A 54,457-nucleotide genomic window follows, 5' to 3' on the forward strand; every position below is an offset into this window, starting at 1 on the left:
TTAATTTGCTCTTTGAAACAACTTTTGTTCGGCCAACACCTTGATGGTGTGTTGTAATATTGCAGTCAAGTATACCATAACAAAAACAGACCCAGAGCAAGCATTGATTTTTATTGTTTTTCAGATGTACTATAAACCTATATCATATTGAAGATACAGAAATCTGAAAGTGTACTATTATACCCTTTGGGCAGTTAGCAGTCTACTTTCACCTAATAATGTCTGCTTTTGAAACTCGGTCCAAAGCAAAAAAGAAATTGGGTGATGTTGTTTACACTGATAGTTCAGGCCCTTAGGGGAATCTTTAGGCTAAACGTGTTACACGTTGTTTTTTTGCATATTTTTGCAGTTGATCAACCCAACTTTAATTTTAGTGGGTGCCGCAACTTTTTGGGTCACGTGATCACCCCCAAATCGGGGATTTCCCCAGAAATCACGTTTCAGCTCTTTTTACGTCATTTTTGTGCAATTACATATTTGATTTTTGTATATTTTAACTTAAAAAGCACATACAAATAAGTGAGACAAAATAAACACAAAATAATTTTACTGATGACGTCATTGTGACGTCATCACATATATTTTTTTGCTTTTTTAACCTATTTTGGTCGTTTGCTGTTGGTTTTAGTTGGAGTACCGGTTACTAAAACCATTTCACAATTCCTAAAAGTAGTTTCGTCATGATTACATCTTTTATGACGTCATCATTACATTATTAAAACTAGACAACTTCAAATTCAGGAACCAATGGTAAGTTTATTCCGAAAAAGGCGATCAAATACTCTCATTATTAGTTTTGCAAATGCTTAAAATTTTACAATTGCAAGCAATAACAATAATTCCAGTACAGTATGACGCAATAACGACGTCATCAAGGGAATAACCAGAAGAGCAGCTACCAGGGGTGAATTTCCCTTTTGGTCATGCCACTTTAAAATTTAAAATAATATGTAGGCCTAATTATGATCTACAAATCAAATTAATACACGACCCCAGATGATGCAATGTCAGAGTCTTAACACTGTTAATTCAAGATGAAAAAACTAGCGGTTTTCAATGTTAAATTTCTACCATACGTAATTTGATGTTAAAAAAATTCGTGTACGACAAGTTTTTTCAAGTTACAAGATAGAGTTTAGAAAGTCAAAAGCATTTCTTGAATAATCAGTGTGGATTGGAGATGAAACGTCGATGTGGATTGAAGATGAAACATCAGAGAGGATTGGATATTTTGTGGTCGAATTGCATGTTTCGTACTCGCATGAACAAAGACTTGTGCATTTTATGGATTTTTTCTTACAGGAACATCGAGAGCCACAAGTAGACTGACAAAACGGAACAAGCTGATTTGCATCATTATGCTTCCAACCCCAAGCTAAAGGAGAAGGTAGTTGCTGAACATTTACGAGGCTTGATTTCCGTATTTCAGCTTGATGTATCGCTCTGCGTGTATGTTGCATCAGAGCAGCTGACGTTGGTTGCAGCTTTTCAATAGTGCAACCATTGGTAAACATCATATAACGGCATTCGTCTACATTCGTGACAGTAGGACTATTGCCTAAAGAGCTATGACATACTTAGCTCTTTGTATGTCATTTATAGAACTAGGTGAGCTTGAGAAATTCAGAGAGTTAAATAAGCCACACATTGCGGTAAGATTAAGCTTCCAACAATCCCAAGCCTTTTTTTCCAAAGACGAAACAGTATCACAGATTGTGATAGTATAAAACAAAGGTAAAGAAGCGCAAATCATCGGAGATTGAGGTGAAGATGAAACAATATGATATCATGGATTGGAATGAAGCGAGTTTTTTCTCCAACTCCAAATTCAACCCATAGTTTACAGATTTCTAACTTGTCAAAACACGAAATTGCAATATTTGTTCACCCTGTACTTTTGCCACCTACATCATCCTTTACCAAATTCCACTGCCTCAGAGTTTACTACCAGATTATGGTCAGGATGGGTAGGTTACTGAAGATGGTATGGATGCTCTAGACTGGGGATGGAAAGTAGACAATAATCAGATGGTTCCAATCATGACGGACATGAAAGCTGCCCCGGACAACCTACTGAAAATGATCACTGCATTTGCGAATCGTGTTCACCTCACTGTAGTTGCCGGAGATATGTGCTACCATACCATGCTGGATGTGGACCATGCCAAACTGGTTCATGTGTCCATACAGCAATCACATAATTACAGACGATGACATCGAGAGTGACAGCGATGAGCATTAGTAATACTTGATCCATTTGCTTTCTTTACGCTGATTATGTCAAGAGTCTACATGACCACATCGTATGAGCTCTTTATGCCTGCTCAGTTAACACAAATAGGCTATACAGGGTCATCAGTATTTATCGTTACAACTTAAATTGGTTATATTTATGAAATGAAAGAAAATTTAGAATTTTGGCAAATGTATTATTGTTAGAAACGATTCCCCGCCCATTTAATATTATTGTTGTATCTCTGCTCCATTCTATTTTCATGCTTGAGCGACCCGGCCATGCATTAACAATTTTTGCTAGTTGATCTTTCTTTTTACGTTTTGGCATGGACTGGAGTGGTCATTGTTTTATAAATCTGGAGAACTGGAGATTTGGAGTGACTAGGGAATATGTAAGAATTCGGTAAGCAACTGTTTGTTTCGTTTTATTATTGTCGTTTTCAATACACCATTTCTTCTAATAAGTAAGGCCTGCACTTTATCCAGTCTAGGCAAAAAAACGTTTTAGACATCATTTATAAAACATACCTTTGCTTGGTGCAAGGTTATGCCTGTCTAGTTAACTCTAGCTAGTTGTGTAATTTGTTTGTTATCCTAGGGTAGTCTTTTCAGGTCTGCCAAGGATTCATTTATGGTATGTGCCTTTGTCTAGCTCACTTTAGCTAGTTGTGTAATTTGTTTTGTTATCCTAGGGTAGTCTTGTCAGGTCTGCCAAGGATTCACTATTGGTTTGTGCCTTTGAGCCTGCCATGCTGTAAAGTTTGTTTGAATTTTGTAATTTGTTTGTTATCCTAGGGTAGTCTTTTCAGGTCTGCCTAGGATTCATTTTGTTGGTGTGTGCCTTTGAGCCTGCCATGCTGTAAAGTTTCTTTGAACTTTGTAACTAGTTGTTTGTTATCCTAGGGTAGTCTTTTCAGGTCTGCCAAGGATTCATTTTTTGGTTTGTGCCTTTGAGCCCGCCACGTTGTAAACTTTGTTTAAATTTTGTAAATAGATCTTCACTTTGGGCAGTCTTGTCAGGTCTGCCAAAGATTGAAGCTTCTAAGCCTGTACTCTGTCAGGCCATTGTTCTAGTCAGGTAGAACTGGTTACCGTTAAACCCTGTAATTTTAGTAGGTTGCTTACTGACATTCTCCGTAATATCGTGAAGGTCAATTGTCACCTCACCTAAGGTAAGTACCGTACAGATTTTGTTTTTTGTAGCTTGTATATTGCTGTGTGTTAATTATGGCTCGTAAAAAGCCCAAGCAAACCCCAAGACGGGGTAAGCCAAATGGTTATGCTAGTGGCTCAACAGAGCAGCATGAGGCCGCCTCTAATATTAGTGGTCAACATGACAGTAGCGAAGAGCTGCCAGGTCTCGTTGTGTTAGAACAAGAGCTGGTTGAAATCGAGCTTGGCATAACTTCCATCGACATGGAGCTATGCTCAAGTGATGATTTCCTGAGTTCTTCTGAAGTTTTGGAGGTAAAGAAAAGATGCCTTGAACTTCAAAGGAAGCTCTCCCTTAAACGTTTAGATTTACTCAAATGCAAACCACAGCAATCAGGCTCAATAGAATCTAGGATGAACCGTATGGGGGAAAGCATTTATGGTTTGCTTGAAGCATGCTCTACCCTCATTCGAAGCTGTCGAGAGCAATCCAAGCAAGTGTCACATCAAACATCATCGGTAGTTATGGATGCAGGCAGTGACACAGGCAAAGCTGCTGAGTCTAGCAGTCACGTGACACCCCGTGAGAGTGGTGTAAAGATACCACCTGTAAAAGCAGAACAGGGTATCCTTCAGGGCAGCAGTAGTGCTAGTAATATTCTTAATCCTTACACATCTCCCTTTCGCACTGAAGCTAATAATAGTAGTGAATTTCCCATCGTCGTGCCTCAACCCCAGCTCAGTGCAGGGTTTCAAAATGTTCATGGTCCTCGGTTATCGCTTGAGAAGTTTGACGGCAATGTGTTAAAGTTCTTTAACTTTAAAAGGCGTTTTGAGCGATACATTGAGTCAAATTATCTAAGTTTTGAAGATCGCATCGCCTTTTTGGAGGACAATTGTGTAGGCCAGGCCTTGGAAGTAATATCTGGCCTGAGTTGCTTGCAAAATAGTGAAAGAGCATATGGAATGGCATGGGATAGATTGAGAAAAAGGTTTGGCAACCCTGGAAAACTCATGGCCAAAGTGAAGGAAGATTTGCTGCAAGGACCCCCTATTTCAGAGTGGGATGCGCCAGGCCTCACAAAGCTCTGCGACAAGATGTATAAGTGTGAAGTCAGTTTCGATGGCTGGGGTAAGTCTCACCTTTTAAACAGTGACGAGGTGCTTCAACGGCTGTTCCTGCGACTTCCTTATAAGTTAAAGGAGCAGTTTGTTCATGTTAATCACTTAGGATCGGACTGTGCCACGTTTGGTGATTTAAGAGTCTTGGTCGAGGATGCAGCCTCTCGAGCCGACAGCCAATATGGCCATCTTATGCAACCAGGCAAAGATGTTAAGAGAGCTCCACAACCATCGCTGGCTCGATCTAATCCGCAAGGTGGCTACAAGCGTGCTTCGGTTTGCACAACCCAAGAGCAGATTTCCCAATCTGCTAACCATAAGCAAGAGTCCTGTTGTTTGTGTGCAGAGTCGCATGCCCTATGGAAGTGTGAGATGTTTAAACAAAAGCCTGTTGCAGAAAGAAGAACCCTGGTGCAAAAGCATAGACTGTGTTTTTGTTGCTTGAGAGCAGGCCACAGAGTGGTTGATTGCAGATTTAAGAAATCTTGTGCAACGTGTGGATCGAGGCATAATTCACTTCTGCATGTAAACCGTGTGGAAGAGGAAAGCCCCTCTGCTCTGAAGAAGGGCATCTCAGCAACAACGTCCGCAACTGTGCCAGCAACATCTGGGACAACAATTTTTAAGGTTTTGCCAGTTAAGGTATGGGCTGGGGACCCCTCCAACTATACCTATACTTATGCTTTTATCGATGAAGGTTCTAGCGTCAGTCTATGCTCCTCAAGCCTCGTATCTCGCTTAGGGGTTGCTGCGACAAAAAGCAATGTGGAGTTGCTGACCACCAATGCTGTCTCCTTTCATGACAAGAAAATTGATTTTTTGGCTGTGCAGGGAATGGAAGAGCAGGCTGTGTTTTCCGTTGCAGATGCTCTGGTGATGGACCAGATTGTGGATGTCAGCCACAGTATTCCCACCGAAGCACTTAGTAGTGCATATAGTCATTTGGAGGACTTAAAGTTCCCTGAACTAAAAGATAGGAAGGTTGAGTTGTTATTGGGCAGCGATCTTCACCAGGCTTATCTTTTGCAGGAAGTTCGTACTGGCGCACCAGGAGAACCATGTGGACTGCACACTCTTCTGGGTTGGACCATTTATGGGAAAGATGGTGGCGATAGGCAACTCAACTCACCAGTAATGGTAAACTTTCTTAGCGTAAAGGAGTCTTGCGATAGAATGTTAAATGTATTGTTGCAGGATTTTAATGACATCGATGAGCCACAGGCCCCCTGTCCTTCAATTGAGGATAAACGTGCGCTGCAGATCATGCAGGACACGGTGAAGAAGGTGGATGGACACTATTCTGTAGGGCTGTTGTGGAAGGATGAAGACCCGGACTTGTGCAATAATCGCTCTATGGCACTCAAGCGCCTAGAGGGAATGAAGCGCCGATTTATTACTGACCCGGTGTTATTCAATAAGTATCGTGATAAAATGCAGGAATATGTTAAATGTGGCTATGCTGTGCCACTTGAAACTGGTGTGGTAGACACACCAGGGAAGACGTGCTATGTGCCCCATCACTGCACGACCAATGCGGCCAAGTTTAGAGTCGTTTTCGACTGCAGCGCGAAGTTTAAAGGCGTGTCATTAAATGACAAGCTGCTTCATGGCCCAGATCTCACCAATAACCTTGTAGGAACATTGTTTCGCTTCAGGCAACATCCGATCGCTGTTGTGGGCGATATTAAGGCCATGTTTTCCCAAGTACGTGTAGACGAAGGAGACAGGGATGCCTTTCGATTCTTATGGTATCCGGACGATGATCTCAAGCGGGAACCTGTCGACTACCGTATGCAAACTCATGTGTTTGGAGCAAAGTCGTCGCCATGCTGTGCTGCCTTCGCACTTCGGATGACTGCCAAAGACAATGAAACAGGTGCCGATCAAAACACTGTTAACTCAGTTTTAAAAAATGTTTATGTTGACGATATTTGTCATTCATGTGAATCGCCGGACCAGGCTATCGAACTAATACAACAACTGCGTGAACTATTACAAAGTGGCGGCTTCCATTTAACTAAATTCCTGTCTAACAGTGCAGAGGTCTTGAGTTCTGTGTTGCAGGAAGACTTGGCGTCGAAGGTCGATTTGCCTCAGTGCCAGCTTCCAACGCAGAAAACCCTTGGTGTTGTGTGGAATGCTGCGAGCGATTGCATGGAGGTGAGGGTGAGTATCCAACAAAAGCCTAACACCCGGAGAGGCGTTCTCTCCATGATTTCGCAAACATACGACCCACTAGGTCTAATACAACCCTTCATTTTACCTGCTAGGCAACTCCTGCAGCAGGCATGTGACGCTCAACTTGATTGGGATGAACCCCTTAATGGCCTTGGGCCAGTAAACATTAATTGGGAAGCTTGGTTAAAGGCCCTTCCAGAGCTTGAATGTGTTTCCATCGCTAGAAGCCTGACTCTTTTTGGTAAATGTGCTATCCGCTTTGAATTGCATGGTTTTTGTGATGCCAGTACCAGTGGCTATGGGGTCGTGTTTTATGTTAAAGTGTTTTATGATGATTCTGTAGTAATTTGTAATTTTCTATTTGGCAAGGCTCGAGTGGCTCCATTAAAGCCTGTTAGCGTACCTCGCCTGGAGCTCACTGCTGCTGTGCTCGCTGCCAAAGTCTGCAATTTTATCCTGACGGAGTGTGATTTTAAATTCAATTGTGTTGTCTTATGGACAGACTCAACTGTTGTGCTGCGTTACATTAATAATACTTCGACTCGTTTCCACACCTTTGTGGCTAATAGGCTGAGCACTATTCACATGCTTACCAGTGTCAATCAATGGCATTATGTACCGACTACCTTAAACCCCGCTGACCTCGCGTCTCGGGGAGTTTGGCCTGATAAAGTTAATACCGCTAAGCTTTGGTTTAATGGTCCTAAGTTTTTGCATGATGTCACGAGCAATTGGCCAAACCAGCCCGACTTTGTTGGCGGAATTTCGTCAGACGATCCAGAGGTTAAAAACATTGAACGTTGCTCAGCTCAGCAACACACGATTACGGACTCAGACTCTCTATGTCGGTTGTTTACCCGCTACTCGCATTTCCACGATCTGCAAAGAACGGTTGCATGGTTGCTTCGCTTCAAATTGTACCTGAAAAGGAAATGCCGAGATGACTCCTTGACTGTTAAGACAGATTCGCTCAGTGTCGAGGAGATGGACGAAGCTGAACTTGCCATTGTCACAGCCGCCCAGCATCAAGCATACCCGACGGTGTTCGCAGTTCTCCATAACCACCCAGGATTTGACGCCCCGGTGGAACTCGTGTCCGACCTGCAGTTGAAGAAGCATGTGGCTTTGAAGGAGCTACAGTCCCTAAACCCCTATGTTGTTAACGAAACGTTAAGAGTTGGTGGGCGATTGCAACAATCTTCTCTGTCAAGCGGAAGAAGGCATCCGATCATTCTCCCATATCAGCACCCAATCACCGATCTAGTGATCATGAGGTATCACGAACGAGAAGGACACATGGGATGCTCACAAGTCCTTACCGCCATTGCTTCCCGTTATTGGATTGTCAAAGGGCGATCAGCTGTCAAAAGGGTCTTGCATTCCTGTATGAACTGTCGTTTTTGGAAAGCTACCGCCGGAAAACAGCAGATGGGCAACTTACCTGCTCCACGCGTAAACAAATCCATTCCTTTTCAAGCTGCTGGCACTGACCTTCTTGGTCCATTGATGGTAAAGAGCGGCCGCAGCAGTGTTAAGCGATATGTTTGTATTTTTAATTGTTTGGCGACCCGTGCTGTGCACTTTGAGGTCGTGCAATCCCTGGAGGCAAGTGCATTCATTCAAGCCTACCGAAGATTCTGCAGCCGTAGAAACGTTTGTCCTACTGATCTGTACAGTGACAACGGAGGAAACTTTGTTGCTGCAGACCGCGAACTTCGGCAAGGACTCAAGAACCTCCATCAAAAGAAAGTCACCGATGCCTTACTTCGGCATGAAACGAACTGGCACTTCAACCCTCCGCGTGCTTCACATCAAGGCGGCTTCTACGAAATATTTTTTCGTTTATTAAGAAAATTGATGCGGTCGCTGGTAGGAAACGCTACGTTGGATGAGTTCGACCTTCTAACGCTGGTAGCAGAGATTGAAAGAATTTTAAACGATCGTCCCATCACTTCGCTCCCATCGTCACCAGATGATCTGCAAGCCCTGACTCCAAGTATGATACTCACCGGATCAGCTTGTGACACCCTACCGCCAGATGTTTTTATGAAGGCTGACGGTTATCGACGCTCTTGGAGAAAGACCCAATACCTCACAAACAAGTTTTGGGAACAATGGCTGTTGCAATATCTCCCTCTGTTGCAGCCCCGACAAAAGTGGTTTGGCACATCTCCAAGCTTGAAACCAGGCGATTTGGTACTGGTAGCGGACGAGGCAACTAAACGTGGGCACTGGCCCAAGGCTATTGTAAAGGAAGTTATGCCGGACACTAACAAACTTGTCAGACGCGTGCGAGTAAAGGTTGCTGACGGTACAGAGTTTGTTCGCGACATCAGAAAGATCTGCCTGCTAGAGGGCAGTATGGACTTTTGAAATGACAATTTTGTTTTCTAGGCTGGCTGGTTGGCACGATTGCACAACTGACATTGCTCATGCTGCTTAGGTTTCATATTTGAATTGTATTGCGTGTTTGTGTTTATTTTACTATTATTATTCTTGTGCTCCTCACTACCGCAGCTAGCGCGGTGTCGTCGATGCATTTGCATCCAGCAGTTTTGCCATAACTGTGTTACGGTCTTACGGACTCCCATTAATTGTGTTGTTTCTATTTGCATCCTGCAGTTATTTCACACTGTAGTAGTCTAGCTCTGTTTTTGGTCTGACTATTTCACACACCTGTCTCACTACTAAAGCTTTTGCTATGTGCGATATTACTATTATTTTATTTTTTGTGTTTAGTCAATTCATTGCTCAACTATCACGACTCGACTTAACAGTCGCGTGTTATTTCTGGTACTTTTGCTCTGACCTTAATGTCACTTGCGTTAGTCATAGCATTGCGCAGTATTAGGTTGTATGTGTGCTTTTGTTTATGCCATATCCCCACTTCTGCCACTGGTACCATGTATGCTATCATTTGTTTTTCGTGTATCCGTTTATGCTGACTTCCAGTTGTCGGTAGACTTATGTTTTTGTGCTTAATTTTAGCAATCGCTAAGCATGTTGGTCAAAAGGGTTTTTTAACTCCTCTTGGGCGTGTCTTCGATGTCCTTCTGTAGGCTACTGTTATGCATGTTCTATTAAGTTTGTGTGTAATGCAAGCCAGCCTTTGTGTTGCAATTGTGATCCTTGCTAACCGCGAATATTTTTGATTCTGGTCGATATTTGCATAATTCATGTCAATTGTCGTTTATGTGGCCACCTTGTGGCAATTAATTGGTTTGTGTTTTGCTTCGTTGTAATCGTTTTACAGTGGTAAAACCCTCATTTGTTAAACTCTGGTTTTGGGGGTGGGTATGTTAGAAACGATTCCCCGCCCATTTAATATTATTGTTGTATCTCTGCTCCATTCTATTTTCATGCTTGAGCGACCCGGCCATGCATTAACAATTTTTGCTAGTTGATCTTTCTTTTTACGTTTTGGCATGGACTGGAGTGGTCATTGTTTTATAAATCTGGAGAACTGGAGATTTGGAGTGACTAGGGAATATGTAAGAATTCGGTAAGCAACTGTTTGTTTCGTTTTATTATTGTCGTTTTCAATACACCATTTCTTCTAATAAGTAAGGCCTGCACTTTATCCAGTCTAGGCAAAAAAACGTTTTAGACAATTATTGTGGAAAAAGCAATAGAGAATTAATACACAAAATATTATTCAATATGTCCTCCATCTGCGTCAATAACTAGTTGAAGACGTTTAGGAAAAGCCTTGCATGTGTCACGAATTACTTTCTAAGGGACTTTGGCCCACTCCTTCTGCAGTTTCACCTTCAGAGCTTCCAAACTTTGATGGTGAGTGGCCGAGACCTTGCTCTCAAGGTATGACCAGATCCCAAAATCAAGGGGATTCAGATCGGGAGAAGATGGGGGCCATTCCTCTTTGAGAATGAAGTGCGGGACATTCTCGGAAAGCCACTCCTGAGTATTTTTAGCCCCATGTGATGGTGTAGAGTCCTGCTGAAAAGACCAGGGACGTTTTTTGAAGTGCTTGTGGGCCCAGGGCAACAATGCGCTAACGAGGATGTCATCTCGATAGTTTTGCTGGTTCAATTTCACCCCCTGGTCAACGAAAAAGAGGGGTCTTTTACCGGACTCTGTCACGGCTGCCCAGACCATCACTGAGGTGGCACATTGTTTCCTTGTTACCACTCGAGATGCTTCATCTCATCCCTCGACCAAACCCGATCGTTTTGGGTGTTAAAGTGATGTTCAACATCAAATTTCTTCTCATCACTGAAAACGAGATTTGGTAGCATGCCATCCTGAATGCAGGAAAGACGAATCTGGGATCTTTGGAGTTGTTTATCAACAACTTGAGCAGAAAGTTGTTGTTTCTTGACATGCTTGAATGGAGACATCTTCAGGTCCTTTCGGAGTAAAGTTGACATGGTCCCATACGACACTCTCGACTCTTTAGCCAGAACCTCGATGGATGAAATAGATTGTAACGCTAAATATTGATGACCCTGTATATAGAAATCCCTGTGATAGAAATTTACTGGGTTGTTTAATAAACAATACATTGTTATTGTACATTTTTAATTGTTTTGGCAGCCATCTTGGATTGCCATATTGAATTTATAGGCTATCAGATAATTTAACAATTCTGAGAATGGTCTCATTGACTTCACAAGGTATAAAAACCTAGATATAGACACCAAAACTACACGTTTTGGTCATATGATAACCTAGTTATGGTCAATTTACTGTTATTTTAATGGTTTGGCGGCCATCTTGGTTTGCCATATTGAATTTATAGGCTATCAGATAATTCAACAATTCTGAGAATGGTCTCATTGACTTCACAAGGTATAAAAACCTAGATATAGACACCAAAACTACACGTTTTGGTCATATGATAATCTAGTTATGGTCAATTTACTGTTATTTTAATGGTTTGGCGGCCATCTTGGTTTGCCATATTGAATTTATAGGCTATCAGATAATTCAACAATTCTGAGAATAGTCTCATTGACTTCACAGGGTATAAAAACCTAGATATAGACACCAAAACTACATGTTTTGGTCATATGATGACCTAGTTATGGTCAATTTACTATGTTATTTTAATGGTTTAGCGGCCATCTTGGATTGCCATATTGAATTTATAGGCTATCCGATAATTTAACAATTCTGAGAATGGTCTCATTGACTTCATAGGGTATAAAAACCTAGATATAGACACCAAAACTACACGTTTGGTCATATGATAACCTAGTTTTGGTCAATTTACTGTTATTTTAATGGTTTGGCGGCCATCTTGGTTTGCCATATTGAATTTATAGGCTATCAGATAATTCAAAAATTCTGAGAATAGTCTCATTGACTTCACAGGGTATAAAAACCTAGATATAGACACCAAAACTACATGTTTTGGTCATATGATGACTGAGTTATGGTCAATTTACTGTTTTGTTCAATGGTTTGGCGGCCATCTTGGAAGCTATCTTGAAAATAACCACTTTCCGGAAGTTGGATTCCTTAACATTTTGAATATGTTAGTACTGACACTCAATACTAATCAAATCAGTTGAAAAACCATTGGTAACTTATTGTAACCAAAAAAGTAACACCAACAACAAACAAGCGACTACAATAAGAAAAAAACAAGCAAAAAATTAATACATGACGTCATTAATAACATAATTTTGTGTGATTTTTATCTCGTGCATTTTGTAGTGGCAGTCAGTCCAAATGTAAAAAAATAACGTATCTAATTGCATAAAAATGCCGTGAAAAGAGCTCAAAATTGACTTGGGGGGAACCCCCGATTTGGGGGTGATCACGTGACCCAAAAAGTTGCGGCACCCACTAAAATTGAAGTTAGATTCATCAACTACAAAAAAATGCAAAAAAACAACGTGTAACACGTTTAGCCTAAAGATGCTCATTTTTGCCCCTAAGGGCCTGCACTATGAAGCAGCTGGCTTTCTAGCAGGAACCTTTCCTGTAGAAAAGGCAGTCCTTGAAAATATGTTGTACTTGTTACAGCCTAAGAGAGCAGGTGCAAATGAGAGAAGTAAATTGGATGCTGCTGGTATGATAGCAATGATGTTGCAAGAACATTGGTTGTTCTGCAATTTGTATACAGTTTCCACTATTGCTATTAAAAATCGTGTTGTTAAGATTTATGATGAATTTATGTATCTTTTGAGAATAAGAAAATCTCGTCAAAACAATCGGCATCAGAAACGAGTGAATGACTTCAATGACAGGTCCAGTGGTGTTTTTGATATATTTTGTGAAAATAACGTACAAAGAAAAAAACTTGAAGCTCTCCATGGAGTAACGATGACCAGTATGGAATGGGACATTCTGAAAGATCAACGCTCAGAGCGAAAAATGTATTGTGAGGATTACATTGACAAACAGTGGTGTAAAACAATGGAAAGGCGAAAGCAAGATCTTCATGCTCTTGAACGATTGAGGTGCTCCGAAAAAAGAATCACGGAAGAATATAATGAAGGTTTAACTGAATTAAATGAGATGCTTTCAGACTCTGAACAATCTAGTGCTGTTGAGGTCACTTCAGACGACACTCCAACTGATGATGAAGAGCCTAAGCCAAAGAGGAGGAAAGTAGCTATTAATCATGTGGTTGATGACACTATGGCAAAGCAATACCAGCATGTTCGACTTACTTTGCGAAATGTTTGCAGTGAATTTTATGAAACCTTGGACAAACTAAAAAGTGTTTATCATATGTCTCAGCTCCAAGCAGAGGCAGCTATCGTGGAAACAGCAAACAAGATGTTTGGAAGAATTTGGAAGTTTCATGGTAGTGACCCGGATCAACTCGATTTGGACACTTTGCCGGACAGACATATTATAAGGAAAACCGGCAAAAGCATCGAAACAATGGCTCTTGATTCCATTGTTCAAGAAATTATGTCTTCTGAGAATAATGCAGCCATTACATATGCTAATGACGGATCAAAAAAACAAGGAGCTGGTTCTTTCATTGTACATGGAATAATAATAAATGGAAAATATAGAGCACTGCCTACCTTGTCCATTGTTTCAGAAAGCAGAGCTAATTTGGCAAACTTGAAAATGAATACACTACGGATCCTCTCTGTGGCTAGTGATGTAGAGGCTAAAGATATATATGAAAAGATTGACTTTGTGTTGACTGATCAAACTTCACATAATTTTCAAGTGGACCACACAGTGGCTGAAAAGTTTCAAACAAAAAAACTACCAGATCATGTCTTCTGCAATGTTCATCCAAGCTTGATGTTCAATCGTGAAATAAGTAAGCACTGGGCAAGTTTGGAAAACGCAATTGGAAGAGACAAAATTTATGCAAACTTTCTTGTTAATGCAACCTCATCAGCAAGAAGTGTCACTGAACAAGCTCTTAATTGCATAACAAGGCTAATTAATCATGATTTTGATCACAAACCATGGAATAAAGCCAGAGACATTGACCTTCACATTGCCCCAAGAAAAAATCTATCAGTATTAGCCTCAAAGATGAAAGATTTAATCGTTTGACTTTGTCCTGCGCTATTGTATTGTATCATATGGAAGACGTAGCTGATTTTTTGCGTAAATTTTGTCATGTTTCAAATCAGCTAGCATGCATTGTTACTTGTTAGGTCTTTCCTTGACATCGAATTTTTAGAGGTTATGTTTTGTATTGGAGCTCTTCTGGGTTTACATCTGGTTGAACCTTTTTTGTCACTCACTCTGTTCCAAACTACCACATACTCTAAACTAACACCTTCATTCCATCAACTTTATGAGGATCTGAACAACACAAATCCTGAAAAGCTATTCGATCTTGATAACCCTGCATTCCAATTCGTGTCATCCGATCGTTTTCATGCCACAAAGTACAGCCCAGAAATATGTGCAAGCATTGCACAAGTGACATCCACATACAAAGCACAACTTAAAAGCATGTTACAAGTTCTTCTTCCAGCTATCGCTGAAGCATTCCAGAGACAAAAAGGAAACATTTTTGGATTCGGAGATCATAACCCAAAGGCAAATATATCCTTAGCCCACATGGATGAGGAAAAACTGGAAAAAGTGCCTATCCACAACATTGACTCTGAGAGAAGTGTTGGCTTCATTAACTATGAACTATCTCGCAGAGGGGCCAGAGAACTACCAGCAGCCTCTTCATCACAAGTAAAAAATAAATCCCAAGATCTAATTGAAAGTATGCCTTCTGGATCTTTCAAAAGTTATACCAAAAAAACCATCCTTATTCTCGAATTGCAGCTAGAGTGGAGAAAACTTGAAGATAACTTGCAGAAAACGATATCAGAAACAAAATGTCCGCTAATATTGCACTAGACCAAAGACGCCACAAAGATCTTGCAGCTCTCAAATCCTTAGGTGGACCGTTTACTTCACCAATGGAACTCGACAATTACGCAAATTCAATTCAAGCAGAAAGAACCAAGACAGACAGATTGTACAGGGAAATACGTTACGCCAGGGACACATCGTTATCCATTCCCAAAACTAGCGATATTTTTAAGCTGAAAAAAGGACACAAGAAGCTTCCACTTCACACATACATAACAAACTTGAAACTATACCTTGAAAATATTGTATCAAAGACTGATGGGACAATGGAAGACTTCAGTGAAGCAATCACAACAATTGTGACTGAATCAAAAAAGTAGTGTTTACGTACCACAAACAGTAAAAATTTTCAAAAATTCCAAAACTTTCAACCCCTATGTTCAAGAGGGTAAACGTTATTTTTAAGCGTTAAAAGTAAGATGGTTGGTGTTTTTACATGTTTCTCCATATTTTCAGGGGGTTAGAGCAGAACTTTTGGTCTAAGTCCCCCCCCTATTTAAAGCTAACTAGCGGTGCACATACAAATACCACATTGTGTTTGCAGCTTATCAAATGTAATTGCAATTGTGCCTAATTTATTCAAATTACAAACATAATTATATACATACGGTACACTACAAAAATTCTCACATTTATTGATAAAAGTACAAAAAAGTATTGCATTTAATTGCAAACTTACTCTGGTGTGGCAGCGGGGGATGGCGCAGCGGATAAGGCGCTCGCTTTCCAATCATACAATCCTGGTTCGACTCCCGGCTTAAGCTGGTTGTTGACAAACACCGCTCACCTCTACCCAGGGTGTAATAAATTGGGTGAGTGTAGTCACTGAAGTAAAGGCGGCCGAGAGAAAGGAACTGGCCACCCTACTCCCTACTCTCGTTAGTGCCGAAGGCTTAGTATACTGAAAACCTTATCTTCTCATCCCCCGATGCTTGGATCAAGTATGGGACTCACCTTTTACTCTGGTGTGGATATTTCATGAGATAATTTGAAGAACAACACAACAAAACTCCTCAATTATATATTATATATACAATTATTAATACAATTACATAGTAATGTATGATTGATTGCATTTAATTACAATCCAGCTCTGGTGTGAATGTTTCATGAGATAATTTGAAGGTAAAATTTGCATTTTCCATCGCAAAGAAGGATCTTTGCCTGAAAGACTGGCCGAAGCAGGCTATCTTTAGGTCACAAGGTATATATATAACTTTGATGAAATATTCATGTAGATTGGGTAGTCCTCATTTTGTTTACATTGCAATAGTAATTGTTGTAAGAATAAGGCTTACATCATGATACGTTTATTTGAAAATGCCAAGCATGTTGAAGCATATGCCCATGTGAGGCCATCTATTCCTCAAAGAATTGTGGATATTACAATGGAATTTCTAAAAAGTCGCAACCCTCTTGATCAGTCAAACTTGTACAACTGCATGGTTGATGTTGGATGTGGTAGTGGTCAGTCAACCCTTGCCTTTTCTCCTCATTTTAAAAAGATTGTTGGTATTGATCCAAGTGAAAAACAAATTGAACTGGCTAAGAAAAATAATACGTACTCAAACATTTCATACCAAACTGGAACGGGGGAAGATATGAGCTTTGTTAACAATGTTGATTTAGTCACAAGTTCTCAAGCTGTGCATTGGATGGATATTGGAAAGTTTTTTTCAGAATGTCACAAAGTTTTGCAACCAAATGGTTGCATATTGGTTCATGGTTATGATGTGCCAAAAATATACCCCCGTAATGTGCCAGATCATATTTCAGACAATAAAATGGCTTCTGCTGATAGACTGATAAAGAAATTTTATAAACAATGTCTCTTCCATCCCAGAAGGTTTCATATTGACGATCATTATCAAACCATATTTGGTTCACTAAAAAGCAACTTCAAGATCAAGCATGATTCTATCTTGAATGAAAAATCTTATACTTTGGAGGAATTCATTGCTTATTTGAACACTTGGTCAGGATATCGAGCAGTTATAGAGAAGGAAAAAGAAAAATCAGAAGAGAACTGTTGTGATATTTTGGAGGAATTGGTTGAAAGCTTAAGAAAAGAATGGGACTTAAAAGAAACTAATCTTGGCAAAGTACCTATTTTTGTAGCATGGGAAATATTTGCATTTTTATCAGAAAGGCCATTCGCAGAGCAGGATGAAGTTAAGCTTTAAAGTTTAATTTTATCTTTTAATTAATGATAAATTTCATCAAATTATTATTTTTTTTCCATTGTGCAAGTAAGATGGGACCAATAAGCGCAAATTTATGTATAAATTAAGCTGTGTGCATTGATTAAAACAAAACTGCTTTGCATTGGGTGGGAAGGTCAGTGGGTTTTACACTTGAAATAAAAGGATCCACCTTCACATCTTTTAGGTGTAGACAGTTCGGCGTCGGTCAAATAGGCCCGCACATTGTGGCGTCAGGATATTTAGGTGCGGAGCATTGTGGCGCCTGGTCATTTAGGTACTATTCTTAGTAAAGTCTGCAGATTATATCAGCTTGGCAAGTAGGGCAATGCTTTTCACACAAAATGTTATATTGAACAGAAAAATAATGTTAAGGAATAAAAATATATTTTTAGGTACGGTAGCAGTGGCGTGGGAGCTATTTTTCTCTAGGGGGGGCTGAAGCTGCCGTAGTGTTGTCAGCTTCTGGGGGGCTTCGCCCCCCAGACCCCTTTATGTGGGTGAACGTTTAAAAACTGCTGGTGGGCATTCGGTCACCTCCTGTGTAAAAAAGACGGAGCTGAAAACGCACACATTGTAAATTGTAACAAATGAAGAGTGAAAACGAACAAATTAAAAAGTGAAAGTGACATGAAAACGAAAGTTTGTGGAAATGAACTCCCACACGCTTCCGAAGATTGATTTTCACTGAAGGTGTTTTCTCTATGAACCGTGCCATGAGTTCTTTGACATCGACAGTGTCCAAAATGTTTTGGTGGACATGCATCAACGCAAGATGAGTACCGTAAGTCTTTTTTGTATCACTGAGCTTCTCAACCACGTTTTCAGGCGTCTTAGAGCAGAAAAAGAACGTTGTAATGATGCAGCTGAAACCGAGAGGCAAAGGCAGAGCTCCACAAATTTTCGCGTTTCTTGGAAAAGATCTATAGTGTTTGAGGGTTTAGTTGCGATAGTATTTCAGCAACCTTTTGAATGGAGTTTGCGGTTTTCCACTTACATCATTGCTGAGAAAAGTAAGTTCCATTTTTAGGCCATCTTTTCTGATGGCATTGGGTAAGCTGATCTCAGTATCATCACCGTTTGCACAGCTCAAAAGGGCCTTCTCTCTGTTGGCTGCTGTAAGCAGATCCGCCTGGTCGAATCTTCGATCAAGCTCAGCTTGAACCAAATCAAGGGCTTCGATGTAGCCTATTTCCGTTTCCACTCTCCTTCTCCCGCAGACAACAAAGCGTCCGATTCTTCTGTGTTTCGAAATCTTGCTGGGGTTTCGGTCACTCGGGGATCCTTTGGCGTCTTTAGGTTATTGACAGACGCAAAGACGTTCGCTACTTCTATAAGCTTGCAAACGGATTCATCTTTTGAGATTTTTGATCCGTTCGCGGAGAATGGTGATTGATTCCAAAGCTGAAGAAGCAAAGATCTTGTTTTGGAACTGTCTTGCGACGGCTTCTGCAGGCTGGAAAACTTCAACGCTGCAGGTAATCGCAAAATAACGCCGCATCCTGCGTGCTTGTTTTACTAAGCCGAATATGTTTGCACGTGCGTCTCCTCTCATTGCACTATCTTCTGTCATGTTGGTCAGACATGACAAAGCAATAGGCTATCATGTATTATAGTAGTGTTCAGACGTATGCAATATGCATGAAATGTAAATATTGCAGAATGATGTCTAATAAACGATGGACCGCTGAGTTAGTAGTGAGGATGGCTAGTAGGCTACCGCTACTGCGAGGTATAGCTCCCTGTGATTGACGACTCTTTATTACAAATGATGAGCGCGACCACACCTAACAGGAACTCGATTCATTGTAGCAATAATTGTTCAAAAACATTTCTAAAAATTTGTTATGTTGCCTACTAGGCCTACCTTAAATTGTCAGAATTTTCTGGGGGGGGGGGGGCTAAAGCAATTATTGAAAATTTCAGGGGGGCTGAATTTGCTCTAGGGGGGGGCTGCAGCCCCTTGAGCACCACTATTTCCCGCGCCCCTGTACGGTAGGTTACAGTATTTTATTATTTTGCAGTGTTTAATTGTGAATATTCCGTATTCATTAATTGTTTAATAAAAATCTTCATCCTTACACCTTTTCAAACAAAAAGCTTGCTAAGTGGGTTCTTTGCTGCTGTACTTGCATAGTCAGGCACTACACGCCAAAATTTTTACCGCCCGCTTGAATATAGGCTACTGTTTGTTTTTTACTGATGTTAAGTGTAGTTATTATTTGACTTCACTAAAAGTGAATTCAGTAATGAACCATAGGCATACGGTACCCGGTCATTTGGTCGACAGAACGATTTATTTTAGGGTTAGGGTTAGTTAACTAACCATAACCCTAATCTAACCCTGACTCTAACCCTAACCCAAAAATGAATCGTTCTGTCGACCAAACGTCTTGTCGACCAAACGTCCTGTCGACCAAACGACCGTGCACCAGGCATACGAAGCCGAGCAACGTGATCAAGTTTAACATCTTCAAGTTTATTACATTTACATAAACATAAAACTACGCAACAAATTAAATATCGAACGTTTTCGACATCACAAGATGTCCTCTTCAGGAATAATATACATACAAATTAACTACACCTGAAAAAAATACAATGGTTAACTAAATCTATAAACAGAAAAAGACAAAAACTGCACAGTACTTCTGACTAGCTCAAACTCAACGATATAGGCTCCACGAGAATCAAAGGTAACTGCATCAAAAGGTGTTAAACAGATCACATGATATGGTAGAAAGGCAAGGTGCGAAAAAACTAATTTTAAAATACAGAGAGCAAGAAAGACGAGCCGCAAGCATACAATTGTCTGTTCAAAAGTGGATTGTGACGTTTTATGTACAAGGCTTCCAAGATCTTAGTTTGATACTCAGACCTGCCTCTAGACATGATCTCAAACTGCTTGATAGAAACGTTATTTTGGCATTCTGTACATGAAAAAATGTGATCTTTAATTGCGCTTTTCTGTATAGAATTCAAATTCAGGTGTTCCCCAGCTCTAGTCGATAAATGTCTTGTTGACATACCGATGTATGTCAGGCTTGCATCACGCAAACAGTTGCGTAGTTTTATGTTTATGTAAATGTAATAAACTTGAAGATGTCAAACTTGATCACGTTGCTCGGCTTCGTATGCCTATGGTTCAACAAGACAAACTCTCTACCGAAGCTCTAGAATTCAGTAATGTTTGGAAACCTAAATAATTTATTGATAAAGCTTTTGCTGACGCAAACCTGGACTAACAACAGTTAAATGCCGAACACGCTCATTAAATTAACAATATATTTTCTGTTCAATATAACATTTGTGTGAAAAGCAATGCCGGTTTAAGCAACTTCAGTTAAGGAAGCCATAACATATTTTTTGTTTAATAGGCTATATAACATTTTGTGTGAAAAGCATTGCTGGATAAAGCAGCTGCTTCACTCACTGAAGCCATGACTAACAACAAATGAATGCACGCGCATTAACAAAATAATATATTTTACTGTTTAATATAACTTTTTGTGTGAAAAGCATTGCCCTACCTGCCAAGCTGATATAATCTGCAGGCTTTACTAGGAATAGCACCTGAATGACGGGCGCCACAGTGCTTCGCACCTAAGTATCCTGACGCCACAGTGTGCGCGCCTATTTGACCGGCGCCGAACTGTCTGCACCTAAAAGACGTGCTCCGGAAATAACTAAGTCTCACCTTTAATTAGTTAAGTGCAAAAGAGTTTTGATGTTTTGTGTAAAGAATGAATATTGAAATTGCTACCATGACATATGAAATTACTATCGTATTCAAAAAAGTAATTAATTTTCACAAGAAAAAGCCAAATATCTCCTCATTTATGTAATGTCGCATTTGGGTCTTACGTTATTCATGCCTTGCGGCTTAGGGATGGCTGGCAGCATTCGTGTTTGCGTCATTCGGATAAAGTTGTGTGTCCAAATTAAATGTTGTATAAACCATATTTAAAAAAGTGCAAACCTTCATTGTACTTTGTCCTCTCAGTAACAACTTATCACACAAAAGTGTAGAAAACTACACAAAAAGATTTTTAGTGTAATTTTTGAAGCTGTTTGTATAGAACCGACTTGTCAGAAGAAAAAAGAATAGTAGGCTAGCTTACAAAAATTCCCAGCTGTCGCAAAGCCCAAGATGAATGTACTGTAACAATGTTGAAACATACAGCTACCGCAAATTGACTTCGGACCTTTTTGCGCACAGCAAAATTTACGCCAGGTTTGTAGTTGTGCATTTCACATCAGATCATACGACTAACAATAACCATTATGGCTAATACCGTAATGCAAAGGTTGTGAAAAATGTGTAGAAGATTCTAATAATGAAAAAATATTAAGAAAGGTCGATTGTTTTTATTAAAAGGTTTCATTGTATACAAAATGATTGTTTTTCTTGAAAATTTAGAAAGGTCCGAAGTCATTTTGCGGTAGCTGTAGCCTGTATGTCATATGGTGCAACAATTTAGAGTTAGCCTAAGGGAGATTCATGGGGGATTGCTTTTCGCCCCAATTAATCCGTTGTTTTCTACCCTATCTTGCTATATGCTTGCTTTACTGTATTTTTTGCTTTGTCACATTACATGTTTCAATATTTGAATGTTGGGTCTAATAGTGCACAACAGCACGTATGTATCTTTATGAATAAATTAGGGTGTGTTAGAAACAACTGTATGCTCAGTTAATTAGTTTTCAATACAAAAATTGGCAATACAATTTCAAATTCAATACAATTCATCTGTAAGGCACCAATCACAATAACTAACTCTTTACAAACACCTGAACCAGATATAAGCATTAGGTTGTAACATGACAAAATACTAGTGATTCTGTCAGTTTCATATGTATTTTTGCTATGGTGTATTTTACGCAAAGCCTTTTGAAAGTTTATTAAAAAGTTTTGTTGTTGGGTGGTAAGGAGATTACTACCCTTCAGGCTTTTAATAGTAGCCTACTATTAACACTTATTAAGTCAATTTTGATTTCTGACGCTAACAAAGTTTTATATATATAACTTAGGCAGTGTTAAAGGGGAAGCAGAAATTAAAAGAATGCAATATTTTTTAAAACTTTGCAAACATACAGGCCCAGGGTGATCACACCAAGTGTAGACAAATATTTATTGAAATAACAGTACATCCAAACAGAAAATAATTTACACATATAATAAATATAAAGAAAAATACAAAAAAAGTATAAATAAACAAAATGCAGAGTACTAAGGCGTTTGGTGAAAGCAAAAAGAGGATATATTGAAAAATAAGAATACGTTTTGTTTATTTATACTTTTTTGGGTATTTTTCATTGTGTGTGTAAGTTTTTTCCTGTTTGGATGTACTGTTATTTCAACAAATACTTGTTTACACTTGGTTTGATCACTTCTGTAGTTCAATGCATTGCGTATCAAAGTTTTCTATTATAATTTTCATTCTTTAACGAAATATGGAGTAGCCTATGTCAAAAATTGCAGCTTTGTATGTGCGATTTCACCATTGACAGTTTGTTATTTTCATCCTCTAAGATAAATAAACTTTTCATAAAGATCAGGTAATTTCTACTGACAGAAGTGTTTTTAGCAATTTTTCTGCAATTGCAATCTATACTACTGTATGTTTTATTATTACTGGTTTGAGTGTAAACAGATTTGGCTTATGTTAATAATAAGGGACTGTTACTGGTAAAAATTAATTGTAATCTTTGGCTGCTTTCGTTATAATTCATCAGTAGTGGACATCAACGTCTCTCAAATTTTCTGCATTTGTGTATATTGATGTCTTGTAATTGTGCTTTCATGTGCAAAAGTCATTTCTTTCCCTATCGCTTGCTCTTCGAGTTATCCTTAATTGAAATTTTATGTTTTTATTGCTTTTTGTCTATAGGCTATAGACTGTAGAGCAATGAAACTAAGCTATGCAATTGTTTGACAACTATTTTTTACAAGTAAGTTTAGCGGATTTTTTATCATATGCTTATAACCTGTACTGTATTTCTGCGCCTTATTGTTTTGACGATTAATTCAAAATTGTTGTTGGTGCAATTAGTTTTTAGATTTTGAGATAGCTTTTATAGTGTTTGCTGACTCCTACTGAATACCTTCTATCTGGTGGTGCTAAAAAATGATAACACTTTCAACTTAGAATTTTCAAAAAGTATAAAAGCGATGGTTCTAAAAGTTAGCTTCATCATGACTACAATATTTTAAAACTTTCCAATAAAGTTTAACTTAACGTTTTAGGTGGAAATAACAAATAAACGCCATCGTTTTAAAAGTTAGCATCCAAAAATGCAGCTGCGGGCGTGATTTGTAACTATATACAATAACTAGTTTAGCTGAAATGGTGATCGACGTTATAGCCGAATTCACTGCACAAAGTGCACATCACTGGTAAATGTTGTCGTTTTTCTCGATCGTCTTTTGAACTTTATCCCAGGATATTTTTCTCCAATTTTGTGCGATTGTGTTATATAAACTTTCTTCAACTAGCCTACATTTGGTCAACAGTTAAATTAAGCTGCTCTTTTCCAGATGGGGAAAAGAGGTAAAAGGTGTTTTGTAGGTTATTAACCATCCTTAACATTTCGTTGATTGGTGTATGTCGTTGTAGCAAGTAAAAACGTCACTGTAAAAATTACTTTGCACGCAATAGAAAATCAGAAGGTATTTATCTGGTGTTGGCTTTAAGCTCTGTTATTTTTTATTCAAGTAGTGGAAAAAAGCGTTGGCTTGCTAGCAGTGCAAACCTAGTTCGATAACCGGCTTAAGCTGATTGTTATAAACAATAAACATTGCTTACCTCTTCCTGGAGTGTAATAAATTAGGTAGGCACAATTGCCGAAGGAAAGGCGGACAAAAAAGAACTGTCCACCCTACCCTCTTTAGTGCCGAATTCTTAGTACAATGAGAATCTTATTATCTCATCCCCGATACTTGGAATCAAGTATAAGACTACCTCTATCTCTGTAGCTCACAAATAAGCCAATGTTTTCCAGTCAAGTCTTGACCAAACTTTGTAAAATGTGTTACTTAATGAACCCTACTCATTAAGAAAGTAGTTTTGCATCACGTAGCCTACTTTGAAAAATCCTCGTGAAAATGTATTTGAAAATTGCTAGTTTACACCCGAAAAGTCCCCGGTTTACCAAAAACGATGTTGTCATCAGATATTTACTTTAACATTGCTCTTTTTCTTGCGTATGAAGTGGTAGCGTCACGTTATTTTATCCAGACACTGCTTCCATTGGACTGTGTTGCTAGCCAATCTTACAGTGCTTGACAGCAACACAGTCCAATGGCAGCAGTGCCTGGATGAAATAACGTGACCATGTCTCTTCTAAAACGTACGGTAATGAAACTTTGATGGACAAGCCGCACGGCCAGCAAATATTGTTTCAAAATAGCCTTTTCTTGCTGTTACTTACCGTTAGCTTAGCTCAAAGTTAAAATTTAGGTCTGCGGAAACGTACTTGGTAGGCAGGGATTCCGAAACAAACCGGGATGCGAAACTAACGGATTATCCGCTTAGGATCGTAACAACAGTAGTGCTATCATCAATCTTCATGTCGCGGAGTGCGCGCGTGGCGGTGACATGTGATTTTGCCAATAGTAAGCAGATGCTAGACAGCAGTTCACGTTTCGTTGTTCTTATTCACTGCTGTACTGGAAGATTACAAAAATAAATAAAAAGCCATAGCAGATTAGGTAGAACAAGCTAGTTAGTACTTGACCAGCACAAAATCAATACCCTAGCAGGTAGGAGGCCTACTCTGTACAGATAAGACTACTCATTGCAATTTTAGGAACTGTAACTTGGCCAATTTCAGCAGCTTGAGACAAAAGTTGACTTTAAAGTTGACGAAAGTTTCAGCTTCGGTACGTTTTACCGGAAAAATTCACCTCAGATCCCATAGAAGGACGTTTTGGATGGTACCGCCAAGCCAATGGAGGTAACGTTTTTATGTCAATAAAGCAGCTTGTCGAAGCGGAGAAGAAAATTCGGACATTGAGTGTTTTGCAACAGCACGGTTTGCCGGCAGCTTCAAGGCTGAATAATGAGGAAGCCTTCACGGCATGCTAATGGTGGTAGAGAGAGAAGTGCAGACGACCCAGGAGTAAAGTGGTTGACCGAACATTTGCTGATAGTTGCTGTGCATGGACTGGAAGATTTGTCCCAAAATGATGCTAACGTAGCTTTTTATGTTAATGGCTGCATTGCACGCAGCATTACACGCCGACGAAAATGTGAATGCTGCAGAGATCTTCTCATCAAGAGCGAGGATGTCGATGTCCCTCCATTTCCTGATTGTGATTCAGAAGACCACTCCAAATTATTTGAAATGGCAGACCGAGGGGGGTTGTCAGTGCCCTCTGAATTCTGTTTTGCAGTAATCACGCTAGCTGTACAATGTTATACTGCTATCATATCGGATGAAGGTACCAAATCTAAAATGATGTCAGTTTCTAATCAGCGCTCTGCATGTGTAGCAGCAGTGAAAAATGTTGCACACGAGTCTGTCCATTATTGTGCTATGCTGCGCCAGAACTGCGTAGGAGGACATTGTAATTTTGAACTAATTTTGGAAATAGTTTTTAACTGTTTTGCCAAAAACGAACTCAAACGGCTCAACGCACCAAAACATGAAACACCAGCAATGATGGCTAGAAAGCTTCAAAAAGTTACGAGTGCCAGCTCCAACAAAACTGCTGCTTAAACCTCTAGGTTTTTGTATTCGATTTATTATGTGTTTTTAATATTCTAAGAAGTGGTTTTTCACCCTTATTTGACTTTTGAATTATTGTTTTTGTAATAGTTTTTTGGTGTAAAAAAATTGTAGAATTGTAGTTTTTTGGTGTAAAAAAATTGTAATCAACCAATATTGCTTCCAGTCTATGTAATACCAATACTAGTGTTTCTAGAATGTTTGAAACAGAAACTGGAGTAAGTTCTGTATCAGATATATGCTCAAAAACAGCTGCAGCGCTGTTTCGCGTTACCCCTACTGTTGTTAAGCGGACAAACGGAGTTTCGCATCCCGATTTGTTTAGGAATCCCTGTTGGTAGGCCGGCGTGTTTATAATCTGCGGGTTATTGCAGCAACTACGTGATATTGTGTGCGTCTAATTCTCCAAATTTTCTGATATGAAGTAAATTAAACGAGCGGTTCGGTGGATCCTAATTGGCATAGTGGTTTGGGGATAATCGTTTTGATGACGTGAATTCGATTCCTACCGCTGCCATTATTTTTTGCTCTTTAATTACCCTAAGTTACCAAAGTTCAAAACAAAAATCAATTCTCTGTCTGAGTGCTAAAAGGGTGACAACGACTGCAGTCAGTTAATCCAGGGGTTCCCAACCGGGGGTACGAGATTAACCATCAAGGGGTACGAAGATCCTTGTGCCACAGAGCAGCTTTTCAAACAGATTTTACAGTACAGTTTTATTTTGAAATTGTAGATGATATTATGCCATTACCGCCTTTGCTTTTAAAAGAAAAAACAATTATCTACAAATAATTGTTGTAATTTAGTAGGCTAAGAAGCCTCATAGTCTCATAACATTGTGTTTTTTTACTTGCTGCTGAAAATGAAAACCTTGCTCATTTTCCTTGTCTTGATCAAATTGCAAATACTGTAACTCTTTGCTGCAAAATGTCAAAAATGAAATTACTTCCCACTTAAAGATACTGGTTTATTCTTTCGATGATTACTTTTTTGCTGGTGAATTGAATTATTTCCAGCATTGGATTATAAATCCATTTCTTTTTGATTTAACAAAAATGTCGAATGAGGATAATTTGAAGGAGAACATCATCGAAATGAAAGGCTGCAATAAATATTGAAATTGCTATTTGAAAACTCAAAGTTACATTTTTGGTGTTTTGCTATGAATCTTTCCCAAATCTTGCTATGGAAGCCATTACAGTGTTAATTCTCTTCTCAACAACTTATTACTGTGAAAGTGGTTTTTCGACCATGATGTATATCAAGAATAGGTACAGTAATTTTCTGCAACTGATGATTTACGTGTTGCCTTTAAGTAAAATCGAACCGTCGTTTGAGCGAATTTTATGAATGAAGCAGCAACAAATATTTCACTGAGAGGTGACAAACAAAATCACTGACATTTAATTTCTTTTGGTAATTTTTGTGTGAAATATCGGTTTAATGTTTAATTGAGCTATAAAAGCAATTTAATTTAGCAATAGGCCTATATGCCTGAAAAATTCAATCAGAATTTTTTTGGGGGTACGAAGAATGCTCTGACCTGACAAAGGGGTACGAGCAGACCCGGATTAAGGTCAAATGGGGCCCCTGTGCTAATAATTTTATGGGGGCCCTTACCAGCTTACGTGGAACGTAATGGAAGTGAACTGGTTTTGCTTGCAGAGGAAACCGAGCGTTGCTTAGGTAAGTTAAATAACTTTGAAATAGCACGTGATCGATGATTAAATAAGCATGTGCAAATTAAGTCAACAATGTTTACGTTATAATGGATGCAAATTGCAAAATCACACACATTAAATCAACAAAACGGTACAAGGGAAAACATTGTAGCAAGGGACCACTGTTAGTACTGCATACTACACTGCAAATTGCAATGAAAGGTTATTCTGAATTTCTATTCTAAACTGCTCTTTCATTCACTACTAATTACCAATACGATTTAGAAAACTAACATGAAATTCAGTCGAACGACTTTTTTCTGGCTTTGTTTGCTGCAAAGTCTTTGTTGCCAAAGAAAAAATACAAGAATTATATTTTTATTTCACGTGAAGGGGGAGATATATTGATAAATGGGTTACTTTTTTTAGACAGAGGGGCCCCACTTTTCTTAATTTTTTTTCAGGAAAAATATTTTATTTATCTCATTTTTAGGAAAAGTGGGGCCCTTTGTCTGCGGGGCCCCTGTGCTTTAGCACACCCTAGCACAATGGTTAATCCAGGCCTGGGTACGAGCAGCAAAAAAGGTTGGGAACCCCTGAGTTAATTCATAGGGAAAGTTGTATCTTTGAGGTGTCTTCCGGTCAAAATATTCCATCTGCTGCAGCGACCTGCAGATTATAAATTGGCTACCGCAGAGGTTACTTTAAAAGCAGCACATTCCGGCTACTTTGAAAATCTCAAAAAATAAATTTTTTTGTTTCTACTTTAAATTGGAAGGTAGCGGAAGTTCGATTGAAACAAATGTCTCGCTTCTTTACTACCTGGGAAAAAAGGAACGCCGCTACTATAACAAAAATTTGGCGCCGCTATTCCTATCAAAAAAAGTAGCGCGCCACCATGCCCATCTCTAGCTACCGGTAGTTGTTGTAGCTTACCTGCATAGAAACCCCATGTCTGCAAAATGAAGGTTAACGAGTAACGACCAAATTGATTGTTAAAGAAAGACCAACTGCTATCCCAATAAAATCTTTCATAAATTAATTTGTATCAAATATTTTTGTTCAAATTTTAGTGCTGACAGGTTGCCCATGGCCCAATGACCCCTCCATGTATGTCATTGTGTCGACCATTGCTTATAGGCCTAATGTCCGACAATATATCACCTAACTGTAGTCTACTTCTTCCACGGACTAATTGAATAGAAAATATACTTTATCTAGGCCATTTTATCTACATCTGAACAAAATACAGGGTTTAACCTAAATATTGAATTTATCAACATGAAAACAACAAAAACTGCACAGTGCTTCTGACTAGCTCCACACTCAACAATATACTCTCGAATCCAAAGGTAAATTGCTCTCTTATTCTTGTGTTATATCTGGGAGGACATCATGTGATATCGAAAACGTTCGACGTGTAATTTGTGTCAATACTAGTTTTTGTTTTCTGTAAATGTTAAAATAAACGTGAACATGTTGAATCTGATTAGGCGTTACTCGGCTTCGTATGTCTACAGCAGCGGTTCTTAATCTTTTGCCTTGCCGGTAGCCTACCACCTTGAAACTACCAACCAGCTCTCGTGCCCCCTCCTAGGATTGGCTGAAAAGTCATAGTCGCCTACAGTTCGAAATTTTTGTTGAAACCTGGTAAGGGAGCGTTCAAATATTACGTAACGCCTTCGCGGGGGAGGGGGGTTTATGCAAAGCGTTAGCCTACGTTAGCGTCACATCGGGGGGGGGGGGGGGGGGTTCAAGCAAAACGTTACGTAACGTTTTCGAGTACGGAATGGTAGTTTTTTGTGCTGAATTCGTAGTAAAAAAGCGTTACATGGGGGAGAGGGAAATTGAAAAAAGCGTTACGTAATATTTGAACGTTCCCTAAAACAACTTTGCTTATTACGTCATATTATAACAAACCTTGATAATTCAGTATCCCTGCACCGCCTAGGCACAGGTCTCGCACCCCTTAATGGTGCGTGCAGTCGTGCACCCCTTAATGGTGCGTGCAGTCGTGCACCCCTGGTCTACAGTTAAAATAGCGTCGTTGACAGCATGCTGCCAAAGATAGGTGATGAACATCCGATTTTGCTTCTGTTTGCATGCCTACCTGGTTAGTTGTTCGCTTTGTCTTGATTACCCGTATTCTGATATTTTGTGACGTTGCATAGACGCAAAAGTCATTCATTAGTTATCAGCGTTTGATCTTAAATTTAATTTGTGAAAAGATTGTTGTTTTAAGTTTGTTGAAACGGTTGTGTTCTTACTGCCTTTGTCAAAAGTTGTTGCGTTTTTAAGGATCTCTTGAGCAGAGGGCTCTTGAAGCTTGTCATTGTTTCGTCAATATTTATTGTTCTTTTACAAACTTTTACTATGGCAACAGCTTTTGTGCTGTGGTCTCTCCACTTTTAAGTATGTAAACGGTTTCAGTCTCCCGCGCTAGGCAACTGTTGAATTATTCATTTCGTACAATCGATTCTAGAAAATATTTATTTAAAATGCATCGAACTTCTAGTAGCCTAAGCATTGCATATAGAGATGGTAGTTTCTTAACAGTGAGATGCCCTGGAGCGATGTGTGTAATTTACCAGTCTTTACTAATGGTACGGTATAACATAACCGTTTGTTAACTGGATCGGATCTTTCAGACAGAGGGTACTTTTTGTGAGGTTTTTGTAATTTTGCATTGGAGATCGTGAAACAGAGTGAAGAAAGCTATGATTGTTGGACGTTGCCATTTTGAGTTTGTAGACGCTCCTAGGCTAATTGTTTCGCCTAACAATCCTCATTTTGATTTTCATCGTTGATGGAAAGCAGTCGATGTGCTTGCATGGCGTTGGTGGCGTTACAATTAGTCAATTAGCACAATTAATATCAACAATAACCTAGCCCTTTTTGCCCAACAGGCCGACCGTCAGTAGGCTATAGCGTTGACAGGAAAGTCGAAGGAGTAGGCTACTTTTCGACCCAGATGCGGAATGTTTCCATGAAAACTTAGAGAACATATCTGCTTAAGCCTACTGGGCCTATCTTATTCTCACAACGTCCTTGCCTATTGCCAGAGGTGGAGGATGTGGCCTCTCACTGAAGGGCTCCTGGAAAAAAAACGGGCTCCAAATCTGATTAGGGGAAGGTTTGGTTAGTTGAGCCTGGTAACGGTTCATCCATCCGGTTTTATCGCAACGTCGTGTATGATTAGGGAACGTTCAAATATTACGTAACGCCTTCGAGGGGGAGGGGGGGGTTTATGCAAAGCGTTACGTTAGCGTCACATCGGGGGGGAGGGGTTCAAGCAAAACGTTACATAACGCTTTCGAGTACGGAATGGTAGTTTTTTGTGCTGAATTCGTAGTGAAAAAGCGTTACATGGGAGAGGGGGGGGGGGGTTGAAAAAAGCGTTACGTTGGCGTTACATGGGGGAGGGGGGGGTCAAAAATTCGGAAAAAACGCGTTACGTAATATTTGAACGTTCCCTTAGTCAACCGTTTCATAACAAAAATATGGAAAAAACTTCCATCAAGTCCATCAGCACATGTAGTTTTAGGGATTTTTTACAAGCAGAAAAATTGTGAAGCAGTTGAATGTAAAATGGTAGGTAAAAGTAGTTTTGAGAGAAATAAGAAATGTGTTATTTTTTCCTACGATGTTTCATCGTTGTCTTAATCGAAATTCTGCAATAGGTAAGGGTAACTTACTCTTTGTTTTAGTAGTTCTCGTTGCTTGATTAGCGCGTTGGGCTCGCAGTCGAGAGCCTGCATGTTCGACTCCAGCCACCCGCACTTGCTGTTGTTTCTCTGGGCAAGAAACTTAACGATAATTGCCTCTACCTAGTGATCGATTTCGAGTAATGGGTAGTACCAAATTTAAGTCATAAGTAAAGTAGACAACCGGAAACAGACATTGCCGTCGGCTGCAGCGTGGGTCAGGTGTATGTCGGAAGGCGTACACCGATGCATAGCGCTCAAGTCCGCTTTCCCGCAATGCAGGATAAAGATAAACAAACAGTTGGTTATTGGCAAATTTTCATGAATTTTGAAAATGGCTGCGATGTTTACAGTTGAGCCACTTGCAATGTTCACGGTTGAGCCATCTCTTTGTCATAAGGAATGTAGTTTATGAACCGAAGGTCCTCACGTACTGCCCTAGTTTTGTTGTACCGTACTGTAATTGATGCGTAGAACTGGACTGGTGGCGTAGCCGGGGGGCGGTCCACGGCCCCCCTTAAACTTCCATAAAAGTAATTCTTTCTGTAATGCGCCAGTTTGAGGGTAATTTTTTAGCACTCCCCCCTTATATTTTTCGATAGAAACGCCACTGGTTGCAAATGTTCGTTTTCTTCACAAACCTTGCGAAATCCTTTCAGAAAGGTAAAAGCACCTTCGTGCAAAGTTTCCTATTCAATGATTCTCACTGTTTTCAGTAGTATAAATTTCTGTTCGTTCAGTTTTCACTGTTATTTCATTTTAAGACACTAGACACAATACACAGTTTAAACATTTTTTGATTGTTTATTTGCAAGATGTTCAAGAGAAGAGTTTACTGTGTTTGATGGAGATTGAGCTCTCTTTTGGGATATCTTTTGGAAGTGAAATAATAGTGGATCAACCGTGAAAAATGGGTGGCTCAACCGTGAAATTTAGGGTAGGCTATCATTTGAGCCGGCTGAGTGTCAATTTTAAAATGCCGATAAATGATATGAATCGGGGTCAGTCGCAAACACAAACATGCTCACAAGAACCGCAAAACACTGAAATTTATCATGATGGATTCGCATTTTTGGTATAGTTTGTCGTTAAATTTTTATCGCAGAAACATCGATTTCTGGCTCAACAACTGTGTAAATCAGTTACCGGATTTACCTATGGCGCTGCGGCGCCCCCTAAAATTCCAATTTATTTTTTCATGTCTGCATGCAAATTTCCTTTTTATGCTATACTTTAAATTGTAAATTTCCATTTTACTAACGTAAAACAATGCGTGATGTTTAGTCTCGGCAAGTAGACCTACTAACCGCTGATAACGGTACAAGAGACTATGGACATTATATAAAATACTAATAACTAATAAAGAAACTTTTTTTAACTCAAGTTTAAATAATATAATGCATGGTAGTGTACCGACTGCTGTCTTATATTCCTCACTAGCCAATATTCAGCAGTCCAGCGTTCTCATAATTCAACTGTTTCAAGTTTTAACTCAATAGCTTTGCGCCTGGCAACACCCGGCGGAGGAATATTTCGTATATAAATAAGGAGACAGCGCATGTACATTTCTTTTCAATCAACACACTTCTGATGGAATGACGTGACGTTTCTGAATTCGCCTTGATCGCTTCAACACGTGGCGTAATACAAGATGTACTTCCTGATCTCAACAATCTAGTGTCGTTGTCATTTGTCAGCCACCCTTAGTCAAAAGCATTCAACTGGCAATCCCAGGAATGTTACAGTAGCAATCCAGATTTTATGGCAGTTTAGGCAGAGAGATAGGATGGAATGCCATACATCTACCTTTTGGACAGTAAAGCTGGATCTGGTCTTGAACACATCCCTGCTAAATTTATTACGTATTTTATTCAAAACATATTTGTGATCGAATTACTTGTTTGAGGAAATCTAATGTCATTTTTATACGTTGTTACAAATTACAATACGTATTGAGACGGTTTTGCAACATTATCAGCATGAGTAGTTTAATCGTATTGTTCTTTTGCTCAATTGCATCATTGTCAGTTCACAATATTTTGTTTTGCTGATAGGGCAAAGGCCCGATTTCGCTTATTGTACAAAATAGAAATAGTAGACTCTTATTGCTGCAAGCGCTTTGTTCATACCGGTAGTTGAATTATTTTTTATTTGCAATATCTTAACTGAGTACCACTCACTTGTACTAAGTACACCTAGGCCTCACCGTTTGAATGTTTTTTATAATGCATTTTTTTGGGCTATATACCAGTGAGCTTCAGGCACTCTAGGTTGGTGATTTATTGAAATGGATTTGGGTACGGTACTTAAGCTACCCCTTTTCATTCACTTGGAGCAATCACAGTTGTATAGCCTAAAGTTTTAGTGGAAAATAGCCTACCTAAATTTCATTTTACGTTCGTTATTGCTTTTAAATGCCACGAGCGGCATTATGGCATTGCCTCAACTTTAGGCTACAACTGATTGTCACTTATTGTGTTGTTGATTTGTGATGTGGGAATGACTGGTAGCCTACCTGACTTGCATAGGCAATTTTATTGATAAAAACGCAAAGAAATTTCCCAAGGCTTTTGCGGCGAGGTTGTTCCATACTTTTTTGGCGCCTCCTAAAATTTTGTCCTAAATCCACCACTGACCTTTCCCTATAGGGCCTAGGTGATTGAAATTATATCCTCGAACTGAGAAAGCTTTTTTGTGAGCTTAATCCTGCGGCTTCGTATGTATACTTGTAGAGGCTTTGAACTACTGATGCAGCCCCGGTCACTGAGTTGTTGTTAGTGAACTATTCAATCCATTGGGTTCCGCTGAACTGCGAGCAGTTCGGAAATATGTTGCTTAAGCGCACACCCCTATAGAGCCGTCTCCAGTGCAGATTGATTTTTGAATCGGACTCTTAACCACTGATCGATTGATTGAGTCTTTATCCTCGGACTGGGAAAGCTTCTTTGAGAGCTTAATCTAGTTTCCCATAGCCTGCTTGCAGAGGTGGGCAAAGTTACTTTCAAAAGTAACTGAGTTACAGTTACAGTTACTTGGCCAAAATAGTAACTGAGTTACCAGTACAGTTACCGATTTCAAAAATGTAACTAGTTACAGTTACTAGTTACTTTCAGTTACTCATAAATCTCAACATAAACGCTGTAATCCAAATTTAAACAAACAATTATTTGCGGGAGGCGCATCCATTCTCCTCAACATTTATTAGATGTATCACGCACCCTGTGGTGCAAATTCTTTTTTATAGTTACGCAGTTGCCTTTTCCTAATGTAATTTGTTTTCCGTCTGTCTGTTTTCCACACTATTGCTTATAATCGTTGCGTGTTTCTTGATGCTTAGGGGAAGGTGGGGTAAGTTGAGCAGGTTTTTATTAGGGATGGTAGATCATAGGGATGCGAAACTTCATCCGCTTTTGGCTTATCCGCAACACTAGAAGGGTTACGTTTTTTTGTAATTTACAAAACAATTTACTTTTTATGGGTTATATAAGAAGAGTGAAGTTGGTTTTAAAGTAATTTAAGGTTTTCAGTTGAAAGCAAGCCAGCAGTAAAGCGTAAAAAGAATGTCAAATTGGCAATTGACCCTTCTAATGTTGAAGGAACAACGGAGTTGCGCGTCCCGTAATGTACCGTCCCTAGTTTTTATAAAAGCGCGTTTCTTGAAAATGTGTCAGGCTTCAGAGAATATTTTTGTCATGGATGTTAAAGGTACGCTCATTGGCCCTGCTTCAAAGCAAAAATATTTTTCTTGTCTCTTATATTTCATCTGATCTGAGTAGTTTTGTAAAAGTTGCTCAACTTACCCCACCCTTTTTAATGGGGTAAGTTGAGCAACAGCATGGGGTAAGTTGAGCAATAGTGGGGTAAGTTGAGCAACAATGAATTAAGGCGTTGATTGCTTACATTAATAAGAAATCAAGACAACTTCAATTTCTTAAGTTGCAGAGTTAGTATTAATACATGTTTTTATTTCAACTGAGCCATTGATTTACCACTCACAATACGTTTTTGGTTTTCGTATCTAGGGAAGTGGTGGTTGCCCCAGTTTTCAATATATCACCATATAAACTATTTAAATGTTAGGCGATAGTGAGAGAAAAATCTCTTGCAGACCGATGACGTAATGTGAGAGAAGAAAAAGGGTTGCTCCTGATGTTAAAGCGGCCGGAGCCTGGCCATCTAAATGGTTACTTTTTACTTGCTCAGTTTCCTATGTGAATTACTTATTTCTTCTTTCTGGCATTTAATTAACGTTGTTTGACGCGTTACTACGTCGTGGGAACGTATACAGTCGCTACAATACTCTCCGGCCATTACAACTTTGTTTTAGCAGTAACGTTTAATGAAAACAGAATCCATATGACAAGAACATGTCAATAACAGTCATTAGCTTCACTTCACAAATACAATGGTTATTCAACATTCCAGTTGTCAAGTCCAGATGAAAAAAATACTTTTTCTTTACGTTCTGTGCCACCAACCGTTGACGGTGTGGGTAGTTTTGTCACAACATCTTTTGTGCACACGGACACTCATCCACAGCTTTGTTACTGTATGTAAAATATTCGTTATCATCCCGTGAACTTCCGCCACATTTTCTCAGGAATTTTGCATCTATGTCCCCATCATCATTAAAACCCTCAATTTGCCTCACATAGTAATGGATTTTGGACTTGCCCTCAAATTTTACAATAACAAAATCTCCAAGTGCCAAATTTAGATCAGGAGATTTATTACTTCTATTCTAGGAGATTTATTTATTACTTAGATTATATCGCTTGAGGCTATGGAACTCAAGCCTGAGAGGTTGACTGAGTCTTCAGAATCTGCTACAAAAAAGTATCTTCTTCATTACTGCTGGATTGCATTAATGCAATCATCTTTTTTTACCTTTTGGTTTTAACTGTTGTATGGCCTTGAGCTTTTTATTTTCAAGTTTTTCTTCTTTGCGTTTGTTTTACAATGCATTTTGCTTTGCCGTTCATGCCAGCGAGCTTTTGTGGCATTTTTTTCTGGAGTGTCTGTTAAAATGGCAGTTTTATCCCTACGTCGCTTCCTTTTGCTCTTTCGTGCTGCTGCCTTAGGGAAGGGAACTATATCTGATGGTGATGTATACACTGTTGTCCCAGTAGGCCTATCAGCAACTCCTGGACTGGTGAAAGGAACCCGATGAGTGGATTCACTTTCATCAAGATGTGCTGCTACATCACCAGTTACATCATTGTTATCGGCTGATTCAGGCTCAACTGAGCAACTGTCAGCAGTAACAAGCCCATTTTCCTCATTGCCAAGTAACATGGCATTAGACTGGCCATCATCAATAGGCATAGGTCGATCAGTGACCATGCACGAAACAAAATCTGCATCAGGAAGCCAGATGTAAACGAAAGCCAGATGTAATGTTACTAGGAGTCATTGCCAATAAGTAAGCAGATTTTGCAATTCCGGGAACATTATAAATTGTTTTGGTTTTGCCTGGATTGTTGCGAATCCAATTATCCATAAACCTGCTGTGGTACGACTTAAACGGTCCGTAGCCTACACAGCCTTGTCTAGAGGCTGTAGTTGATGCGATGTGTGGGGTGGTATGGTTAACAAAACCATACCGCTAGCTCTGCATAGCTCAACTGACTAAAGTCACATTATCGGCAGTGAAAGCATTCTTCCCTCAATTCATGTAAGGAGTCAGCGTCATCCGTTTAATACCATGATCAATAGAAGCAGCATTTACGGATTTTCCATTTATAACATCATCTGCTGCACTCCTCAGCACAGCATCTTGAATGTTTCCCCTATTTGTTTTTCATTAATATATTTATATACGTGGCATTGTATTTAACTGACCAAGCAATATGTTTAAAAAGGTAACCTGTACATCAATTGTAGCTTTAACATGAAAAAGAAAGAAAAAAACAAGATAATTAGCTGGCTTGACCTGATCAGCTGTCTTAAGTTATTTACTGGGGTAAGTTGAGCAACTGCTACTGCTCAACTTACCCCAAGAGCAATTGCTCAACTTACCCCATCTCCATCATTTTTAAGAAAAGTTAATTTTTTCAAAAACTGCTAGAAAACTAGATTGAATTATTGGCTACAAGCCGAGACAGATGCAACGGTCACCTCTATTGCAAAACGAATTTCATCTATCTCTACTAATAATTCAATAAACAGAAATTTCCACCGCTGCCGAATATTTACTCCTAAGCACCTAAACTCAAAAAAGTGCAACCATCCCTAAACAAAGCTTCCAGTTGTTTAGATCGATACAGTGGCTTAAAAGGCATTATGGGTAAAATAACTTGGTGACGGAAAAATTCGTTTTAGCTTTTCCGTTTTCCCGGAACTAGGGGTTGCTCAACTTACCCCATTGCTCAACTCACCCCACCTTCCCCTACAGTCAGTTAATTATAGTTACTTTCAAAAAGTTTAAATTTATTGCAATTTATACATATTTTCAGATTCCTGATGAGGGCTTAAGTTAAGCCGAAAACGTTTGACTGTTAAACTACTTGTAAATATGTAAAATATATCGTTGTAATGCTCAATCCTGTGGTATTGTTGTGTTTTGCCTGTCTTTGGTACAAAAAAGCAAACTCTCTCCCGAAATTATATTCTCTTTAAATGCTCGAAACAAAGGAAATAATGACTAGGGAACTGTGTTCCGAAAGCTTGCGCAACTTACTATTGCCACAGCAAACTCGCAGCATCATGCTAAGACAGATCGTTTAAATCTACCTTGAGAAGTAAGCTACGATCAAGCTGCTAAAAGCGAAACTCAATCAAAGGAAATAATATTTGTTTTCTCTGCTATGACTCGAAGTTACTTAGACATCGACTTTTGATTTTGAATCGAGAAAACAATGATGTAATAAGGTTGCGAACAGTGAACGGAACACCGAGACTCCGTGTCTTAAATACTCCAAAACTACCGCACCTCTGGCAGCTACACGACAGGTAGACACTTTTACGTATTGCACTGCCCGAAAAGGTAACCGCAATCATGCGTGACATACGACATCGCTGACGTTGGTAACGCTATCATGCGTGACATGACTCAACACGTGATTAACTGGTCGTCTTTATCGAAAGATTTTGATACAAAGAAATTTAACTGCATGCATCGCCACAACCAACGTTGCCTAATGGTTAGGGCAGAGGAGTAATAATTTCGATTGCATGGGTTCGATTCCCACCCTCTGCTAATACTATTTTTTCTTCTTCAACTGAACTGAGTGCAAGAAGAATCGTAGTGACTGCAAACAATGGAGTTTATGAGAAAAGTTGTGACTTTAAACACCAGTAATGTCATATACGATACGCATGGTTGCGGTTGCCTCTTCGGGCAGTGCAATACGTAAAAGTGCCTACCTACACGACAAGCATGAACTGAGCTATCAAGTGTTGCCAAACACTTTTGCTAAACATTGCATAGAAAGTCACATATTGATCAATCACCAAAAGCAATTAATTTAGCCAAATCAGTTCTAAAAAAACGCCAAAAAAGAGCTAAATCGCCAAACCATAAATATTAAGCCAAACGTCTTAAAAAATCGCCAGATTTCTGGCTTTTGTCGATGAATTCGCCAATATGGCAATCCTGCTCCATAAGATCACAAAACAAGAGCGCCGCGCATGGGCAGTGCTGCTCCGATACAGCTGCGAGAAGAATGCATCATAGCGCCACGCGCAGCAAACACGTTTAAAGCATGACACAAACATGTGCAGAGAAATAAACGGCAATTAGAAACACAAATTTTAATACAAATGTAACTTGTAACTGTTGAAAAAGTGCTAAAATAGGAACTAGTTACAGCGTTTCGTTACTTTTGGAAAATAGTAACGAAGTTACGGTTACTCAAAAAGTAACTAGTTACTGCCCACCTCTGCCTACTTGTAGAGGCTTTGAATCACTGACGCAGGCCTGGTCACCGAGATTAACAGAGTGAAGTTTCCGATTGTTGAAGTCTTGTTGCTTAGGAAATATTCCATCCATTAAATGCCGCTGAATGGAGAGCAGTCCTTAACGTGCGTTGCTCAAGCGCACACCCCGAGAGTCGAACCAGTGCCCCTTGATATTAAAACTTATTTGTTCCAGAAGTAACGCGCTAACTGCTGAGATAAGGTGGTAAAACCTCAGCAAATAGTGGTTATTACTCTGCTATAATTTCTGATGAGTGTTGTGATCATACAATGCTGTCAAACGTAAGAAAAGATGAAATTGTTTTAATTAATTTTAGTCTAGCCTACATCACAACATCTGAGTTCATTTCTCGAATAAAATTTGCTATTGATTATTAGGATGGAAATAATAACCTTGCGGTTAAGATGGAATGATAGGGCTGTTAGATGGGAAAATATCTCGAAGCGCATTTTTTTTCGTTTCAAAGCAAAAATATTTTTTTGTTTTGAAAAATCATTGTTGGTAAGATGACATATTATACTGTATTTGGCTACTTGCATGCATGAAGCAAATCTTTTAATAAATAAGTTGTATTTCTGATTGGCAACTCTATTTTGACAATTTTTATTCTTTATCTTCAATCAGTCAGTTTGCAAATCAGCTTTAGGTTATTTTACGTTTTTGCTTTTATTTATCCTTTGAAAATTAACATGCAATGCAGAAAAAAATAAAATTGAACAGGTATTGGCTCTGTGTTTCGAAAATGTTGCAGAAGGCAACTAACATTTTACCACAGCAGTTGAGGCACAGGTCATTTCAAAGCTACATCTGCTACAAGTATTGGTCATGTGATATAGATAACTCCAACCATCAATAGTGCTAAATTCTTAATTAAATCAACCATGTAGACATTGCCTTGAAATAGAAGTTGTCAAGACCAACTTTCAGATTAGGTTCGGAGTCTAGAGTGTATTTCTGGTTAAAATGATTGAATTCGGAATCAAAAATATCTCCCTAATTGTTCTTGGTTTGTTGATATTAATTTGCATTGCTGGTTTGTTTTTGCTGTGTGTGAAGTTTATTGCTACTGGTACAGTACTAGTATTGTTTTTATTAGTATATCAAAAATGGAAAAAACTAAAGTTCTGGAAAAAATGATCTGGTACTATGACACTTATTTTTATCTAATTATAATGTAATTTTTTGTTCATTTTGGTCCAATTGTGCTGACATCTATTTATATTGCAGGCCAATTTTTGTTTCGATTCAGTTGTGTTGACGAGTTCTAATGAATAACCTTTTCTTTGTAATTTGTCTAAAAATGTTAGTTAGAAGTGAATAGAACATTTCAGTATGGCAGGTTGTGGTCATTTGTAATGAAGGGGCTACAATCTTAATTTGATAACTCTAACCTGAAAGTGAGGTTCAGTTAATCATTTGAAATAATCCTAACCCTAAATTCGATGTAACAACTATATATTATTTCAAAATACTTAGTGTGGTTAACTGTTACAGCAACTCTGGCAATGGCAGCCACTTTAACAAGCAGATTTCTAATAAACCATGAACCATTAACCAATCAAAAGCTACGCTGTTCATGACGTCATTAAGGTTGCGTTTAGGAAGAACAAAGGAAAAACGCAAATTCTAGCTAAATTAAATCATCGCTTTGCCATCGTTGACTTGGCGCAGAGGGTTAGGGTGGTGGTAGTCATTTTATTGACGTGGGTTTGACTCCCACCCCTGCTATAACTCTTTCTTCTGTAATTACCAAACAAGTTCAAAGTAATAATCAGTTCTCTGGCTGAATGGTCACAATTGGACAGACAACGTAGCATCTGATTGGTTGGTGTTTGGATTGGATATCTGCATGTTAAAGTGCCTACCGCTCCAGTCACAACTTTGATGCTTCTGTGTTTTTTCTCTCGATCTTTTCAAAGGAAAAATTTTGAAATGTTTGCTCCAACTCCGATCAGCGACTTCGGCTCTGTTGTATTTGTTCTCGACCTTCTTAAGGGACGAAATAAGTTGTACCCATTTAAACTGCATTTTCAAATTTAATGATTTCTTAATGTTAAGTACATATTATGCAAAGGCATGACACAAAATAACTGCATTTTGGAAAATAGTATTCACTGCTCAGTAAGCAAAAGAACTGTTTCAAGCAATCAGTTTATTGATTTTGTGTGTATATGTAATCGTTCTTTTTACATAACGTTTCATAATTGCATTTGATCTCAATCTTAGCTGCAATCTCAATTCTTTGAATTCAACGGTTTTGATCTGTCAAGGTTGCACTTTTCCAGTTGTTGTTTATGATGTCGACCACCCGCTTACATCAGGAATTAGTTTTAGTCATAGCATTTATGACTAGGGTGAAGACTGAAGACTTGTACACCAGCTCCCTAGTTCGCAAGTAGCTCGCTACTGCTACAATCTGTCAAAAGAACGGCGTTACTTGATACCAGTTGATGAACAGTAGCATGCTACCACTACTCGGACCAAAAGTAGCAAATGTTATTGCTATCACTATATTGTCTTAAACTGACACTGGAAAGCTCTATTCAAGTACCATTGTGAAGTCAAAATGAACTTGAAAACAAATGACATTACTTTTCAGTACGGTACCACATTCGTTTGCACTGCCATTTCAATGTTTTTATGGAAAACAAGTTCTAGTTGAAATTTTATGTTATCAAAAATCTCTAAAAACATTAATTTTATTTTACTTTAATTAATTTGAAAAGTAGCGGAAGTACTACTAAAGCAAATGTAGTGTATCTCCGGTACATTTGGAAAAAAATAGCATTGCTACTGCACTGCAGCCGCTACTCCAGCAAAAATGTAGCGCCACTGTTACTACCAAAAATGTAGCATGCTACTGCCTTTAGCACATGTCACTTTGTTATATATATTTGGCAAACATACTTTTTGTATGAAAAAGTTTAATAGAGTAGTACATACAGAGTGTGATAGGATATGAAACAATAGAAATTCAGATAATAAAAATTGGAAGTTTATTTTGTATTGAGAAATTTTTGCATGGATTTGATTGAATTTTATTAATAAATTTAAATCAAATAACCCCGAGTCTCCTGGTTTGAATTACCATAAAGTATTGATCAATAAAGTTGATGTTTTTACTCTGCTCATGATTTTTTTGTCCTATTTTCCTGGAAAAAGACTAACATATCTTTCGGCATAGTTTTGTTGGTGTTGTGTAATGTGCAGAGACCAGCCAAGTCTTTTTCAAAGATGGCCCAGCCAGTCAGCCACTAACCTTCCAATGTAAAACAGTTTTGTTTTAATTTACACAGCATATGTTATGCACAGCACAGCACAGCATATGTTATTACTGTAGTGACATAATAATGCTCGTGCTTTTTGACTTTTTTGCCCTGTTTTGAAATACTACATGCCATTATTAAACATAAAAAGCAATGGATCGAGTTACACTTACAGTTGTATGAAATGGTTTATGTGATTAGGCTAACCGGTGTGCATAGATTCACATTTGTTTGCACTTGTAACTCATACTAAATCCCCATTAGCCTATTGACTTAATCGTTTACAAGCTGTAAAGGCCTATGTCAGTGGTTTTCTTATGGGCTGTCCATCGGCTGTCTTAGTGGGCACTAAAAGTGAAAAGAAGAGGTGGTGGGCTGGTGGCCCCCAATCGTTTTATCATAACAAGAATTATTATTGTTATTATCTGGTTCATTTTAAACTAGGGCAGTCCATATGACACCAAAAAACAGTATCGGTTCAGTCAAAATACTATACCAATCCTTTACACCAATCTCACCACAGTCCAGTTCTAATGATAGTGGAGACCAAATGAGACAGAGTAGCATTGTTTAGCAAGAGTTACATCATAAACACATCCGGTTAAGTTTGTTTGCTGAACGTCCCTCCGATTTCCTCACAATGACATAGTTCAGTCTGAAGATTCTCTGATTCTGACTGTGTTGTAAAATGTGTTCTAAGCAAGTTGCACATTGCTTAGTTACATTCTGTCCAGCTTTGTTGCTCATTGAAAAGAACGCCATGGCCCTCTGTTTGAAATCCATTGGCCTATGCTATGTCTTGTCCTTGGCTGTAACATGTGTTGTTAAGTTTGTTTCAGCTTCTCAGTTAATCACTACTTCTGTTTTGTTAGCGTCATTTTTTTACTATGCAACTTTCTGGTTTGGCTAGTTGCATAGTGATAAAAGTGATCGTTTTCAAACATGACCAATCATCAAGACTATAAGTCTGGTTGAAGAATGACAAACTAGGTGGATGTCTATTTTTACTGCTTAACGTATATACAGACACAGTGTCATCAATAATTAATTAACGTTACAAGAGATCCTATACAAAAACTGGCAAAGGAAGCGAACGTGGCATATGGAACCATGTTCACAGTTCTCAAGAAGGATTTGAAGATGAGCCCATTCAAACACATGATTGAAGAAACATTTGCTAAATCATGCTAATACCATGAGAAACGTCTCTCCAGAGCCAGAATTCTTTCACGCATTGAAGGAGGAGGCACGCTGCCAAACTTTGTGTTCAATAATTAGAAGAAATTTGATGTCCAGGCTAGTCCAGCATCATTCTAACAGTCAGAATGATCATGTTTGATCAAGAGTTTGTGACATGGAACCCCGGGTAGTCACTCGGAGACAAGGGGCTGCATCAGTGACGGTGTGGGCCGCAATCAACGAATTAGGAAGGAGTCCATTAATTTTTGTATAAAGGAGTGAAATTGAACCAAGAAAACTACCAAAACGACATTCTTGAGGGTTCAATGTTGCCTTGGGCAAAGAAACACTTTAAAAAACGTAATAGGCCATTCCAACAAGATTCTGCCCCTCATACGCGCCGACTTCCAGGGGGGCCGGGGGGCGGCGCCCCCCGTAAATTTATGGTTGAGGGGCAACAAAAATGGTTATTACAAGTGGTGTTTCAAAGATAAAACACTTCGCGAAAGAGATTTAGATAATTTAAACGGACTTAAAGAATGCCGAAAGCGAAATACAGTATAGCCTACGTTGCTCTTGCCCGCAAAACAGCAGCTGATCGCATGGCTTTCTCATACGGTATGGAAATTTCAAAGTAGAAGGTAGAGTAACTTACGCTGCTGGAATAGTCACGTAACTATTCACTGCAATATTAAGTAAACCAGCTAAATTAGACGCGCAATTTTCAATGAGGTCTTCCCGCTGTGAGATCAATTATGATTCAACAGAACGCATTGTTTTTTTCAAGATGTGTGATAATTAAATCGAAAACCGATAAAAGAAAAGGTGTTTAACTTGGTCGCAGATATTGCTTGCATTAACAACGTCTCTTACCGCTATTATCACCTAACTAACCTGACCTCATTGTTTTATGCAGCCGCTAAGGTTTGACATCGACTTCCACGATCATGGAATGTTACGTAATTAGAACAATTATATCCTACACGCAAAAATAAAAAAATCGATTTCTTAAAGCAGCTCTTTCTGTTTTGTCTTGTGAGCTTTGCATATTGCTCAACAAGTGCATAAAGTTTAAAATTGATAGAAATCATTAGATTTAAAAATTAAGTTTGAGTCACTGCAAATAATCGTATTCAAAACTTTTAATTCCACCGACGCCATTGCACACTCCGTAATCTACGTTGGCAATGATTTTGCCGCAGCAAAAATGTGTTCATTTTGAAAACTGCCGAGCTTGTCCCGTGTATAAGTTGAACCTGTCTTTTTAAGATGAAAATCACTTGTGAACATCTCGACCTATACTCGAGTATATACGGTATTCGATAACAGACTATAAAGATTTAAGTTATTTTGGCAGCCGATTGTAGCATCGAATAGACAGCGATAGACACGTGTTTCGCCCATGAGGTTGGGCTCATCAGTATCGCACCGTATTCTTGCCACTTGAGTAATCGACCGCCGCTTTACCAGTCAGTTTAACTCTTATCTTTGTGGAAAGAAAGAGCCAACAAAACCAGTAGGTGCCAGGGGTAGGTCAATGTGAAGGCGTGGAAGCTACACCGTTCTGGTTAGCGAAGCGTCACTGCAGCTCGCTGTGCTAGTGAGTAATCAGCCTTGTGCTGATAGCCGGGAAGAACGCCTTTCTTCACATAGACTATAAAGACTTTAGATAAAAAACATACGGTAAGAGAAAACACTTCGCCGTTGTTAACGCTTTGAAGGTAAGTAATTAGCAAAACGAAGCTAATAAAACTCATAGCGGGTTTCCACTCTGCTTGAGATCATGATTTTTTTGCGTTTTATTTCGTAATATATAACTTCACTGTCTTGATCGTTGTTATTCACTCCCACGAAAAGGAAATGAATCGGCTTGTTTTCCAACTGTTCCAATTATGAGCTAACATAATCAAAATTTTTACTAGACGTAGGCTACTGCATGCGTAAAACTAATCGTTTCAAGCAGCAGTTCTAATAAATTCGGCTTGCGACCTAGGTGTCAATATAAACAAGACAGTAAGCTTAATCAAAGACTATTTTAATTGAGCAAAATAGCGTTATGGTTATGACGTCATCACCTTTCTCGCCTCCCAAGGTTTTTTGAAAAGTCGGCGCCTATGCTGCCCCTTCACATGAAGCTAAGAGAACGCAAAACTGGCTTTCAGGTAATGTGTCGTTATTCATTTTCAAGGAAGAATGGTCTCCTTCATCCCAAACCTGAACCCCCTAGACTTTGGCATCTGGTCTATAGGCGTAGCCAGGGGGGGGCGAAAGGGGCCATGACCCCCCCCAAATTTTCCAAGTTTGGATTCTAAACTTGAGCCCTTTGTTGAAAATGTAATAAAATTTGTAACGTTTTCCAAGACATCTGGCTATTAACACCTCCAATGACTTGTTTTAGACACACGGAAAGAGACCAATAAATTTTGCAAATCGTAAATCGCGCAAAATTTACACGATTTACGTTTCTTTGAATTAATTTGTGAAAGCAATTTCAGAAAGGCTTACTCTGTTGGGTTTTTGTGTAGTTAATGAGTTTTTGGTGTTCTCTAATTTTAGCCGCAGTTTTTGCCCGTTCGTGTGTAAGAGCTACCTTTAATAAGTTAATAGCTGTTTATCTGCTAATAAATTTCATACAAATATTACCCTAAAAGTGTTTCTAGAAAGCGCTATAATCCATTATTTGAGTGTAATTTTTCAAAATTTTCCGGGGGAGCATGCCCCCGGACCCCCCTTCGGCACGCTCTAACCCCCCACCACTTTCCCTTGCTCACCCCACCAGGATACGCCACTGCACATCAAGTGGCGATGGCTTAAATCAAACACTTTGTCGTTCTCTTCAGATCATCAAATATTTGGCCCCCCCCAAATTTTTTTCCTGGCTACGCCACTGATCTGGTCTTTCCTGGAGAACAAGTGCAAGATCTCCTTGAAGCAAAGAAAACATGTCGACGAAATTTGGCGGGTGTTCCCGACAATTTTCACCAAATCAAACGTTATATAAAAACCGTTATGGTCTACTTAACCTAGCTGGCATCTTACGTCATGGAAATTGCTAGAAAATGTCCAAATATTGCACCATCGGTCGTAAGACCTTCGATGAAATATTGCATCACTACCTTTGAACACCGGTTTGAATTGCGTGACAATGTCTTTCATTATTGCGTCACAGTTACTGTCTACGTGCATTTAAGATATCGCAAATTATTCTAGTCATTCGTGAAATGGTTGCTTGAGAGTTAGTCGCACATTTAACTGTTTGCTCAGTGCTTGCCAGCTGGATAAAATTTCCGTCTTTTATCTAAGTAATCTGTTCTGTAGTGACAAGTTTTAGTGGTGTACGGCGTTGCATCCAATTTCGACAGCCAGGTGGCTAATTTTACAGAAATACAAATTTGAATAGACGTTTCGAAGGAGTGTTTCTTTTTTGGTCATTACATACAGACGAACGGATCCGGGAACTTTATGTTACAATTTTCCCACGAAGAGATTATGGTTTAGGGGAAGGTGACCATAGTTGTGCAATTTTTAACATTTTAATCAAAAACTGAATCATGAGTAAAGTTAACAAACAAACGTTATGATGTGGATATAGTACAAGCATTTACCAACAAAAATCACTACAAAAATCAAGTTTTGAAAATAAACTGATAGGTGCTTTTGTCATTTTAAAACGGTGACTGAAGTTGCACAACTATGGTCACAGGTGTCCATAGTTGTGCATTCTGATTCCTTAATTGTGCAACTGTTTTGTGTAGGCTATTAACTTTAATATTGCAGTAGACGTTCAAATACAAAGCGGACAGGGCCATATACCCTTACAAAAACGCATTCAGCAGATCTTCACTTGTTTTCCTCCATGATGTAGGCTATAGAAATTGCAGTGATAGCCAATTTTACAAAAGTTAGCAATGGGTCTACATACAAAAACGTCGTTGTATAGCAGATGTTTTGTTTGTTGATAGGTTCGTCGGCGTCCCCCGCCAATGTGTGAAACCGAGCTGGAGGCTTCCAACTCTACCAAGCCTGCCCCCGTTACCCGTGATATCATCGCCATTGGGCTTTGTTAGGTTCAGGTCCAAATTGAGACAGAGGCCATTCGCTTGTTTGGTTGTTTAAGGTGGTCGTGACTACGCAAGGGCTACGCACACACTCTTGGCCAGCTCCATGTCCACTGCGGTCCAATAAGATCGAAACATGCAGCTTCAGGGGAACTGGTTGCAACGTGCTGCCGGGTGCTGTGTTCATCTAGGCTCGCCTTACAGGATGCCTGCCCGTCAGACACTGCCCTCTTCCGCCAAAAATTGCTGTTGGGGACTTTTACGTGTGTTTATTAGCCCCAAAAGTTTCTAGGAGTAAGCCTAGTTTTCAGCCTGGGTTCATCTCCATAGAGATGGGGGCTGAACAAAGAATAATCGACTTTCTTCTCTTCCTTTGATTGAACTGAAGTTTGCGAGGAGGAGCTTTAGGAATTCGAAGGATATCTGATGGAGAAATATTCACACTGGGAGGATTTTCACTGCTTTGAGAAGCTACTGGTGTGTTGAGAATATCATTGTTTCAGTGCTGAGAATTTTCAATATCAGTGATGAGAATTTTAGCACGGTGTCCATAGTTGTGCAGAATGCTCAACTAAGGAATCACGTGCTGCACAACTATGGAATCAAGACTCCGCCATCTTGAAATTGATTTTTTGACCACACTGCGAAACCTTTTTCCAGAAGAAGTGCAGATAATGCAAGCTCTATGCACCTTTACTGATTACAAATAAGCTCACTTTCCTAGAGAATCAACATCTACTAAAAATGACAACTTATCTGATATCTCAAAAACCAGGAAAAAATGCAACAAACTAACATTTATAGCAACAGCTTGCATAGAGAACGCACTAGAAATCTGTTTCCTATGAGAGATGAGCACATTACTTAGAGGTATCACAGGAGTGTGGTCATGCTTGATCAACCATGCATGAAATGGCGGGAAATGGCACATGCACAACTATGGAACCTGCACAACTATGGTCACCTTCCCCTACCGCTGTGACCAGCGGGAAAGCAGAAAGTTAAAGGTAATCGCACCACAAGACAACGAAAATTCAGGATCGCAGCGAACGTGTTAAAGTGTAGCAAATTTATTAATAATGGCAAACCTAATCAATATCTGATTATATTTAAACAATATGCATATAATAATACTGTAAAATATACTCTCGGATTTGAATTTAAACTTGCGGAACCCCTAGACTTACTGGCGGAACCTTAGGGTTTCGCGAAACCCTGATTGAAAACCACTGCTCTAGACATTTCGACAAGGGAAAAGGGGGGTTATTTTTTTGCAATTTCATGAGGACGTCTTTTATGGACAGCCCCTACAGATCTTCAGATAAAATATTTAAAATTAAAAAATAATTACCACCTTTCATATAATTCAATTGGCTATCATTGGTTTATTTACTATAATTAGAAACAAGTGTACCGGTACACAAAAGAATTTAACTTATATAATAAAAAGCTGCATAAAACGCTAAAATAGTTACTTATGACTCATGTTGGTTAAAACAGTGGTGCAATGAGCTTTCAACATCATTTTGCTGTCATTATGTTCAATTCAACTTTATCCAAAATTGGGTTTATAAAGTAAAGCTAACATTTTTTATACGAGTGTTGACATTCATACAATCTACATTTATTTTGCTGGGAAAGAAGGCAAAAATCAGACCTGACGCAGGCATTACAACAACTTTGGCATCAGAAAAAAGTAATGCTCACAGTGCAAAGCAATTTTTATTTTGTAAACCTAAAGTCTTGGACTAGATCAGAGCTACTCAACTGGCAGACCGCGGTCCGAATCCGGACCTTGAGCTTTTGGAAGAATAACCTCATTGCCACGTTTCATGGCTTCTTTGAACAGATTTCTACTGAGAGGAAGCAATTTTTACTGTGATTATCCAAGTTGCTGGGGTGCTTCGACTCCTAGCCTCTCCAACACTTTCTCAGAAATCCAATTCGAGTTACATTTTACCTAAAAACGTGGTTTGATAGTTTAACTTTCATGGTTGCCAATGCTGCCACAGCAAATTTGGAAAAAGCACAAGATATAAGAAAAAAAAACACAAGATATCGATACAAAAGCACAAGATTGCAAAATTGAACCTTTGCGACCCATTTTGTGCCAGTTTGAAGAATAACATGACTCTGAAATCAACAATTTAGAGAAGATACATGCTTACTAATGTTCTCTTTCTATTCATGGTCTTTAATTTAGTTCAGTTGTTTTTATTTCTACGGTCCATCATATCAAAAAATTTAATACCGTATTACATATCTCACAAAGGCTACATATCAATCAGTTTTGTCTTCTTGTATCGAACTTTTAAAATCAGGATAATCCAACCATTGACGATTAAAAGGCTGTTTATACCACTTTTTCGTTTTGGGACTTGGTGAATGATTGTCATTATTTGATGCTGATGTACTCTTTTCGCTGCTCTTGTTATCTAGTATCGAGCAACACAACCTCTGAGTTTGACAAGCACATACTGTACTCTCTTCAGATCAAGTTTTTAGCTAATCTTGTCAGGCCTGATAACTCAATGAGTAAAATTGGTCAATATGCCTAAGTACCATATGGAACCGAAAACCTAGTTACCAAAACCTTTTAGTTCCAGTCCTTAATTCTCTACCAAACTCAAACCATGGTAGCAACGATTAATTTGACTTTGATCAAAAAGCACAAGATTTAGCCAAAAATCGATCGGAAAGCACAAGAACACAAGATCAAAAGTAAAAACACAAGATCTTGTGCTAAAACACAAGCCGTGGCACCACTGATGGTTGCGCATGAAATAACTTATTTACTATACCACTAAGAATATTTAACTTGTCAAGCTGGACCTTTGCTAAGATTAGCTGAGTAACCCTGGACTAGATATATAGTAGCCTACAAATGTCAACACATTGATATAATTGCACAACATTGATATTATATAATTACATTCACTTTGCAATTAAAAACAATTTGACAGAAAAAAATTAACAATTTATTTATCAATAGTGTTAGTTTTAACATTTTAGGCCGACTGTGTGACTTGTTTTTTGGTTTTGAAATTAAGTTTTCAGAAAAAGTTTGTTTTTTATAAAAAATTTGCAACCTGACTTTCAAGCAGCATAAAAATAAACAAATCACCGAGAAGTGTCTCTATTGGGGTCACGTCTTGTTGCCGGGTGTTATCGCATTATTTACCTGCGTTTTACGGATTGCTTTATTAGGTGAATCGTGCAGAATTATTCTGCTAGAATGACAGTGGTGTTTGGACGCATTTTAATATTAAAACTGTAATCACAAAATGCGCTATTGTAATTTTAACAATACCACCAAATTATTACACGCTTAAGAGTAAAAAAATATTCTTCTAATAAAAGATGAGTATATAACTGGAGTTAACAAACACAATTTTGAAAAGTTCTTAAAAAAATGGTTGCAAATTTGCACATGGAAATTTGCACATGCAAATTTGCACATTGCATGAAAATTGCAAATTTGCACATTTATAGTGTGACAAGTTTTTATCAGAAAGTAATGATTTTACAAAAGGAATAAACTCTCTCTTAGTTACCAAAATTGTTTCTTACTATCAATAAAATACACTTACAGTATATACGGTAACCTATATTTAGAAAGAGTACATTGCAAAAGCATCATTTTGTAAAAAGTACGATTAATCAAATTGGAATTTTATGCAAAAGTTGATGTGGTCTGATCCTAGTCTGTGGTTAAAACTAATTAGTTCTGCTCTGCATCAAACATGCTCTTGTCAATAAGACTAAGTATATCTGCATTCACATTAAATTGATTCACAACTTAAGCAGTGTCATTTGAGCCCTGAATTGTATTAACTTGTATTCAGATAAGTGACTGACTAAATGTCAGAATGAAAACATATATAAGCACACATTTAATGCATAGAGGCCAAGCCATAAGGATTTGTATGTTTTAAGCCACCAAGTTCTGTGAGAAAAACAAATAAAAATTTTAAATCATAATACTCTGCGGAAGAGATAACAAGAAAAACAAGTGTCATAAACCTGGGTAGCTAAAAATATGCAAACATAAGTCATAGATAGAAAGTATTATTTTATATCATTTGCTGAAATTTTTACAACAATTATTGGAACAAAGTAATGCCGTAGTTAAAAAAGTCTCTAATAAAAACCAAAAAATGAATTTTTCAATTTAAAAACTTTGTATGAAGCCCATTTGCAATTAAGTTTCCATCTTGATTTGTAATAGTAGCTGTAGTAAATCCCAAAGTCTTCCCACGCTTCAAAACTTCAGATGTTATTGTCAAGGTGTCTCCAACTTTGGCACTTGCGACATAAGACACATTTAAATCCACAGATACTCCAAATGTTGGTTGTTTACAAGTTGCCAATGTACATGTTGTAACACTGTCTATCAATGTTGCTGTAAATCCACCATGCAAAGATCCTTGCATATTGGTATGTTCTTCAAGAACTGGCATTTCACAAACCACTTTTCCTTCACTAACAGATAAAAGTGTAACATGTTTCAAGCAACGATCAAAAGAAGGAGAAGCAGCAAATGTTTTAAATATCTGACGCATTGCTTGAAAACTAGACATAATGGGCTATTTAAAACTATAACAGGACATAAAACTAAGACGAAGAATTTAACCACTGATTCACAAGTCACAACTCCTGAAGTTGAAGTCTTTGCCTTGCATCTTTTTTCTGAGTCAGACAGCGTTGCCAGGTTATTTTGTAGAACTCGATTTTATTTTGTTTCAACAGGGTCTTATATTAACAAACAAGCAGAGTAATTGTCAAAACAATGCATTGCACAACTGTTGGTTTTTGATAAGATTATGGCACAATCAGAATGGTAGCGAAAGACTATAAGCATTCATCTAGTCAGCCACCCATAACAGTAAATCTAAGTATCTAACTACACATTTATACACATTTATACACATGTGTGCAAAGGCAGACACACTACTTCAATGAATAAAAAGAGTTCGCCACTGAGATTGAGAAACAACTGCTGTTGGTTTGAATCTCCATTCTCAGACTGAGTAATCCGAGGATGAAGATTCAAACCAGCGACCAACAATTAACCAACGACCAATATGTGATTGTGTGCTAGAATAGGCTACAGCACTAGCGAAAGTTTTCCTGAGATAACGCTGAAAAACGTGAATACCACCACCGAATTGCAACAATTATTATGCAAAACATACTAAAACAGGACAATTTGATACTAATGTAGAGAACAAAGATTAAGAAGTACGACACAATGATATAAAAGTAGGTAATGCCTTGTATTGAGCACTTAAGGTAGGCTATATCCATAGCCGTACGAGACCAAACCATTTTTGGGGAGCAGAACGTAAATTTTCCCAAATCTGCACGCTTTTATAGAAATTGCCCAAATATAATGTATGCGGTGCATGATTACAGTGAAAAACTAACATAACAAGATCACCAGCTAGCTAGAATTTCTTACCAAAGTAATCAAGATAGAACAACTGAATTCATCTTTGAAGATACCTTTTTAACATTAGCCTACATTTAACAGGTATAACCATAGATATCTTACATATAGATATGCAACTCAGTGGTGCGTAACGATGTTTGAAGGTTAACAGCGTAGCTATGGCTGTATGCATTGACTTCAAACTTGGCACAGCAAAACAACTTTATTTTTAATATATTTGTTTGGTTTTTGTTTAAATAAAACTTTCTTCGTTTTCAAGTTGACGTATGGATTGCTTGTGATGACGTCGCATTTTCGTTCCGCATGGACTGCTTTATGGAGATTCTGGCGATTGAAAACAAATCACAGTCACAGAGGGTAGGCCTACCTCTAAATACCCATTGTCAGGCATTGTAGGCATTGTCGGGCATTGTCAGGCATTGTCGGCTTTTTGGGGGGTTGTGGAGCATTTTCAGGTGTTGTCAAACATTTTCAGGGGTTTCAGGTATTGTAGAGTAGGCCAACTACTTTCAGGCATTGTTGGGAATTTCTAGGCATTGTGTAGGATTTCCAGGCATTGTCGATCATTATCAGTGGTTGACAGGCTTGTGAGGCATTGTCGAACATTTTCAGGCATTATCGAACATATTCAGGGGTTGTCGAGCATTTTCAGGGGTTGTCAGGCATTGTAGAGTAGCTACTTTCAGGCATTGTTGGGAATTTCTAGGCATTGTCTAGGGTTTCCAGGCATTGTCGATCATTATCAGTGGTTGACAGGTTTGGTAGTCATTATGCAACATTTTCAGGGATTGTCGAGCATTTTCAGGGGTTGTCAGGCATTGTAGAGTAGCTACTATCAGGCATTGTTGGGAATTTCCAGGCATTGTCTAGGATTTCCAAGCATTGTTGATCATTATTAGTGGTTGACAGGTTTGTCAGGCATTATAGAACATTTTCAGGGGTTGTCTAGCATTTTCAGGGGTAGTCAGGCATTCTAGATTAAGCTACTTTCAGGCATTGTTGGGCATTTCCTAGCATTGTCTAGGATTTCCAGGCATTGTCGATCATTATTGGTTTTTGACACGTTTGTCAGGCATTGTCGAACATTTTCATGCATTTTTATTCCCAGCTCTGCATGCGCAGCAGAATGATCCCTTTCTATTTTGCGTAAGTTGTAAACGTATTTACGGTATACACAAACACAGCAGCGTTTAAATGACCTGGCTATCATAAGTATCGACAATGCCTGACAAACCTGTCAAACCTGGTAATGATCGACAACCCAAGAAAACGTTCGAC

General features: G+C 38.7%; 2 protein-coding genes across 2 annotated transcripts; both read left to right on the forward strand.

Moving 5' to 3' along the window:
* The first annotated feature begins 3,462 nt into the window (after positions 1-3,462).
* On the forward strand, positions 3,463-9,060 carry LOC145765727 (uncharacterized). The gene is made up of 2 exons (XM_082577544.1): positions 3,463-6,928; positions 7,190-9,060. Exons 1-2 carry the CDS (start codon positions 3,463-3,465, stop codon positions 9,058-9,060), a joined length of 5,337 nt encoding a protein of 1,778 aa, XP_082433670.1.
* Positions 9,061-16,310: 7,250 nt separating this feature from the next.
* Positions 16,311-17,192, forward strand: LOC145765758 (putative methyltransferase DDB_G0268948). Its single transcript, XM_082577545.1, has one exon. The coding sequence runs from the start codon at positions 16,311-16,313 to the stop codon at positions 17,190-17,192; it is 882 nt and encodes a 293-aa protein (XP_082433671.1).
* Positions 17,193-54,457: the final 37,265 nt, after the last annotated feature.

The sequence above is a fragment of the Aplidium turbinatum genome, chromosome 1, assembly GCF_918807975.1.
Source record: "Aplidium turbinatum chromosome 1, kaAplTurb1.1, whole genome shotgun sequence".
In the NCBI taxonomy this organism is placed as follows: Eukaryota; Metazoa; Chordata; class Ascidiacea; order Aplousobranchia; family Polyclinidae; genus Aplidium; species Aplidium turbinatum.

Excerpts from the sequence above, each read along its gene's own strand:
- LOC145765758 (XM_082577545.1), top strand. The coding sequence starts at position 16,311 with ATGATACGTTTATTTGAAAATGCCAAGCATGTTGAAGCATATGCCCAT.
- LOC145765727 (XM_082577544.1), top strand. The coding sequence starts at position 3,463 with ATGGCTCGTAAAAAGCCCAAGCAAACCCCAAGACGGGGTAAGCCAAAT. Across the intron at positions 6,929-7,189 it reads TAGAAGCCTGACTCTTTTTG|ACTCAACTGTTGTGCTGCGT; the intron begins GTAAATGTGCTA and ends TCTTATGGACAG.